General features: G+C 38.7%; 2 protein-coding genes across 5 annotated transcripts; one reads left to right on the top strand and one right to left on the bottom strand.

Annotated features, from left to right (window-relative positions):
* The first annotated feature begins 15,534 nt into the window (after window positions 1–15,534).
* On the top strand, window positions 15,535–20,936 carry LOC148879430 (mechanosensitive ion channel protein 10-like). Of its 2 annotated transcripts, XM_088960960.1 has the most exons (5): window positions 15,535–16,843; window positions 17,613–17,736; window positions 18,217–18,510; window positions 18,724–18,926; window positions 20,383–20,936. In XM_088960960.1, exons 1-5 carry the CDS (start codon window positions 15,615–15,617, stop codon window positions 20,651–20,653), a joined length of 2,121 nt encoding a protein of 706 aa, XP_088817086.1. In that variant the 5' UTR covers window positions 15,535–15,614; the 3' UTR covers window positions 20,654–20,936. The 2 variants fall into 2 exon arrangements, with proteins under 2 accessions (XP_088817086.1, XP_088817087.1); XM_088960961.1 differs by lacking the exon at window positions 18,217–18,510.
* Window positions 20,937–46,547: 25,611 nt separating this feature from the next.
* Window positions 46,548–52,842, bottom strand: BRX (DZC (Disease resistance/zinc finger/chromosome condensation-like region) domain containing protein). Of its 3 annotated transcripts, none has more exons than XM_088960958.1 (7): window positions 52,250–52,842; window positions 51,592–51,854; window positions 50,772–50,939; window positions 49,026–49,441; window positions 48,138–48,267; window positions 47,049–47,419; window positions 46,548–46,955 (listed from the first exon to the last, which is right to left on the bottom strand). In XM_088960958.1, the coding sequence occupies exons 3-7, from the start codon at window positions 50,871–50,873 to the stop codon at window positions 46,877–46,879; spliced, it is 1,098 nt and encodes a 365-aa protein (XP_088817084.1). In that variant the 5' UTR covers window positions 50,874–50,939; window positions 51,592–51,854; window positions 52,250–52,842; the 3' UTR covers window positions 46,548–46,876. The 3 variants fall into 3 exon arrangements, with proteins under 3 accessions (XP_088817084.1, XP_088817083.1, XP_088817085.1); XM_088960957.1 differs by having other exon boundaries at window positions 51,592–51,849; XM_088960959.1 differs by having other exon boundaries at window positions 47,049–47,416; window positions 51,592–51,849; window positions 52,250–52,638.
* Window positions 52,843–72,089: the final 19,247 nt, after the last annotated feature.

Genomic DNA, 72,089 nt, shown 5'->3' with positions numbered 1-72,089 from the left:
AGGTTTCTGGCTATGCGGCTTTTTTTTTTTTTTTTTGATGTCGAACTCGTTTCTGTAGGGGTGATGGATGCGGAGAGAACTCGTGGGGGGCGTTTGTTCCAAGGTATGAAGAGGAGGAAGCGGGTCGCCAAGCGAACTCGTAACGAGCTGCCCCTGGATGAGGAGCCCCAAGCCCCAGACCATACGCCAGAGGATCTGCCCAGGGAGCCCGAAGTGACTCCGCCGGTGCACGAGACTGCAGGGGCGCCTTTCGCTGAAACCACTCATATGGGCGCTCCTATGTACTCAAGTGCTTCTGCTCACTTCGGCTCTGCTCGTACGCGGGCTGGGCCCATAGGCTCGGGAGCTCAAGGGGAGTTTAGGAGCGTGTTGACGCCGAACTATGCTCTTCAGAAGAGTAGGGACGCTACTTTCCCCGAGGAGGTCGCGGCGTGGACCGATCTTCCCTTGAATCAGGTCGCTTGCCGCGCCGTAACGCATGCCATGGTGGTAAGTTAGATTCTGTCTTCCTTCTTTATCCTGTTGCTTCTGTTGTCATTTTGCTCACTTGTTTCTTTTGGTAGGTGAATTCTTCGATTCATGCCTTGGCGGCCCAAGTGGAGAGGAGCTCGCGACAGGCGCGAGCTGCTGAGGCTGCCGCTCATGCTGCTGAAGAAGCCTTCCGTGCTGCAGAGAAAAATACCCGGGCTGCTGAGGCGGCTGCTTATGTTTCTGAAAAAGGCTGCTTGCGTCGCGATGGCCAGACAGGCGAGGTCTCAGCGTGACGCCGAGGCCATGGGGGTAGTTGTCAAGCATATGGCGGACTTGAAGTTGGGTTTGCAACATCAAGTCGAGTATCTTCAGGAGGACATTAGGGAGAGAACACAGATTTTTTCCCAAGGTATTGAAGATGCCAAGAAAAAGGCAGTTGAAGACTACATTGCCTCCCCGCATTTTGACGATCTGATGGTGGACTCTTACAGGAGGGGGTTCAAGTTGAGCCGGTGGATGATCCGGAATACATACCCCGACCTCGATGTAAGTGCCATAACCACTTCGCATATAACTCAGGAGATGGCCAATGCTGCCGATGGCGAGCCGGACTCTGAAGGAGAGGCAGGGCCTTCGGGTGTTGTTGAAGTGCCTTCCGATGGCGAAGAAGTGTCTCCGGGCATGTAAATTTTTTTTTTTTTTGCCAGTGTACTGTTTCTTGCAATGGAGTGTCTTTTTCCCCTTGCTCATCTTCCCCGAGCTGTTTCTTTGCCGGGTTTTTAAATTTCCTCGGTCTTTTATGCCGCGAACTGATTTTTGCCGAGCTGGTAATGTGCTGAAGTTCCTCGGCTTGCCTTGTGGCACATGGCCTGATTTCGTCCACTTCGCTAGGTGGTTTATAGGTAGTATCGCCTCAAGTTCACGATGTTCCACGTTCGGGGTACTCGTTTGCCTTCCAAGGTTTCGAGTTCGTATGCGCCCCCAAGCGCTGTTTTTACTTTATAGGGCCCTTCCCAATTAGGTCCAAGCTTGCCAACGTCGGGTTCAGGCACCATAATCTTACGGAGGACTAGGTCACCGACTCGGAAGCTTCGTTGCTTTACTCTGCTATTGTAGTAGCGAGCTACCTGCTACTGGTATGCCGCTGTTCGGATGTGCGCGAGGTCCCTTACCTCGTCCAGTAGGTCGAGGTTGGTGCGTAACTCGTCTCCGTTTGTCCGATCGTCGTATTTTTCTAATCGCAACGTCGGTATTTCGATTTCCGCCGGGATCACCGCTTCAGTGCCGTAGGTGAGGTTGAAGGGGGTTTCTCCCGTGGCTGCTTTCTTGGTCGTTCGGTGAGCCCATAAGACACTTGGTAGCTCTTCGGCCCACAATCCCTTAGCACGATCCAGACGTGCTTTCAGTCCGCGCAGGATGGCTCTGTTCATCACTTCCGTTTGGCCGTTTGCCTGTGGGTGCGCGACTGACGTGAAATTTTGCCGAATCCCAATGTCCTGGCAACACTCTTGGAACTTGATATCCTCGAACTGTTTGCCGTTGTCGGAGATTAGAACCCGAGGTAATCCGAACCGACATACTATGTTCTTCCAAAAGAAGTTTTGTATGTTTCGGGCCATAACAATTGCCAGAGGTTCGGCTTCTATCCACTTCATAAAATAATCTACCGCAACAACTAAGAATTTTCTTCCACCTATTGCTGGTGGGAATGACCCAAGGAGGTCGATGCCCCATTGTGCAAAGGGCCACGGGCTGGCGAGGTATTTGAGGTCGGAGGCAGGTTGATGGTGGATGTTAGCGTGCTTCTGACACTTGTCGCATTTTCTGACGAGCTCGACAGCTTCTGCCTTCATCGTTGGCCAGTAGTATCCTTGTCGAAGTGCCTTTTGGTCGAGGGCTCTGCCCCCCAAGTGTCCGCCGCACAGGCCTTCATGAGTGTCGCGGAGTACAAACTCGGCTTCGGTAGGTCGCAGGCACCGCAAATAGGGGAGCGTGTACGACCGTCGGTATAACCGTTCGTCTATTATGACATATTTGGCCGCCTGGCGCTGCACCCTCTTGGCGGCATTGCATTCTACAGGGAGGGTTCCGTCTATCAGGAAGCTCGCGAGTGGATCGATCCAGCTCGGCTCTGCTTCTAAGATGGGAGCGACCTCCTCTGTCCCCCCGAGAATACTAGGCCGAGGTAAGTCCTCTATGTACACAGTTCTCATATTGTTGTGACTCGTGCTGGCTAACCAGGACAGGGCGTCGGCCTCAGTGTTTTCGGACCTCGGGATTTGCCTGATGATGTGGGATCGGAAGTTGAGCAGGGCTTCTTTTACTTTGGCCAAATATGCGATCATGGAGAGATCGCGTGCCTCGTATTCGCCGGTAACTTGGTTTACCACGAGCTGAGAATCGCTGCAGATGACCAAGTGCTTTGCCTTAACCTTTCGCGCTAGGTCCAGCCCGGCGATCAGTGCTTCGTACTCTGCCTCGTTGTTGGATGCCGCGAACTCAAAGCGTAGTGCGTACTCTACTTTTGTGCCGCTCGGGCCGCACAAGACTATTCCAGCTCCGCTGCCCTGCCGGTTTGAGGAACCATCCACGTGAAGGATCCAGGGCTCCTCATCCCAATTCGCTCTTCGCCTGATCAGGAGAGAGGCCACACTGGGTGCTACTTCACGGGGTTCGAACTCTATGGGCTTAGGAGCTCCGAGTTTGCCACAAATGGGGACCTCGGGCTCGACCTGTGGAGCTTCGTGGCTGAAAGTGCACTCGGCGAAAAGTTTGTACTGGAGGTCGTACTCGCTGAGTTCGATGGCCCGTTTCGTCAGTCGCCCGGAGACTTCGGGTTTGAGTAAAACTTGTTTAAGAGGTTTGTCAGTTAGGACGATGATGGTGTGAGCCTGGAAGTACGGGCGGAGTTTTCGAGCTGCTATTACTAGGGCGTATGCTAGTTTTTCTATCTCCGGGTACCTTGCCTCTGCTCCCTGCAAAATTTTACTAACATAATATATGGGTCGTTGGACCCGGTCTGTTTCCTTTATTAGTACCGAACTGACCGCCTCGTCGCTCGCCGAGAGGTACAGTTGTAAGACCTCGCCCACCTCGGGTCGGGCTAAGGTTGGTATACTAGCGAGGTAACCTTTTAGTTCGTCGAACGCGAACTGGCAGTCCTGGGTCCATTCGAACCCTTTGCCTTTGACTGCCTTGAAGAAGGGTAGGCAGCGGTCTGCTGACTTAGATAAGAAGCGGCTTAGAGCGGCTATGCGGCCGTTTAGCCTCTGAACCTCTTTTACTTTCCGAGGTGGTTTCATATCTAGAATGGCTTTTATTTTGTCCGGGTTGGCCTCAATACCGCGCCGATTGACAATGTAGCTTAGGAACTTGCCCGAGGTGACGCCGAAGACACACTTGTTGGGATTCAACTTCATGCTAAAGTGACGCAGGATTTGGAAAACAGAGTCTAAGTCTTGTATCAACTCTTGTGAAAACTGAGTTTTGACGACCATGTCGTCTACATAGCATTGTATCTTCGTACCAATCAGGGGCTGAAATAGCTTATTTACAAGTCTTTAGAAAGTTGCCCCGGCGTTTTTTAGTCCAAAGGGCATGACTTTGTAGCAATACAGGCCGAACTCGGTTATGAAGCTGGTTTTTTCCTCATCGGATGGGTCCATCCTAACTTGGTTGTAGCCCGAGTAGGAATCCAGGAAGCTTAGCAACTCGTTTCCCGAGGTCGCGTCCACTAGGCGGTCAATTCTGGGGAGGGGGAAGCAATCTTTGGGCAGGCTCGGTTCAGGTCGGTATAGTCGACGCACATGTGCCACTTGCCGCTTGCCTTTTTTACCAACACCGGGTTGGCCACCCAGCTCGAGTAGTGGACTTCCCTTATGAAGTTTGCTGCGAGGAGCTTCTCAACCTCCTCGTCGACCGCTCTCCAGCGTTCTGGGGCTAAGTTGCGTTTCTTCTGTCTAACGGGTCTGACAGTTCAGCTCGTAGGGGGTCTTCGATGGAAGCTCCGATGCTTAGTGTGCGAACTGGGTCCGTAGCTGAAGTCGGGATTGCGACTGTTTCCTCCGTGGGCGAAGCTCGCTCCTCACCTTGCTCCGCCGGCCGCTCCAGCTCGAGGTCGTCGGCCGCCTTGGTTTTTCCCTTTAGGGCGGCAACGTAGCACTTGCGGGACTCGAGCTGGTCGCCCCGCGCTACCCCTATACCGAAGTCCATAGGGAACTTCATGGCCAAATAGTAGGTGGAGACCGCCGCCTGTAGGACATGCGTGATCGGCCGCCCTATTATGGCATTGTATGGGGAGGGGGTCGCGACTACCAGGAAATCATGGTTGAGTCTGACCGCACAAGGCCATGTGCCGACTTCCACAGGGACAGTTATTTTCCCGAGGGGCCTAACTTCCTCTCCGCTGAAACCTATTAGGGGAGTGTTCGCGGGCTTCAGCTCGCTCCTCTTTAACTGCAGCTGGTCAAATGCTGATTTGAAGAGGATGTCCGCTGAGCTGCCCGAATCTACGAGTACGCGCCTGACCTCGAAATCGCTGATCCTTAGCTTAATGACAAGCGCGTCATCATGGGGGTAGTGGACTCCTCGCGCGTCGTCCTCCGTGAAAAAGATTGGTTCTTCGGTCTTTGGTCTCTTTGGGGGGTTCCTTTCTTCGAGGGCTGCTTCGCGAATTGAAGTCTGGGCTGCTGCCGAGGTACACCCCGCTACCACGGATCCTCCCACTATTACATGGATGGTTCCCCGAACTGGCCTCTCTTCTGGAGGCTGCTTTTGCAACGGTTCGGCAGGTCTGTTGCTAGACTCGGGTGCATCCTTTTCTTGCTCCCCTTGCCGACCTACTTTATTGTTATTGTTGTGCTGTACAAAATTTCTCAAGTATCCGCGACGGATGAGTCCCTCTATCTCGTCCCGGAGGTTAGTACACTGTTCGGTGCTATGACCATGGTCTCTATGGAAACTACAATACAAATTCTTGTTTCTATCGTTCGGATTTCCCTTCAGGCGAGGTGGCCACTTAACGTACGGAGCGTCTTTGATCATCATTAAGATCTCTGTCCGCCTCGTGTTCAACGGCGTGTAGTCCGTCCGAACTGCTAGGGGGGCCCGGAAGGACTGGTTCGGCTTTGGCTCCCGAGTCGGGTTTTTTCTACTCATCGGGTTGGAGAGCTCACCTTCTCTCTTTCTTTTCTCGTTCCCGCCTTCGGTTCGTTGGTTGATCTCTTCCTCTGTCATCATGAACTTATCCGCGAGTTTGAGGAATTCGGCCACGGTCGCGGGCTGATTGGCCACCATGTGCCATTTGAACTCTTTGTGCGTCACCCCTCTTTTGGCCGCCGTGAGCTGCACTGCGGGGTCCAACCGCGGTATTTGCAAGCATGCCTCGTTGAACCGCTTGATGTAGCCCCGAATAGATTCTCCTTCTCTTTGGACCACTCCGAAGATGCTTTCCTCTGTTCTGGGGCACCGTCGGCTGGTGACGAAGTGTGTGGTGAAGACTTGCACGAACTGGGCCCAACACTTTATCGACCCGGGGGCCAGGTTCCTGTACCAAGTGCGGGCTACCCCCCTGAGGGTGGTGGTAAAGGCCACGCACATGCACGATTCGCTAGCCCTGGCGATGTGCATTTGCGACTGAAAGGCGTCAACGTGGTCGTTGGGGTCGAAGGACCCGTCGTACTTGTCCAGAGGTGGGAGTTTGAAGTCTCTGGGTAAGGGGACCGCCAGGAGTTCCGATGCGAGGGGGGAAGGAACGGAGAGAGACAGGGTAGCCCCTACCTCGTCCGAGCTCGTGGCTTTGCCTCTGAGTTCCGACAAGGCGCGGTTGGTGGTTTGGCGACTTCGCCGTTGAGCAGGCCTTGTGCTGGCGCTACTAGCCTCCGTGTTACCGAGCTCGATGGGCCCGGAATGCTGGTAGTCCGCCGCCAGGGCGCTGAACCGATTTTCGGTGAGCGGGAGCTCGGGCTTGGAGCGCCAGGGTGCCGACCTCGCGAGCGAGGTTCCCGACCCACCCGCGGGTTGCGAGGCGGGGATGACATTTTTCTCTCTTCGGCCTGGGGACGAGGCCTGGCTATTGGGGTGGTTTTGGGGCCGGGAGGCCTTCGCCTGGCGAGGGCGCCCATCCTGCGGGGAGGCCTTGACCGGCCTCGAGGCGGGGTGGCGAGGTGGAAGTAGTGGTTGGTTCAGTGGCAGTTGGGGGAACTGCTGTTGATAGTGATACTGGGAGATGTTGTGCAGCACTTGGTGCTGGTGAAGCTGGTGTTGCTGGAACTGTTGCATTTGGGCTTGCATTGCCCGCATGCACTGCATCAGGTCCTCCAACCGGTCTTGGCTAGCTGCTAGGGGGACGGCAGTTGGTTCAGTAAAAGTTGTCTCAATGGGGAGGGGAAAGGGGACGTTTGTGGTAGGAGGGTTTACGGGTGCCACTACTTGTGGCGTGTTCAGGATGGGGATCCCATCCGCCGAAAGGGGGATGGTGAACTGTCCAACGCACACTACGGGGACCTGAAGTTTCTCCCCGGTGGCGTTTGTCTCCGTGCCGCGTCCGGTGTTGCTGGAGGAGGCCATGAGTGTTGGGTTTTTTGAAGAAGAAAGGGGGTATCGAAGTTTGGAGGGAGGCTTTTTGAAGCGTTTTTCCACAGACGACGCCAATTGATGGAGCGCGATCCGGCCGGTCTTAGCTGTCCGCTGCCTTGCTTCCGAATGGGGTAGCAGGGAACCTGAAACGGAGGAGATGGGAAAGCTCCGGGGGGAACCCGGTGTAGAGGCTCTGAAGCTCAAGTTAGAATCTTTCAAAAGCAAGGTAATACCAGATAGCGCAAAGTTTGCATACCTCCGTTGTCGGGGGGCAGGGGGCTCTTATAGTCACTTCGTGTACTCGTCCCGAGGCCCTTGTCAGATCGGGTATGATTACCCTTGCGCTTGTCAACTCGGCCATCGTTCCTTCTGTTGAGACAGAACCGTCACTGCCTAACCGTCTAACTGGAGATGGCGACATCAGTGGCGGTGGCAGGTGGCCGTTTAGAGTGCTGCTGCCAAACGTCAGATCCCAAGTCAGTCAGGCATGGCGTCCTCGGGCACGGACTTCCCTGGTGTCAGGCATGGTACGACTTGTTTGGCTTTGGCGCCTAGAAGATGATGCGAAGTGCTGAGCGAGGCGGTCTTGGGCTCGGAGGTATCTCGGACTGTTACAAGGTGGGTCAGTTCGGCGAAGTGTCCCGAGCTATTACAAGGTGGGTCAGTTCGGCAAAGTGTCCCGAGCTGTTACAAGGTGGGTCAGTTCGGCAAAGTGTCCCGAGCTGTTACAAGGTGGGTCAGTTCGGCGAAGTGTCCCGAGCTGTTACAAGGTCAGTTCGGCGAAGTGTCCCGAGCTGTTACAAGGTCAGTTCGGCGAAGTGTCCCGAGCTGTTACAAGGTGGGTCAGTTCGGTGATGTCTATCCCGAGCTGTTACAAAGTGGGTCAGTTCGGCGAAGTGTATCCCGAGCTGTTACAAGGTGGGTCAGTTCGGCGAAGTGTATCCCGAGCTGTTACAAGGTGGGTCAGTTCGGCGAAGTGTATCCTGAGCTGTTACAAGGTGGGTCAGTTCGGCGAAGTGTATCCCGAGCTGTTACAAGGGTCAGTTCGGCGAAGTATATCCCGAGCTGTCGTTTCTGCCACGTGTCACATAATGAAGAGGTCGGGCCAAATCTTCCTTCATCAATTATATAAGTATAACAGTTTTTTTTTTTTTGACAAATATTCTAATGATATTCCGATAACAAGTTATTGAACAAAATATTATTTTCTTACCAAACTAGCAAGTAAGTCCTTTTTATGACTGCATTCATTAGTAATATAAATTGATTAATATAGATTTTTATTAATATAGAATATTTTATCAAAAACTATAGGTCTTACCATCTTAAGTATGGGTTTTTATTTAATCGGGTTAGATCCAATTGTTGCAATTGACCCATCGGTTTGGTATCGGTTGTGAAATAATAGAATCGATCGAGTCTTATTTGATTCCGGTACTATCGGTTTGGAACGATTCTACCCTGTCCCGAACCAGACCCAGACCGTTGACAGCCCTATTTTGTTCTATTGGTGTGTTATTGTTGGCCAGAACTTGATTACAAAACACTAATTAGTTTCATTCATGATAACTGGATAAAGAAACAGTATATTTTATTTTGTTTTTAACCAATAAAATGTTGAATAATAAAAAATGGAATTTGTACTCAATTTGCGATTAAGGCTGTGTTTGGTTGCAATGCAAATAGATTTGTACTGACACAAAACCATGGCAGTGCAGTTTAAACGAATCGAGTGTAAATTCTGACCTAAGGTTTCAAATTTTAGCTTATTTTGTTTGATTGCAGTACAACTCAAATAAATTAGGATATGAAGTTAAATAAATTAATTAAAATCAAAAACAAAATTAAATGACAATTTGCATTTTTTACATTTGCACTCCCATGCATTTGTATTAGTACAAATAAAATTGCACTGCAACCAAAAACACAGCCTAATGAACATTACTTCAGGCTCAATTTGGAAAGAATACGAATACAAAATATATAGAGTATGAAACCTTTTATTTTGTATTGTTTTCTATGTATCTGTACTGTACATATATTTGTATTTGTACTTTTTCCAATCTGAGCCTTAGGCTGTGTTTGGTTGCAGTGCAATTTTATTTGCACTAGTACAAATGCATGGAAGTACAAATGAAAAAAATGCAAATTTTCGTTTAATTTTGTTTTGGGTTTTACTTTATTTTGATTTGTGCCTTAATTTACTTTATTTGTACTGCAAGAAAACAAAAAAAAAACTAAATTTTGAAACAAAAATAAATGAGAATTTACATTCAAATCATTTGCACTGACATAGTTTTGCATCAGTGCAAATTTATTTGTATTGCAACCAAACACAACTAGAAACAAGGAAAATTAGTGCAAAGGTTTTCCTTCTCCATTCTTAAGAATTAAAATCATACCTATTTTTGATAATTTTTCTCAAGAAAAACAAGAAAACTAAAGGCTATGATTTCATCTCATACTAGCAATGTTTTATACCACAAGGCATAGTAATTTTCTGAGTGTGAACCTATATGTTCTATATCAGAAAACGGAAATTAAGAAGGGAAGCCAAGACTAACTTCCTCTTCCTCTCATTTCTCATACTTGTGGTTATCTATTTTTAGATTAGACTATTAAAAACATAAGAAATCAGAATAAGAAACCCTGTCTTAGTCTCCTCTGAAAAAGCCCATCATCACTATCTCTAATAAGATCATTTCTCTCTCTCTCTCTCTCTCTCTCTCTCTCTCTCTCTCTCTCTCTCTCTCAATTTAATGTTTATAACATCTCTCCTCCCTCATTAAATCCCTATTTTTTCTCTTAAGACCATGCTCTATTTTTGGTAAGTTACTTATCCAGGTAACTGCATTTACCCATGTTCTTTTATTTCTCATGTAAACAAGGCAATGATCATTTTAGCCATAAAAATCCATTATTAAAAGGGGCATTTTTGTCTCATTCAAGTGTTGGCAACTTTCCCCCTAAGTGAAAAAGTTATTTACCCACTTAGGAGATGGGTATCATTTACCCGGGTTAGTGGTACCCAGGAGAATAAACTTTCCTTGGTCCCCACGTAAATCTGAAAAAAGAGCATGGTATTCTTGGTTAATGATAACCTAAATCCCATTGACCAACTTTCCTCCTCTCAAAATCCAAAAAAAGAAGACCCCCTAAGTCTCTCTTGAATCCTCTTGACTCTCTTAATAAAGCAAGGGTATAGATTAAATGGATTAGGTCAGATTAAGGGCCAATCCAATACTAACCTCAAATATGAACCTTAGCTCAGACTCAAATTTATTCCAAACCACAAATTTGCCAATCCAATCTTAAAGAAACTTCTATTCAACCCTATGTATAAAAATAGAGACCAACTGATGACCCGTTAAATGGCCAAACCAGGTTGATCACTGGTTTGGTGTTTAAACAAGAAAGAGTTTAAAAATCCTCAGCTTGAAACTGTCATGAATGACTTTTGATTGCAATATCATCTTTAGATAACTGTTAAGAATATACGTTTGGCCTAAAAGGGGAACCCATTAAGAAGATTAAGATATTTCACTATACGTCTATACCCTCTATTAGCATGCACACATACCAAAAAAAAGTAAGAAATAAATAAAAATTTAACAACCTTAACCAAAAGAAGAAATAAATCAAATTTTTACTAAAACATCTCCTTTCCCTTCAAAGCAATCTTTCTTTTTTTGTTTTCCTATTTATTGATGGAAAGAGCTAACTACCTTGTATGTGCTTCCAAACAGCTTATCCTCCAATCTCAAAAATCAGTCCTGATGTACTACTACCCACAAAGACCGCTACCTACATCTAACCACCACAGGACACTTTACCCATACACCAGGAACATCTCCTTACTTCTGTGTTGCCAATCACGGGGAAAATGTTCTAGATGTGCAGTTGTTCTCTCTTATGGATTGGTGTGTGATAATATTCCTGTAGGCAAACTTGTTTATGGGCCAGGCTTTTGGATTGACTTTACACTACATTGAATTAGGACTCTGGGCTGGATCCATTCAACTTTTAGCAAAAGCCGAATTCACATCAGCGCCCCATAAGGGGGGCCCCACGATACCCCACAGCACATCACGGCCTTGTATTGGGAATATCTTCCGATGATAAGTATGTAAGATGATAAAACATACACGGGAGATGTTTCTAATACAAGGTCGGGATGTGCTGTAGGGCACCCCATTGTGAGGTGCAGATGTGGACTCTAAAAAGCCAAACCCGAGCCCAACCTAATGAACAACTCTACCTGTGGATAGCTGATCCTAGTGCTTCAAAAGTTCAATTCACTCAAAAATAACAAAAACAATCTTCATTTTGCCCTATCATATACATTTTTATTTGTTTTTAATAATAACCAATAGGGGACCCGGGCGATGCACGGGAAAACCCAATGTCTAATTTGCTAGTAAAAATGATCAAAAGGATATCTTGAATGTCAGCTGCTAGTAACTTTCCAAAAGTATATATATTAAATTATTGATTTTTTAAATATATTAAATAATTTATTTTCTTTTTAAATATATTATTTACAAAATTACAATAATTTATCTTATACTTTTAATATAAGTTAATTAATAATTTCCTTTTCTAAAATTTTCCAATATTATACTAATTAATATTAATAACAGAAATAATTTTGTAATTATTGGTTCAATTTACCGTTTTCCTTTACCAATACTAATTTATCTTTAATAATTTAAAATGAAAATCACACAATTTTTAAAAAATTTTCCAAAATCTATCAAATATAAGAAAATTTCCCAATTTTCCAAAATATTCCAATAATTTTCAATAATTATTTACTACATTTTAAAGAAAATTTCCAAAATTATATTAATATATTTTTTATTTTTTCTCCAAAATTATGATATTTTGTTTGCCAATTTGCAAGCTCCACCAACTCTTTCCTGGAGCGATGATTGTTGACTTTATTTTTTAATTTTATAATTTGTAATGAATTTTAAATGACATTTATAAAGAAATTATTGGTTGAAAATTCTGTATATTCATTGATTTATAGTAATTTTTCTGGAAAATAGCACAATTTAATTGTTAGTGTAATAAAATTAATTTTAAGAAATTGTAACTATAGTAAAATATTTATTATAATGATTACTCTATTTAATTACTACACCAAAATTCCAACAACAATTATTAGTGTAATAATTACTTTGAAAAAATAATTATTAATTTAACTACACTAATAATTGTTATTGGAAGTACAGTTATTTCAAAATTACTGTAATTACAGTATTTTGAAAATAACAAATTTTACTATAATAATTAATGTAACTTAATAATTATTATTACACTACTAATAAAATTACATTAACAAATTTCTGAAAATGTAAATTCCAATGATAATTATTACTGTAATTACTATCAGCAATAAAATTCAAATAATTATTGTTATAAATTTCGGTAAAATAATAATTTACACTAAAATTTCAAAGATAATTATTTCTGTAATAAAGTTAATATGAAAAACAAATCTGTAATTAGAAATAAAATTTTCATTACAATAATTATTGTAATTGAATTATTACAATAAAATTCCAATGATTTATTAGTGTAATAAAATTATGTTGAAACAAGCTGTAATTATTACACTAATAACTATTATTGGAATTTCTGTATTTCAAAATTACTGTAATTACAGTAATTTCAAATAACTGATTTTATTGTAATTTATGATTCTGTAGTAATTATTATTTTTAAATAATGGAAAATTGTGTAATTTAATAATTGCATTATTGGAATTGATACAAAATGGAAATTTGTTAATTATGTAACAATAATTATTACTATTAATTTCCATTATTTTAAATCAAGATTTATAGTTTTTCTATTATTCATTTTTCAAAAGTTATTAGATAATGGGAATTACTATTTAAGATTATGAAAAAGGAATTAGTTAAACTATACTAACAATTATTTTAGTGTAATATAGTTACATTAATAATAATAAAAATTTCAATAATTATAAATTTTCAATAATTACAAAAATTTTTGATAATATTCCAAAAAAAAATGTCATAAAATTCCAAAATTGCACTAACTTATCTGTTATTTTCAATTAAAATTAATCAATGATTTTCTAAAAATGTAATGATGAGAATTACACTAATTTTCTGAATAATAAATTATTAATTTTCAATAACTATTTATTAGTTGAATAATTAATAAATTTTTAATAATTTCAGTAATCTATTGAATAATCAATAAGTTATCCATAATTTATAATCAATAAATTAAGAGGAGATAGGATTAGAAATATAAAATCATGGAGGGGTAGAATTGGAAATATAAAATCGGGGTGTTAGACGATTCACCCATTTCTTCTTTTTTATAAATGGGTAAGATAACAACAACAACAACAACATTATTATTATTATTATTATTATTATTATTATTATTGTTGTTGTTGTTGTTGTTGTTGTTGTTGTTGTTGTTGTATAAGTAGTTTTAGAATACTGATTGGATGAATAATCCAGGGTTATGCTGTTATACAGGCTTTCTTGTTGAAACTTGGGAATTAATTTCTACTATTTTTGGTAATATACTTTTCTATGAAAACAAGTTTTGCTATTTAGCAGTTGGTTTTTGGGCTTGGATTCAGGAAAGATTATTTCCTAATGTAGATAAAGAAAAAAATAGGCTACACAACCCGCGGGATAGCTCCCCCAAAGATCAAACGAACAAATGGTATTCTTAAATCAATGTTTTAAAAATCGATCGAAATTGGAATCGCTTTGGTCACTAGTTTCTGTGTCAGCGGTTTGATCATCTGGTTTGAATTAATGATTTGTTCTGATTTAAAAAAAATAATAATAATTAAAATAAAGAAGCCAAAAACTGTTGTGTGAGTCAATGGGTTGACGGTTTGATTGCCCAGGTCAGTGGGTTACTAACCAAGTCAACATTTTTTGGCTCAAGAACAATTTTAGGGTGAAACATAACCGGTTGCTTGGACAGTCCTAGGTCAATCATTCTGACCATTGGTTCGATTTGGTTTTCAAAACCTTGCTTAAAATGACCAAACCATTGAATAGCCTATAATGCCAGTCAACCAACCTTATTAGGCCAATAAACTTGTTTGTAGGATGGGTTAGGGTTTCACTCTTCATTAACATATTTTTTTAAAGCTTGAGCCCAAGCCCAGCCCGACCCTCATAAAATAGCCCGAAGCCTAGGCCTGGGCCCAAGTCTGAAGTCTAAAGCTCAACTTGTTGCCATTGCTATCACTGAACAAAGAGAGAGAGAGAGAGAGAGAGAGAGAGAGAGAGAGAGAGAGAGAGATTATAAAGAAAAAATAAAATAAAAAACGTATAATTAGATTATTAATATATATATATATAAATTATAATAAATATTATATATTTCATTATTATATAAATTAGTTGGGCCAACCTGGGCTATTTTAACAAATCTCAGGCCTGACCTGAAACACAATCCGGCTTGGTGTTTTGGGCCCAAGGTCAGGCCTGTAGGCTTAACTACATGTCCAAGCCCGATCGGGCTGCAGGCTGGGCCGAGTCAGGCCGTCGGGCTACCTGGCCCATGAACAGGTCTATTAGCCAAGTCAACATGAATCCATGTTAGGAATGCATAGTAATGGTTTTCGAACCGCCATTGACCTAGATGGTCGAATCGTTTGGCCCGAGAATTGTCTAAGCAACCAGTTCCATTTTACCCCAAACCTGGTTTCTGGCCAAAAATGATTGAATCAATCAACGATCCATTGACCCGGGAAGTCAAACTATCGACCCATTCAACAATTTTGGCCATTTTTTTTATTATTTTAATTTTTGTTGTTAGAACGGACTATATCCATTCGATTCAAACGGTCAAACCATCAACCCAAAAACCAATGGCCAAAGCTGTTCCATTTCCAGGCCGTTTTTTAAAACCATGATATTAGTAGTGAAATTTGGACGGAACAATCCAAGTTTAACCCGACCAATACCAAAGGGTCGGACCATGTGGGTATATTCTGTATGCAACTGTCTCTTGATCCTACTCCTACTGGCCTACCTTGGACAAGGTCGTTGGTTGATCATGCCAAAGCGGCCCTCTAACAGATTGATGTAGAGTCCTGTTACTGTTTAACCCGGCCCATTTATAACCCGGGATGGAGAGGGAAGTTAGTGCAACCCCGAGCATTGGCAAAAATTTCTGGCGGTTCTAGAATGGGCCTTTACATACAAATGTTCTTTCATTTCTATCGTCAGATTGGAATCGATGCACCACCACAAACACCTCCACCTTGTACTGAGTTTAGTTCGTCCATCAGGGAGCTCCTATGTATCCCATTCAGGCTTCCATATCTTCAACGGTCGACATTTATCCATATTTTTGAATCGTATCTGAACCGTCCAACAGCATATCCCTTTTCTGAAACATTTATATAATTTATTATAAAATGAAAAAAAGTGACCAAAAGGTTCCACAGCTTTTACTTTTTATTTTCTCATTTTACCAATATAAATAAGCTGTTCTGAAGTACGAGATTGAATACCATCTCTCTCTCATCTTTCTCACGGTGGAGGAAACAGATGCAGAATCCAGAGAAGGGAAAGCCGATCACAGACCAAGTTGTATTGGTCATGGACCAGCAAAATCCAAAACCCAAACAGTCTCTAGAAACAGCGCTCGACGACCCAAATGCCGGAGAAGAAAAAACACTCCACAGCGTTAACAATCCAGCAACTACACGGACCCTCCGTCGCCTCAACTTCTCCAAGCCTAAATCTCGTTTCGTCGAAATCAACTACCCACCTGGCCTCAAAACCATCCCCGATTCTGAATTAGTCGAACCTCTTGATCCCAAGGAAGACTCCCCATCAACCACCGACGACAGCGACGACGAAGACGATTTCTGGGAGGATGAGCACGAGGAAGAAGTACCCGAGAAGTACCGGAAGAAGAAGAAGAAAGGTTGCAGAGATATAATCGAATGGGGCTCCTTCATTATCATAATCACCTGCTTGATCACGTCCCTTACCGCAAAACATCTCAAGAATCAAGTGATATGGGGTCTCCAGATTTGGGAATGGTGCTTGATGGTCATGGTCATCTTCTGCGGCCGTCTCGTATCGGGCTGGCTCGTGGGTTTTCTCGTCTTCGTCATTGAGCGCAATTTCATGCTCAGAGAGAAGGTGCTCTACTTCGTTTACGGCCTCCGTAAGAGCGTCCAGAACTGTGTTTGGCTAGGTCTGGTTCTGTTGGCCTGGACACTCATGTTCGACTTGAACCCAGAAGTCCACAAAGACAAGAAGACCCTGGTAAAGGTATTCCGAGCCCTCGTCGCCTTCCTCATAGGCGCCACCATCTGGCTCATCAAGATAATCCTTGTCAAGATGTTGGCATCGTCGTTCCATGTGACCACATTCTTCGACCGGATGAAAGAGAGCGTATTCCACCACTATATTCTGGAAGCGCTCTCGGGTCCGCCACTTGACGATGTGGATAGGGTGCCCTCGCATCGCCGGAACCTGAAGCCATCGAAGTCCTTGCCGGCGAGGTTCAGGGACGCGAAGAGGTTGTCGAAGAAGTTTGGATCAAGAAAAATAGACATGGAAAAGCTGAAGAAGCTGAGTATGGAGAGCACGCCCTCTGCTTGGAGCATTAAGAGGCTGGTGACCTTCATTCGATCGACGGGTCTGTCGACGATATCGAGGACCGTCGATGATTTCGCCAACGCAGAGTCGGAGATCACAAGCGAATGGGAGGCCCGGAGCAGTGCGCAGCGCATCTTCAAGAACGTCGCTAAACCAGGAGCCAAGTGAGTAGTGTGCTTGCTTACTTCTTTACTTTCTTCTTATTAGTGTTTTTGTTGCGCATTGTCTGTCTCTTTGCTTGTGTTTTTTAGTAAATTTGGCTGATATGGGCAACCTTGCTTCGGTGCTTCTGTCGAATTTGCCGTTGCCGGTTGCGCATTGTCTACGTCTCGGTTTTTCAACCATTCGGAGTTCGGGCCGGAGTTGGGGTGTTGTGGGTTCTGAGGCTATGGTTCAATGAATCGGGTTAGGGAAGATCCGGATTGAACGGTTCAGATGTTAATCATTTTTAAACTGTGACCTAGATTTTCTCGTGCATTATTGTTTGTGTGATTTGATGGGGTGGGGGCCACTAAAGCTATAAGTACCCTTCTCTAGGGCCTAGGGGGGTTGGCGGAATTATCATATCCAAGGATATCATCACTCACTCGTGGGAAAACGTTCAAGTATTACTCAATGGATCATCACAATGTGATCTGTGGCTGGAAGATTAATCGCAGAAAAGCCCCACTTATCCAACGGTGAATAATATTCTACTCGCCAAGACGACAAGAATACCCTCCAAGCAATAAATAGCAGATGGGGTGGGGAGGCCCGAGGCCGAGAGGGCTGTGCTTATTGATAGAGTCATTGACCTTGGGCCAGCCCATTAGGTGTATGGTAAGTATAGGCCCGGTCAAGAGCTTCCACTCCTAGTCCTAGGATTGCCGCTGCAGGCAGCTGGCAAAAGGGGAGTGGAACTGGAGTTGAATTTTCATAGCTTGAGTTTTGCAGGTATATTGAAGAGGAGGATCTAATGAGATTCTTAAGAAGGGAGGAGATTCATACCATATTCCCTCTATTTGAAGGAGCTCTCGAGACTGGACAGATTCGGAAGTCTGCTTTCAGAAACTGGGTGGTAAGCTACTGTTCCCCAATATTCATGATAAACTTTGGACTTCATTTGCATCCATCCGTCACCTTTGACAAGTAATTAAGGATGGGAATGGAGAAAGAGAACCTCTTGTTTCCAAAGTTCTTATTTATCTGGGCCTCTTGACCCTAACAATTTATAGTTTTCGTATTTGGATAGATCATCACTTTGTATCAGTGGTTCTGAAAAATACATACAGTAGTTAGTGCCATCTTCTCTGCATCATCATCTTGTCTTTATGAGTCAACTAGAAGATGGATTACCAATGATCAGTAACTGGCTACCTGCAATGATGAATACTAGCACCCCATCCCACCATTACTTCATTATTTAGTGTTCAATCACTTAATCTTCATGGAGAATCTCAAGAATTAAAGACTTTACTGTCTTAAGCTGACCTTGAATTTCCTGCTAAACATATACTTGTTCACAAAATGAGTTAGGTGGTTACCTTTAACTTACCAGGTACGAGCTTACGTTGAGAGGAAAGCTCTAGCACATTCTCTTAATGATACAAAAACAGCAGTGCAGCAGCTTCACAAGCTAGCAAGTGCAATTGTAATTGTGATCATAATTGTAGAGTCCCTTCTTGTCATGGGGTTGGCTACAACAAAAGTCGTCTTTGTGGTCACATCCCAGCTGCTACTGGTGGGGTTCATGTTTCAGAATACCTGCAAGACTATCTTTGAGTCCATCATCTTTGTCTTTGTCATGCACCCCTTTGATGTGGGTGACCGTTGTGTCATCGACGGCGTTCAGGTAAGAGTTTCATCTAATAGAAACCTTGTGTTCGTTATTCTTATCCAACAGTTCCCCTCCCCCACCCCCCCCCCCCCACCCCCCACCCCCCAGTTAAATGTTGTATTTGTTGATTTCTGCTTGAAACCAGGATGCTTCATCCTTGTGTTACATAATTTCTAAGTAACCCATTACGAGCTTTGGACGTTATCATTTTCTTTTCCCTTTTTGCAGATGATTGTGGAAGAAATGAACATCTTGACAACAGTATTCCTCCGATATGACATGGAGAAAATTTACTATCCCAACTCTGTTTTACTTACAAAGCCAATCAGCAATTTCTACCGAAGTCCAGACATGTCAGACTCTGTGGATTTCACCATCGATGCATCCACATCTGTCGAGAATGTAACTGCTCTTAAGAAGGCTATACAAACGTAAGTAAATCCCTTTCCTATTCAGATCTCTAAATAATCATTAAATTACACCCCATAGCGTAGGATGTTCATTTAGCCATGGTCAATGCATAAGAACCATATGGTTGGCTGGTTTTTGGACTGCAATCCAGCAGAGAGTATGATTTTCTCTTTTGACAAATCTAATTCGTTGAGGTTCATTTACCTTTTATCTTGTCTTTTTAACGGGAACAGTTGGATCACTCTATGTACTGAAGTTCCCTTGTATCTTGCTGATCCACAGACAGTGTCCCTTTCACCCATCCAGAGGGTTCACTGATACCAAGGAATCTTCCACTGGACAAGTTGAACCCCAAAATCCCTGCAATATGGAATATGCATGGTCATAATAAAACCCCTCTCTTTTGACAATTTTTATCTAAAGACTGAAACTTTCACTTCAAGACACTGTAAGTAATAAAAGGTGGGGTATAGGGCTGATGGGAGATCAAATAATTTCACAGGTGGTCAATGCAAAATCCCCTTCTGGATTGACAATTTGGATTGACCACATCATCCCTCCACTTAGCAGAAACATGACAGGTCATTTGGTAACAATTAAAAGATGAACAGGTTGTGTAGGGAAGGTACCATCATCAGATGCATTGCAGTATTCTTCATACGACTCAAAACCTTCATGCTGTCTCTGTGCTGGAATGCATCTAAATGGAAAATACCTTCCAATCAATGAGCCTTGGTGGATCACCATAGGCCCAAATATACCAAACCATTGAAAAGCATCACTTGGTGATATAATTTTTTTTTCTGCATTTGATTGAATTTTTCTTGGTTGGGTTTCTTTTTTGCTTTTTAGGAGTGTTGGGGTAGGGGTTGCTGAAAATAGTACAAAAATTACCAATAATGAGTTGCACTATACGCTCTTTTTTTTTGCAGTGCACTCCCATACGATATAAAATTTGTACTTTGTATCATTTGCACTCATTGTCAGTGCAAATTTTGCATCCAAAAACTAATGCAAAACTTGCACCACCTTTCCACCTACTTTAATTCTCTCATATAAAATAGGGATTACATCATCTTGCTTCCTATGTCACTCCCAAAAATAACCCTCCTACCTGCATTTCTTTCATATAAGGTGGGGATCACGTCATTTTACTTCTCTTAAAGAAATAAACCAGAGTTTACACCCAGCCAATTTGCACTCCCATTCATTTACACCAATGCAAATGAAATTGGCACTGCAAACGAACTGAACCATAGTATCTACCCATCATTAAATGAACAATTTGCAGCTCATCATTTCCTTAATTTATTTTGTGTGTGTGTGTAAATTCAGCTGCATATTAAGAATGCTCTAACGTAAGCAATATCTGTTAGTTTTCCTGTCTTCTTTCCATAATAAATAACTGTAAATTCTTCATTTTTTTTCGGTAAACAAATATCTGTAATTCTAAGAGAGATGTTTTCGTGAATGCAGATACATCGAGAGCAAGCCAAAGTATTGGAGTCCCAAACACTCGGTTATAGTGAAAGAGATTGAGAACGTGCACAAGATGAAGATGTGTCTGTGTGTTATGCACACCATGAACCATCAGAACTATGGTGAAAGGAACAACCGGAGATCAGAGCTTGTCTTTGAATTGAAAAAGATATTTGACAACCTTGGAATCAAGTATAATCTTCTCCCTCAGGAAGTCTATCTAACTCAAGTCCACATGGGGAATGGCAGAATACCGATGCAACCCTGAACTGAATGGTTCTGCTAGAGTGTGGTTATCTCCATGAATGCAAAGAATATCCACGGTCCTGATCTTTTGATGCTAATCTGTCATTTTTACATGGAGTCATGATCCATGGCTTTAGGAGTTTGGCAATGCTTTTAGATGAAATAATCCCAAAATTTGGAACTTTTATGGTTTTATCATATAAATATATATGCTTTTTTTTTTCTGCCTTTAGTAGTTAGTGATAATGCCACGGTTTTGTATATGAAAAACACAGTATGGATGCAATCTGCATGATTTCTCCTCATTCTCTTTAGGTTCCATTTGATTGCAGTGCAATTTCATTTGCACTAGTACAAATTTGTTTGCAGTGCAATTTCATTCTCTTTAGGTTCCATTTGCACTAGTACAAAGTAAGGTGAAAGCTAAGCTAAAAATAAACCAGAATCTGCACTCAACGAACCGATTTGTACTCAAACACTGCTAAGACTGCAATGGAAATTGCACTGCAAATAAATCAGGCCTTTTTGACAACAAGGCTTTATTGACAACAAATCAATTTTTATGAAATGTTTGGAGTTGATCAAAAGAAATTAATGAGAAAGATGAGTTGTCAAGTCACTTCAATTGAAAAAATGCACATAGAGACTAATCATTAAAACATCAAATTTGACATATCAGATAACAATAATTTGTATTGATTAACCTAAAATGTTTCTGGTATTTTTACACCAATTTCTATTAATCAATCCTAAAGGTTTTATGAAGAAACAACAGTGGTATCTGCTGGAAAATAATGAAAAATATTAGTCGGGACCTATCCGATGCACAGGTTTTATTAAGAAAATTTGAGAAATGAGCTTTATGACATTTCCAATTAAATGTTGCTCATCTTAGTCCAATTCAAGCATTTGTTTTGGGTTATGTCTAGTTTATTCAATCACAATTTAAGTTGCACTTTAGTGAGAGTGGCAAATTTCCTATGCTCTAGACAAAATTGTATTTTTTTTTTTGTATCTTAATGCTACTTTTTTATTAATTTTTGAAATTTTATGGTTTATAATTACTTTTATATTATATTTAGACATTTTTTTACCAAAATATATTTTTTGGTTTGTACTTATTTCTGAATAAAGTTTATTAAGGGTAAGTTTAGTATTTAAAGAAAATTAATGCATTACATAAACATTTTCTATTTCGAATGCTAATGGAAGGAAAATATTTGCACCTATCTTTTAAACAATATGGGTGGTTTTTGTTAAGGTCAAAACATATATAGGGCAGGTTCATAGGATTTTTAGAATAACCAAGGAGGTTTTTATAAATTTCCCTATTTTTAAATAGAATTTAAGTTGATTTTAAATTAATTAAACTATATTTAAGTTAATAAAATTTCATTAAATTTCCTTTTTATTAATCCTTATTAATGATAAAACTAATAATTGTTAGGCAATTTTCTACTTGTTTAATATTAATTTTAAATGGATATTAGTTTTTAATTTATCTTATTACATTTTATTAACTTATTTTTTTATTGTATTAATAAAAAATATTTTTATCAGTAATAATAATTAGTAATTATTTTTATTTTATTTAAGTAATTTAATAAATTATTTTTACTATAGTTAATTAATTTTTATTATTTCAAAAGGAATATATATGGATTATAATTTTTATGATGTTTTATTCAATGTTTGCAACTCGTTGTTGATTTCAAGGTTCAAAGTATCGACACGTATCGGCCCATATTGGCCTATACATATCATTCTGGCACCCCACCAATACACCCCTACATTGGGTGTATCGGTGGTCTAACTTGGTTTAGGGTGTGGCGAAGACCTAAACCGTACCCCTGAACTAGTTGGCGAAAAAAAATACCACCAAAAAGAATATCAACTCGCCTAATACGCCCATACCGGTGTATTGGGCATATCAATATTTTGAACCTTGGTTGACTTAGATGATTAAACCATTTGAACCATCACTTAATCTTATTTCTAATTTTGGGTTTCCTAAAACCTATGATTTCATCAAAAGCCGTTGATTTGGTCAAAACCCATTCAATCTAGGCGGTTAAGCCATTGACCCTTTTGATCTAGTCATTTAGTCATGGGTTATAGTATAGAATTTATGTATTTAAAACTTCTAAAGGACTTAATTTTGTGCTCAATAGGGATGATCTTTTTTTTTTTTTTGGGGGTAACTTTTCATGATCTTTGCAACCCCATTATACAAAAAGAACTTATTTTGTTGTCTCAAATTTTAATTTTTGACTCTTTTATTTATAAAAAATTAAGAACTAAAATAAGAAAGTACAAATCGAACCTAAAATAATATATACACACAAAATGTTATTACATTATATCATATTATACATATGCAGATGGATGTGTCATGGTTTGATTTGTCCAACCAAGACAATTGAACCGTTGGTTTGTGACCTTGAGCAAAAACTATTCAGCCTCTAAGTCAATTTTTAAAACACTAGTTTTATTTGTTGAATGAATTAAACAATATTTATTCTAAAATATTAATTAATTAATTAATTAATTTAAAAATTAAATATCTTTTAACTTAAAGTAGATTATTTAGCCTAATAATATATCATTGAATGTCTCCATTTCGACATAATTATTTTTTATTTATAATTATAAGTTAACATATATATATATATATATATATATATATATATATATATATATATATATATGTATGTATATAATGTATATAAAATAATAGTTAAATTGAAATGAATATATGAAATGTAAGTGTGCACATGCTTTTTTTTTTGTTTTTATATATATTTTTATTATTTAATTATGGCATCATGGATTGACCCATTTGACTTCTATGGTTGAATTGCTTACTTGCAACATGGACAAAAAGGGGTTTTGCTTTTTGGTCAATTTTTAAAATATGAGTTTTATATTATTGAAAGTATTGAATATAGATCTATTTTATTGAATTTATTTATGAGAAAAAATGCCTTAAATAGAGAGAGAACAAGATTTAATATCTCATATGGAAGCCGAAAATGACACCGTCTTTAAAAATATTAAAAGAAATGACCATTGAGTTTAAAGAAAAATTAGAAAGCTTGCCAAACAATTTTCTTTTGTCACTTTTTTTTACAACTTTTGAATTTTCACTAAACCTACACATATCCCTAGAAGGTTAGACTTTTGAATGAATGTTGTATATAGAAAGCCCCCTATTTGTAGGGCTATAAACGAATTGGATTCAGATCAGATTGAGTAAAATCCAAATCCGATCCAATCATTGAAAACTTGCATTTGAATCCAATTGGATTTGGTTTTAATTTGACTCCACATTCATTTCTAAAATAAAAATAAAAAGTTAATTACTTTTCAACTCTTATATATAGTAAATTAATATATATATATATATAAATAACATATTAAATTTTTATATATAATTATATAAATTTTATATATTAAAACCAATAAATATTACAATATAATTGGATTCAGATTTTAATCTGGGACCGGTTAGAATCAAATTGGAATTCATTTTGATTATTAATCAAATGTAGATTGCAAAATCTAAACTATATATATGTTCAATTTTTTTCTATAATTTTTTATATTTCTATGTGTGTAGAAATAATTCTAATATGTTGCACTAATTTTTTGTTTAATATGATAAATATATGATATTATGCATGTGCCCTTTTTTTTGCAAAATTTATGTTTTTATGTCTTTTTATCTTTTATTAATTTTTATTATTTAATTATAACATAACAAGCCAACACATTTGACCCAAAAATAGAACTAATAACATCCACCAAATAAGAAAATAATTTTATTTTTTGTTAGTTTTAGATTATGTTTTCATTTTTGTCATCAATAAAAATAATTTTTTATTACCCTTATATTTTAATTTGATTAATAAAAATATAATAAATATGTCCAATTTTTTCTATATTTTTGTAATTTTCTGTATTTATTTCTGTTTTGAAAATTTTAGTATCTATTTATGAGTTCATGGGTTAACCAATTTGACTTGGATGGTTGAATTACTTAGTCACCACTTAGATGAAAGAATGGCTTTGTTTATATGCAATTTTAAAATGCATGGGTTTATATTTTTAAAAGTATTAAAAATAGATCAATTAATAGAATTTATTAGTAAAAAATAACTTAATATAAGATTTAATAAGGGAGAATGAAAGTTAATACCTTAATATAAAAGTTAATAAGAGGGGATTAAATGAAGTGAAAAGTAATTGTTAAAATTATGTTTTCAACCCTCACAATTAGTGATGGACTAAATTCACAAATATAGATATTTTAGTCAAGAAAAGTTCCACACCATCATTCATACTTTTATTTAAATAATAATATAGTATAGATGATTAATGCAATTTCAACCATTTTAATTAAAGTTTTTATCAAGATACACATTTACCTTGTAGATAACAAAAGTTGAAGGGGGAAAATTTTATCCAATGAAAATTCAAGAAAATTACATCCAATTCACACTTTTATAAGTAGTATAGACAGTGTTTTTGAATCATTGTTGACCTAGATGGTCAGATCATTCAGCCCGGAAACTGTCCAGGCAACCAGTTTTGTTTCACCCTTAACCCATTCATAGGCCAAAACCCGTTGACTTTGCTCAAAGAACTATTGACCTAGGTGGTTGAAGTGTCAACCTATTCGACCCGGGCAGTGATTCGCGGGTATAGCAAAAAAAGAGAACATCTCAAATATGAGACAAGAAGAATCTCATATTTGAGATCTAGGTACAACAAAGAGAAGAAGAAGAAGAAGATTGTAGAAGTTGTAGATTGGAGAGAAAGTAGATGTTAGATCTAAGATCTGTGTTTCTATTTTTGCAGTAGACATCATCACCATCGCCATTGCTAGTGAAGGTTGAATCCTCCACTTCCTTCTTCTTCCCTCCTTTCCTTTCTTTCTTTTCTTTCCTCCCATTCTTATTTTTTTTTCTTTTTTCTTATTTCTTTCTTTCTTTCTTTTCTATTCTTCATTTATTTCCTTCTTTCTTTCTTTCTTTCTTTCTTTCTTTTCTTCTTCTTTCTTTCTCAGCTAATATACACATCCTCTTTCTCATAAAAATTAAAAGTCTAAAAGACTAATACCAACATTTGCCCTAACAATGAAACCCATCTGAACCGTATCGTCGACCTAGAAACCAGTGGCAAGAACAGTTCTAGTTCTAGGTTGGTTTTTAAAACCTTGAGGATAGATAATGAATATATAATATTATAGAATGTGCCCAAATTTATTTATAATTTTTTACATTTTCTAGAATTTAATGTATTTCGTTATTTAATTATAGCATCATGTGTTGATCCATTTGACATGGATATTTGAACCACTAACCCACCACTTGGATGGAAAAACTATTTTGCTTTTTTGGTTGATTTTAAATCTCATATTCCATTTTCATCATTAATACTTTCACATTTATTTTTGTTTAATATGATGAATAAATAACATTAGAACTTTATCAAAAAGCTTTATACAAATCTTATATTTTTCTTTAAGTTTTCTGTATATATTTTTAATATTCATTACTTAGTTATGACATCATAGATTAATCCATTTGACCAAAATGTTGGATTGTTGACCTACTATCTAGATATGAAAATGGTTTCATTTTTAGGCTAGTTTTAAATTTTGCATTTCCTTTATATTATTGATAAAATATTTATTGTTTATCATACTTATTGTTGTTTAATTATACATCATGGGTTAACTCATTTGACTTGAAATGTTGAACCACCAACTCCCTTAGATAAAATAGTTTCACTTCCTATTGGTTTGAAGTTGTATATTCCATGTCCATCATTAATTAAATTATGTGTATTGTATCATACTTATTTTTTTTTAATATGATATATAATAATAAAAATGTGTTCATTTTTCAAAATTTCTTTATTTTTTATATATTTTTTGTATATTTTATATTTTTTAAATTGTAATATTTGTTTATGACATCATGAATTTATTAATTTGACACAAATGGTTGAACTACTTACCTACCACCTAGATGAAAAAATATGATTTTATTTCTATATTTATTTTAAAAATATAAATTTTATTCTATTAATAATTATTGTGTATGAATTTATTAGTAGAATTTAATGATGATAAACAAAAGTATAAATGTTGGATTCAACGAGAAAGAGTGTGATTTATTTAATGACTTAAATGTTAAACTTAATTAGAGGTAATTGAATGTACTCAAAAGTATTATTTTAATTACATTTTTTTGGTGAGAGGATGAAACAAATCCAAGAAGAGGGGTATTTTAATAAAGAAAAATTCTACAAAGGAATATCTCATTCACACTTTTATAAGTAGTGCATATATGGGGCGGTGTGTGTATATATAATATATATACGGCTACTGTTTCAATATTGTCTTAAATTACTCCTAATGTTTTTTACAATTGACTAAATACTTCCATAGTGTTAATTTTCCTCACACTGATCACATATGATTCACCATCGAAGACCCCGGTCGTAGAATCTCTCGGCATCATCAGTACATAAGTCTTGGCCGTTAGACACGATGATCCGGCCTACTCTGTTGTGAACTTCATCTCCGGTTCCCTGTCTCAACAGAAATCTGTGGCCTGGTGGACGATGATTGAAAATTATCTCATACATCGGAGATTGGATTGGAGGATGAAATGAACATTGAGATGACTATACGACTGCAAGATACCTACATCTGAATCTGGTTCAATCTTGACAGGAACAACAAAGCCATCATGTCCACACTGAGATCAAGAACAGTTTGACCGGCGACACTGACTGCTTCAAGTGCGGCCTCATCCTTGAATGCCAGAGGATCTTAAGCTAGATGGAAGAGGAACACAACAAGAGATGAACATTGCGAACCACGGGCAGACAAATACAACTTGTCGAATGGTGGTGGTTCCCTTGTAGAGGCGATAGACACCTCCTCCAGATCTGGATCTACTGTTGTAATCCACGGTGGAGACACCATGCCGAAAGACCCCTTCATAGCCACAAGGGTGCAAGATGGTATCACAAATGAAAACCCCTTCACACCCACACCATGCTGAAAACCCCTTCCTAGAGCAACGTCCACTAGGAAATGATCATTGTCCACTACTACCGCTTCTCTGCTCTCATTGGAAGGGAATTCTTGTTGTCGAAGAGAAGGGGATTCTTCTCAAGATGTCGTCACTCTGTTCTTCCAGATTTGCTACTGGAACACGGAAAGCAAACCCCAATTTCTTCTTTAGGAAGTAAATAAGGAAAGGATGGGGAAAAAGAAGGGTGAGAGAGGAGAGAGAGAAAGCAAGAAGATATTGAAGTTTTTCTTTTGGATAAATTTCTTAAACTACCCTGGTTTAGCTAATTGAATAAGTATATCTTGTTGTTTGAAAATTGACTATGGCTACCGTTTCTTACCATTGTCTACCTCTATCCTTCCCGTTAATTCTCTGTCAAAAACAATTTACACATGATTTCACGTGTATGATTTAATATTATATAATACCCAAAGTACCCTCTACATTCTCTCCGGGCGAAGTCTGATGGAGAACGGAGAATTTTGACATCACTGCGGATGCGTGATATCTTCAACCTCCGCCAATGTGTTCTATTTTCAATTTCATGTTCAAGAAAGTCTGAAAATGCCCTTGGAAGACCAAGTGGCTGATCTTGTTCTGTATCAGAGAAATGATATTATGGAAGAGGCAAGCAAATCCCAGCGGCCTTCATAAAGTAGACTTTTTTGAGGAAGTCTTTTGGAGAAAAATCACGTCTAATGATGCTCCTACATCAGACCCTATTCTTTGCGCCCTCATATACTCATGGAGACTTCCACTAGAATCATTCCTACCAAAGCCAAATAGGGAGGAGAGAGATTTCTTGCCGCCAAGAGGAGAGAGGTTTCTTGCCGCCGCTACCCTGTTTTTTGTCTGAAGATGGGAGACAATGAACAGTAACTTCTCTCTCTCTCCCACAACCTCCACTCTCCACTGTTCCACCATCCACCAGCGTTGGTTGAGTACGAAAAGGGCCATTCCTACCTTCTTGCCGCCGAGAGGAGAGAGGTTACTTGTCGCCGCTACTCTATTTTTCGTCCCAAGGTAGGAGACGATGAACAGTAATTTCTTTCTCTCCCACAACCTCCACTCTCCACTGTTCCATATTGTCCACCAACGGCGATTGAGAACAAAAAGAACCATTCTTACCAAAGCCAAACAAGGAAGAGAGAGATTTCTTGCTACTGCTACTCTATTTTTCGTCTCAAGGTGGGAGACGATGAACAGTACTTTTCTCTCCTACAACCTCCTCTCTCCACTGTTCCACCCTCCACCAACGGCGGTTGCACCGCTAGTACGCACTCCCACATCTGCTCTCTCTCTCTCCAGATCTAATGGTCGCAGCTTCGGAGGAGCGATGGCAAGAAATTAAGCTGCACCTTGAGAGACGTTATTGTTTTTCCACTACAGTAACTTTTCTCTCCCACAACCTCCAGATCTAATGGTCGTTGCTGTCCAGATCTCAAGCTGCACCTTGAGAAGTCACTGTTCCACCTTGAGACGTTACTGTCCAAATCTGGAAGTTGTGGGAGCTTGAATGGTTACTGTTCCAGATCTAATGGTCGCAGCTTTGATGAACAGTAACACTATCAAAACGGTCGCAGCTTCGGACCGTTTCTGTGTTATTTCTCTTGCTGTAAGACAAGTGGTCAGCTATCGAAACAAGTTGAAACTCGCTGTTTTCTCCCTGTTTCGCCGATTGAGTGTTTGAAAGGATCAGAGGAGGGGAGGGCAACAGAGATCGTAGAAGAGTAAAATGGACATTTGATTTTTTTGTTTATATTTAAGGACGCTGGGAAGATTTAGACAATTGTCATAAACAATAACGATAGCAACAGTGAATTTTCAAACAGTAAGGATTCTCTTAATCAATTAATTAAACAAAAGGATAGTTTAAGAAATTTACCCTTTATCCATGCAGTCAATCAAAACTCACCTGGTGTTGACGCCTCTACAATGTTCACCAGCAGCTGAGGCCAAGGGTCTTACCTATCTCCATTCTTCCGTCGTGCCACTCATCTACCACCGAGATTGACATGAAGTCCAGAAACATCTTACTAGATGAAAAGCTTGACGCCAAGGCCTCGGATTTTGGACTCTCCTCCAAGAGCTGCAACCTGCCAAGGCTCAACCGATTCTAGCACCGGTGTTGTGGAAAGATGGCTGAAATGAACAGTTCAACTGTTCCCTAACCTTTCCTACAAATGCTGCTTTGATCGAACGAGTGGCCAAGTTTTCCATCTACGCTGCAGTGGTTCCACTCGACTCAAGCGGCGAACTAGTGGTAGTAACCTCCCTCCATCAAATCACTCTTATCTCTCTTTCTCTACACACACGTGTATATATATACTATCAGAAACCCTATCCCATTGAAGCATAATCTATACTTCATCCCATTTCTCACCGGTCTGCGAAGTGCACAGTAATTACACGGTAACTCTATTGAGGATTGAATCAGTGCAGGTCCTATTGGGAGGACGCATGTCACTGTTGTCATTTCATTTTGAAAATTTGAAAGCAAACAAGGGGTAACGTTCATTTTCATGTTAATGAACGTTAATGGAAAGGAGGACGTAGTCAATCGTCAGACAATAGGGGTACTTTAAGACAATATTAAAACAATAGGGATAGAATTAGTCAATTTACTAAACCTTAGAAGTAGTTTAAAAAATTTACCCTAAATGTGTTAAAGCTTATTGAACACTTTAGTTATTTTGTTCAATTTAAAATAAAAAAAATTCAATAAAAAACCAGAAAAAAGGACAAGTGATTCTCAAAAATAACCATAATATATAGATATAGATGGCGGCAAACTAGTCAAACAAGGTTTCAATACCATAACAGATCTAAAACTGCATCAATAAATATCAAATTGACATTAGGAAAGTAGAAAACATTATTGTGTCCGCTCTGCTTAAAATTGGTTTTAAGGCTTCTCACAAAATATCCATCAGTGTAGAAGGTTTTCGAAAGCTGGCCTCTAGGATCCAATAACTCTTAGCTTGGCGTTGTATGCATTCATGGTCCAAGGTAGTGAGCTATTATACTATGTATATGCCCAAACATGAGTTGAATAGGTAAAGCTAGTTCAATATATAGAGAAAAATGAAAGAAGAAACAAGAAATAATTAATTAACTTTCTCATTGATGGTGCACAACTTGGATACTCCTAGCTAGAAGATGATCTGAACATCAGTTGCGTGGCGAGCTGGATTAAGCTGCACAAGATAATAAATCAGAGAATTCGGGGTGGCTAACCCGATGAGATCGCTTCGATGCTTAAGTCAGTATTATATTATGGAAGTGAGTTGAATACTTAAATGCTAGGGTGCTAGTGAGCAAATAATCGCACGTACCTCTCTTTTTTGTCCTCTCTGGGTTTTGGGGTTGGTGCCTTTATATAGGCATTGTTCAGTGTGGGCTTCACGCACCGCATCTGAGATTTCCGGGAGATCGTGCCTAACCGGTCTGAAATCCTTGGAGGTAAACATCATGCACATTGACCATTTTTCAGAACGTTCGTTACGTGGACCAACTTCCAAGAATCATGGGAGTGTCGGGATATGCATGCCGAATTTGTCGGCAAGCACGTCTCACAAGTCGCCACCTGGATCTCAGTCCGGCTGGCACGCCCTTGAGGGAGTTCGCTCCTTGCGTTGAGTTCATTTCGGCCAGTGACGAGGTGCTGCAGGTCGGCCCTGGATGAGGCCCTTCTAGCTAACCTGAGATGTGGTCAAGGTTGCTAGGTTGGCAGTGAAGGCAGGTCGTTGTGTCTGGGCGAAGAGAAACTACGATCTGGGACTCCAAGTCATTGCTTAGGTGGTGTCTATGTGTCAACTAACTGTTCCAAGATGCTATGTGTCATGATGTCATTGGAGGGCCAAATCCGCCCTCATCACTCATGGTTCATTCAACCCACCCATTTACTTTGTGCGTCAAATGGTTAAACAACTCATAGCTAGTGTATATTTAAGTGGGTTTGGTTCTGGCTATTACTTCCCATTTGGGGCAATGCCATCTCCTCTCCACACTGTCTCTCTCCTCCCAAAATATGTTTCCTCACAATTCTCTTTTCCCAATCTCCTTCCCTCTTCTTTCTCCATCTCCCGATCTCATTCATCTTCTCTCTCTCCTCCCATTGTCTCTTATCTCGCCAGAATTATTTAAATCGGTACCAATTTTGTATATCTGGTTGAACCAATGCAACAAAGAGACACTATTATGACCGAAAGAGTATTTTATTTCTCAAATATTTATATAGATTTGAATATATACTTATGGCTCAAAATAGGTGGGTTAAGTTGGGTTTCAACCCAAATCTATGTTAAAAATGTGGGTTATTAATGGATGTAAGTAGTTGATAGAAGGGTTGGTCTCAAACCCACATTCAATCCAATCCAATCCATTCATTTGTCACCCCTAAAGAAATTGCAGTCTCAAACAAGTAGACCTATTCATGGGCCAGGTAATCCCACAACCCAACCCCAGATTAGCTCCTTCTTAATCAGGTTTGGATAGGAATTTAGACCCACAGACTCGGTCCTGAATGTATTTATAATGATATAAAGGTAAATGTTTGCCCAAACTCAGCCTGGCTTGACCTATGAATAGGTCTATAAACAACCAATAAATAATACACAACACAAATTTTTGAGCTGCGGTATGGATCTCTCTCTCTCTTAGGGATGGCAATTTCATGGGAATTTTTGGGTATTTGACATTTCCCGACCCGAATAGGACCCGTTTATCAAAACCCTATAAGGTTTGGGATTTCATATTAAAACCCTATAGGGTTTAGGACGGGTTTAGGCTTTGTCTTTAGGGTATCCAATAGCCAATACCCAGTTTTATTTGACACAAGTACCCATTCTTGATTCATGATTATAAACCCGGCTAATATATATATATATATATATATATATATATATATATATAGAGAGAGAGAGAGAGAGAGAGAGAGAGAGAGAGAGAGAGAGAGAGAGAGAGAGAGAGAGTATAAAATAATTTATAATATATAGTATATTAAGAGAATTTCTTTCTTTTTTAGGTCAAGCTCCAATCCTTCAACCTTCATGTTTATTTGTTTACCCATTTACCCCTAAGGTTTAATAGTTATGAACAAGAGTCCAAGACCTATTGACGGGTAACTTTTGTTTTCTTTTAATTTTTTTCTCTTTGAAATTAAAAACTTATTTGTTTACCCATTCTCTTATGTCACTTAGTTTTATTTATTTTTTGACTTATACTATATTTGTTTTGCTCTTTTATATGGAAGGGTTCTATGTAATGTTGGTTGATAGTGAACTTTGGAGAACATTTTTTATTTACTTAATAATGAACTTGGATATGAATACAAATATCAAACAACATCTTAATTAAGAGTCCAAGACACAAAACATTTGAACTTATTATATTTATCTTAATAATTACTATATTAATTATTTTCTATTTTATTATTTTTATCTTTTAACATTAACAAAAAGGCTAATCAATTATTAAATTCTCAAATATAAAATAAATTACCATTTTACAATTTATAAAAATATATAATTTTTACTTAAAATATATCAAATCTGTTAAATTTTCTAAGATATATAGCATATGCAAATTCATAAATTTTAATTACTGAAATAATTATGTCATTATTAAAATTTGAACTTCTATAATTTTTTTGAAACTAAAACTCTTTTTTTTCATATAAATGTAAATTAGTGTATTTGATAGATTCAATTTAATATTATATTCTTGAATATTTTGTAAACAGTTTTTTTTTGTTTTGTGTAAATGATAAATATAGCGTTATTTAATATAAATTAAAATATTAACTAATAATTTTGGCCCATCATTAACTGATTTGGCTTCAAATCACGCTTTAACATTAGTAAACTTTTTTCAATAGAAAGTATTAATTAATTTTTCAAATCGGTTGAGACGGGTTTGGAACAGGACGAATTTAAAAAATTGAATTGAAAATTTAGATGAATTTAAAACCGATTTAAGGTAAAAAAATACAGACGAATTCGAAAAATAAATAGTAGAATTTACACGATTACCCTACGCGTTGCCATCGGTTGCCACCCCTTGTGTCTCTAAATATAAAACAACATGTGGGACGGCATAATTGTTTTGGGTCTTATCATGAAATAAAGGGGAATGTATATGTTTGTGGTTGTGATATTCGATATTCCCCACACGAAGAGAAGAGTGATCATCTTCACTACAGCCTTTTGGTCATGTCATGGGATGGGAACCATCAATCATGTCATGTGTATTTCTTACAGGATTGCACATGTGGTCCATCCATGGTTGACAGTCAGTTTGTATTCCTCCACATGACAAAAAATAGCTTGCTTCATCTAGAAAACCTTTTCCCTTTTATTTTGATTCAGATCAGATTGGTGTGGTTTGGTATTCAAAACATTTATTTTTTGCTAGAAGTTTTTTTTTTTTTTTACTTTTAATTTGAATCCAAACAAATTAAAATGGATATATACTGAGTTCGTCAGTTTTTTTTTTTCTTTCTAATAACTTATGCATCCACTGGCCACTGCTGATATATATATTGACAACTATACACTTTGGTATTTAGTAATAGGTGAATGCCACATTAAAATATTTGACTTCTATTTATAAACTTCACAAAGGCCGTAGATTGAATACCACCTAATTGGTTACCTTTACTTAGCATTATTGCAAACGAAATTGTACTAGATTAACCCTGTCATGGGTGGGGCCTATATATGGGACCAAAAAGTGGAACAAAAAATTAGGGTATTTCCAGTTGCATTTTACACAAATTTTATTTTGGATCTCATACAAGTTAAATGGGATTTTGATTTAAAATGCCCAAGTTGGTGTATAACTTAGCCTGTTGTGTGTGAATAGGCTTTCCTTTCTTGTTGTGAAAAGCAAATTTAGATGATGAGAAAGGGAGATCACAGCTCCGCCCTACAAGGGGATGTCCCACAGCACATTCCCGCTGTGTATTGGGAATATTTTTCAGTGATGATATTATCAGAACGAGTATTATCATGGGGAGATGTTCCTATTGCTCGGCAGGAAAGTGCTGTGGGGCGGAGAGCTTGACTCGATTGAAATCGAGCCGAGCCGAGCTTTTTACAAGTCGAGTTCGAATAACACGTGAAGAACTTAACTCGTGGCTATTCCTACTTCTCTCTGCATGTTCTAGGGGGATGGTTTGGCTTCAAGGAGATTGAGCCAAGTTTGAGCCTAACAAAACTCAACTTGTGAGGCTTGCAAGCTTAATCGAGCTTTTACATATATATGTATAAATGAAAAACAATTTATATATATTTTTTACTTTTATAAAAATTTAACTCACAATCAAGCTCGAGCTGAGCCAAGCTCAAACTTCCAAGCTTTTGTCTCGAGCCAAATTTGAGATCAAGTTTCTAACTCGAATCAAACTCAAACTTCCAAGTTTTTGTCTCGAGCCAAATTTGAGCTCAAATTTCTAGCTTGAATCAAGCTCAAACTTTCAAGCTTTTGTCTAGAGCCAAATTCAAGCTCAAGTTTATAACTCAAGTCTGACAGTCTATTAACCAGCAGAGCTTGCTATGGGCAGATATTCTGCTCAGCTTGACTCAAATCCACTCTTACTTGACATGATGCTCTAGAAGCCTGGTTTTTTGGCATGCTATGATCACTTGGATATGTTCAACGTGGAATGCTAGAGAGGCAATCCAACTGTTCTATTATAAGCAATCAAAGTCGGTGGAACCAAATGATCATAACAATGGTGAATGTCGCACAAGCTTGTGCTGGCAGAGGGCTCTAGAGCTTGGATGAGAAGCTTATTTCTATGTGGGTTGGAACAGCATGGACTAACTCTTATTGAACTGTATTAAATATGGAAGTATAGAAAATGCTTGTTTAGTTTTGAATGAAATTGATAAAGGAGCAAGCTAGCTGATGCTGTTATCTCACCAAATTCAATAATTTAGGGTGCATTACTTATTGTTTGTGGAACCGATTGAAATGTTGAATTGGCAATTAAAGTGAGAGAAGACTAACTTTCATCGTGAGATCCTGATTAAGTTTTTGTAATTTGTTATTGACATTTCTGCTTTTGCAGGTAAGTAGAAGTATGTTACAGATAGTGAGGAGATTGGTGAACGACAAGGGCATTAAGAAGCCTTCTACTTGTTGTAGTTGGATGGAACATAGAAGTAGACAGGGTTGTCCACAAGTTTCTTATCAAAGAGCCCATCTGCAGTCTGTGGAGATCTATGACACACTCCATACTCTAGTTAAACACTTCAAGGTAAAACGGCATTTACACAATTTTGATTTTGATTTTGATTTAAAGCATGTTAATGGGATATGTTTTTTTTTTTTTAACGAATAAGTTTTTTGTTTTTTTAGATAAAAAGAATATGAGCTTAATTACTTTTCTTTGCACCATAATTGTAGGATATGGCCATGAAACATGAAACCTAAATCTGTTTGAATGGGTTGCTTTCATTATCTGCTCGAAGCCCTGCTAAACCACAATAACGGCAATTCATAATAGTAATCCTAGGCTGTAAACGTACTTTGACCACATTGAATTCAATATACAGTGGCATAACCAAATGTGCTTGATAGTAAGAACCCCAAATTCCAAAGCCCAAAAACAGTAGACACGAATCTCCTATATATCCTATCCAAACGCAACCTAAGTTGGGGTTGATTTGTGATTTACCGATCAGATGATAGGCTTAAAATCTAAAATGAAACCATCTCTTTGAAAGCAATATTTTAAAAAATGACTAAGAACCGGAACTGTTTTGGCCACTAGTTTTCAGGTTGATGGTTTGACTATTTGGTTTGAACAGATGGGTCATTCTAACAAAAAATTATAAAAATAAAAAATGACCCAAAATTGTTGAACGAGTTGATGCTTTGACCACCTGGGCTAATGCATTGTCGACTGATTTAGTGGTGTTTTGGCCAAAGATCAGGTTTGAGGTAAAACAGAACCGATTGCCTACACAATTTCAGGGCCGAACAATCTGACCATCTGGTTCAACAACAGTTCAATAACCATGCTTGAAAGCCTTTATGATGGGGTTTCTGTCCAAATTAGGAAGCTAAAGGTACGGCTATAATAGGGTTGGATTTGGATCGAATTCAGGTACATCCGAATCCAATCCAATTGTTGAAACTTCAAATCTGATACGAAATATCAAAATTTGGATTTGATATGATATGCTTTATTATCATTAAAACAAGAAAATCTTAAAATAATTATTTTTTAATTACACATAAAAAGCAATTTATATTTTTATATAAATTATAATATAATCTTATCCTACCTACCTATATATATATATAGTAAGACGGTCCATATAACCATGCCTCTCCTTGCTCCAAGCCCTCCTTCCTAATTTTCTTTTTTTTAAATTTTTTATTTTTTTAATTCCACATAATCAATATATATATGACTAATTTGATATTTTTCATATTTATTATATATTTGTAATTAGTGTATATTTTTTAGAGATCTATTGTATTTTCATTATAAATTTATTTTCAATAATTGTGTATTTTTATTATAAAATTTTAATAATTATTAGATATCAAACTATTATTATTTATTAGATATTAGACTATTAATTTAGCTGAAATTAGGAGTGTTCAAGGATTGGATAAGGTATCACTATTAATCCCATCTCCACCTTGCCCCACTAAGGCAGTCTCCATCCCCATCCACGCTTGATTGGGGAGGCTGAGTACTCGATAGAGATGGAGAAAATTGCATCCATATCCTGGGTTTTGTAGCCCCATAGAGAAATAAGTTTTAAGCCTTATAAACCCTAACATATTTTTCCCGTGGATCGCACGGGGCCCGCTAGTTGACAGTTCTAACTAGAATTTAATCAGATCTATATCAGACTTTCGGAGTCCGTTGACAGCTCTAACTAGAATTAAATTTGTCCTGTTATTAAATAATATGAACAAACTTTATAGGTTGAATTACAAAACAAATGATTTGAGAGACAGAGTGAGACTAGGAGCACAAATTACACCAAGTTGAAGTCAATCCTAGCCCAACCTAAGGTTCTGAACCTCCAATCTTAACCCTAACCCAACCTCAATTCTCTCAACCCTAACCCAATCCAGACTTCGGGTTGGGTTGGGTTGGGCTGAGTTGGGCCCAATCCAACCTTTCTCCCATCGCCTTAAAATCTTTCAAATTATCGTAATCACTGACTAAGTGACCTAAACTGAACTTTTATGAAAACTATAATTTTTATTGGAATTTGCTTATTTGGCATTTTTATTTATCATTAGTTCAAAAGTGAAAAAAGTAAATGTTTCAAATGATTAAAGTCTAATATTAATTATAATACATCTCCTATTGGAGAAAAATGAAAATCATGAAATCAGCAATAATAAAACATAAAATTATGGAATGAAAATAATAATGACAGGTTGTCATTAGGGTTGGGCTTAAGAGTTGAAACAAATGAACATGATATGAAGCATGCCTATAATACATATGTACAATAGCAATAATGGTGTTTGGTTCGGGTTGCCCAAGGGGTCAACCCTAACGTAACCCAAGGTGAAGTCAGGTTGGCAAAAGGCAACCCTAACCATAACCCGATTGTCAACCCAACCCAAGTTGCAGTTCTAACTAGGTGTAACCAACTGCACTTTATACAAATTTATCTATCTTTTTCTTAAGTGAGAGACTAGCCATGTATTTGAAGGAGGATCTCTCTTTTGGAGTTCTTTGCTTTAATTTATATACTATCAAGAGAGCCGGTGCATCAGCATGGGTTCATAGCGAGGCATGAATAACAAAAAGTAAAAGTAGAAATAAAAAATCCAACATGAGAAGAAAGGTTTTTGGAGTGAATAGGAAAGCAAGAAAGATTGGAGAGAATTTTTAGAAAGGAAAAAAAGCTTTAATTTGTACTGGAATGGAGAAAGTAGGAGGGGTCTTAGTAATTGAAAGCAAGGAGAAGTGTACAGTGGTTATTGGTCATGTACTAGGAAAAAAGGAATAGGATGAGAAACAAAAGCACGAAAAAATGAAATAAATGCTTAAACTCACATGTGAACTTTTTTTTTTTTTTTTCTTTTTGTTTGTTCAGAGAAAAATATGAAAAATCATAAGAGGAATCCTGCAATAATACATAGTACAAGGCAATATCTTTGATGAATCAGAACCCCCCGTGAATCCAAATTTTACCCCTCAAAATTAAAAATCTTTTATTCAAGAGGTACCAAGCTAAAAGAAGATCCTTTCTGTAAATGCTGCTTCTCTGCTCAGGAAGCAACTGGCAAGGGTTATATCATGCTCATGTCGGGTCTTCGGTAACATGGACTGTTTGGTACCATGTGTGATCTCTCTGCTTTGTCTTTCTCGGTTCTCCTTGGTTTGTGTTTCAAATGGAGGCTCTAAAGATGATTGAACAAAGTATAAAAGAACCTTGGATACAATATTGGGCTTTGGGCCCAATTTCCTCTCATGGATTGAGTATTGAAAAGGGAGCAGGCGCCGCCCTTCTGGGCCCCCATCCATGCATTTGTATGATAATATTTTCGCATAGAAAAATATCAACTGCAAGAAATTTACAATCTGTAATTAAAAAAAAAATGATCAAGAAATAAATTGCATCAGGATCTTGTCATGACCCAACATGTGGATGTCGGTTGTCAGTTGTTTATTAAATCCATGCAAAAAATTGACAATTGTTTAAGACATGGTGGGGACCAAATTGGAGCAGAAATTTCAAAATTTCATTGTAGTGTCAGTTATTTTGTCCTGAATTTCATCATTAAAATATTATAAATAACAAAAAAAAAAAATCAAAAAGAAATCATCACGCACCCAGAGGCCGGAAATAAAAATTAAGGTTAAAATATAGATGTGAAGCCGAAGGGAGGAGATAGAGGCAGCGTCCCTGCTGGGTTCTGGGCTCTCAGTCTTAAGCCCAGGACACCAAACGACAGAGAAAGAAGGAATAAAGAATCAAAGATATATAAGATTGAATTGTTGAGCATTCAAAACCCAGGAATTTAACAGTTGTACCTGTATGGACAGGGGAAAACAAAATGTTGAGGAAGCTTCCAATATTTTTACGAAACCCAAAGACCTGGGTTCTGTTCTGTTCTGTTCTGTGGATGTAACATCTTTCTTTCTCTCTCTCATTTCTTGTGACAGTGCTGCTGGAGCCTGGGGGCCTGCTGCCATTGTTCTATTCTATTTGATCACATCCCATATATTTACGTGAACAAGAGTATTCAGTGCGACGTAGACCTTTCTGTGGACAAGGAGGAGACAGTGCAACGTACCAATGTTTCACACTGGAAACTTGTCTGATGAGTCTCTCTCTCTCTCATTTTATTCATTCATGGAAGCTCCTTAGAGCTTTAGGCCTTGGAAAATCACAAACAACTGTAATGCTTCAAGCTTTTCCCAAATGAAAGGTGGACGTTGAACGGATAATGATGATCGATTGATGATGATGACGATATCAGTACCACAAGCACCACTTCAACAATAGACAACGAAAGCTTATTCGGTTTTCAAGTACGAGAGAATTGGATTCACCGAATGGGGTTTTGCTGTCTCTCTCTCTCTCTCTGGTTAGCTCAAAATGAGTTTGGAAAGATGACTAACAATTTATGCTTGGAAAAGGGATGATATATCTAGGCTAGGGTATAGCACATTTGGCAGGAATATGTTGAAGTCTGTGGTCTTTCAAATTTACCACGTGTTGGATGTTCAGAAGATCAGAACTCATCATGTGATGGGTCCTACCTAAGAGGAGATCAATGCAAAACACCAAAAAGCCCATGTAGTGTGGGAATATAATTTTTTAACTATACTGATTGGTTATATAATGCTAGCAGCTAGCAGGAAACAAGAGGCCAACCCGTGTTTGAATTTTTAAAAAGGTTGTTCACTTCACCTGGAACAGGTGTATCTTAAATAAAAATAAAGAAAAAAGATCAGAGATCGCCCGAAATTCTGACACTTCATAAAAAAAATAAAAAAAAATCATCACATATATACCAAGGGTTCCAAATGGATGAGATTTCTAAATTTAACATCTTGGTTGTTGTTGTTAATTGTATTAATTTTACATGAGGTGAAAGGAATACATAAACTCCCTAATATAAGATATGATAATGGTTCTAAAATTTTCAAATTTGGTGGTCATTGAATGAGGGTTGTTACCAAATAAAAACCAATCGATGACTTCACCTATTAGGTTAAATGGTTTCTTCACATCGAATCAGAGCCTATTTGACCAAAAGTCTAATGTTCACTCTTCCTTGGCCCTATTATAAATAATTTAAGGGTAAAATTAAAAAACAAAAAAATCATTTTTAAAATTTTTGACGATCATAAAAACTTCTCCTATATAGTTTCATTTTAACAAATACATCATCTCAACTTTTAAAAAATTCAATAAAAACATCACCTGTGACAACTTACTCAGACAGAAAAAACGTATAAATTTACAAAATTACCCCTAACTAATGAAAGAGAAAATTTGTCCACTCGAGGAACATCGACAAACAACAATAGGTCCTGCACAGGCTCTCCATAGTTCCGCATGGAGATTGCCTCCTCCCAAGCCTATCCAGTACATCTCTTTTTTAAGCTTTCGTACAACTCTTTGACAATTGAAGATGAAAAAAGGGCTTCTGCTATGGAGCCCTTTCGCTCCGTGGTGTTCTTTCCCCTCCCTCCGTTCGCATTCAGAGAATAAAATGCTGTGCTATGGTATTTGCAAATCTTGAGTCCAGTAATGGTGGATAGTTGAGGAATGAGCAGAGATAGAGCAAATCCGTCGATTGGAGAGGAGATCAAGGAGGGCTATTGAAGAAGAAGCCCGAGAAGAGGTACGCTTCTTGGACTGAAGAGCTCACAACCTCGACAACCTCGCTCTCTTGGGTCCTCAATGGTGGGTTGTTCGGGTTTCCAGGGTTACTGGTTAGGAGACTATGGAAAGACTAGCTCACTCCCTCGCCAGAAATTTTCTAGACATTGATTTCAAGGTATATGTTCCTTCAGTCAAGGCGAAAAGGAAGTTAAAAAGAATGGCTCTTACTCTGTCAGGCCAAATCCCCTGGTTGTGTCTTCTTGACATGTGTACTAAACAAGGAGATACATGATTTCATCAGAAAATGTGATGGAGTCGGTGGCTTTTTTTATCAAAAACTCTAACTATTATCAACAAACAACACCATTTTACCAGAAAGCTACCTAATTTCATCACAGAACTAAGAAAACAGTCACTTCACCGCACTTCTGAAGCTATCTCCACTACTCAACCAATCAATCAAAGCTAAGCCAAAAGGTTGTTTTACCATACCACAATCTACCCCATCTATATTCAAAAGATCATCAAGTAAGAAAGTTTTACACCAAAGATGTTGGATTTTAATTGATCAATTACATGAAAAATATACCTCTACATATATTTTGAAAAATAGTTTTTTTCTTTTAATAAAATCAGTTTTCAATTTGTCTCACATCGAAAAATTATTAAATTTGTTTTGAGTTTTTAAATATGAGCTTATTTATACTCCTTAGAAATATAAGAGAAGATTAAGGAGGTTTTCTACTGTGCAATATGCGTGTACATGTGTGGGTGCAATAAGACACTTTAGAGGTGCACTTTGCTCGTAGCCGCATGATCTTCATAGGGCAACTTTGACTTCTGGTGTGAAGATGATTGTTGAAAAATCAACTGTCAAGATTTGATCAGTGTGATCAAGGGGCACTATTCAACTTTGCTGGTTATAGATTCTCACCCAAGGCAATGATCTAACACCTCAAAACTTCTCTTCAAAGTTTAAGTGATCTCAATTTACAACAAAAGAATCACAAACTCTTGGTTGTGAAATTTTCTCTTCCTTTTTTATTTTCCTCCCTATGTGACATACATAGGTGAAGGTGAATTTGGGAATTTCATTAAAATAGGGTTATTTCAATAATTTTGTATGTAAAATAATTTACAAAAGAATAGAATGTGTATTTGGAAAAAATATCTAACACATCAATTTAACGTTTTCCATTTAGGTCAGTGACGGAAGGGAGGTTTTTGTCGAGGTTTTCAAAAGTTTAGGGAAAATATTTGTTAAAATAAAATTATAGGAGAGGTTTTTATGATTGTTAGAAACTTTAGGAAAGGTTTTTATATTTTACCCTTAATTAAATTGAGCACAAGGTATGGGTAAATATTGTCACATGCTTCAAGCATGATAGGCTTTTGTTTGAGATGTATTAGAGATTAAAAAGCTCCTCACTTTAGACCTCACTTAATAACTTAAGCTTGTAGGTTGAACAGTTCCTTCACAGGGATCTTTGAGTGATCAAAGATGAAGATCTAGGATGAGCAAGCGTTATCCACCAAAGAATGAGCAAGATATTAGGAAAAAAAACAAACTCGTGCTGTTATGGTACAGTCAAGAGAAAAATAACTCAAACTTTATTGCATCAAATTAGCTTGTTCCAAAGAGCAATTACAATAACTATTTATAAACTCAACATAGGATCTTGAAAGTCTGTTTACTTTCTGCAAAATTGGACTAGGAAACTAATCCAGAACTACTCCAAAGATAACACATGGAGACACTTAAAATAAAATAAGGACTCTTAACTCCTAGAACAACTTTTGAATCACAATTTTACCATAAAATAATTTCAAAAGTTATCATGAGAAATAAATAATAATTTCTAAATAGCAGTATATTCAAAAACTTTAAATCCTATTCTTAAGACACCTACAAATACAAAATAAATTTAGAAAACTCATAAATTATGAGATTCGTATCACCAGAAAATTATGAAATTGATGCATAAATTGGAAAACTGATTCGTTTCTCCATGGATGCTTTCCTTGCTTCTGTTTCTGTATCACCCCTTCCTCCAAAAGAAATGAATATACTTTTTGTTATGACTCAATTATTAGGATGTTCGAGATATACATTGCTTTAATCAAGAGCAAATTGTGGCAGGCCAGCCTCTATAACAAACAAAATGAAACTAAATGTCAGTCCTATAAGTTCCTCTATAAGAAATAAACAAGCGTTCCACTTGTAAGACAAGAAGACGACCAAGATTACAATATATTATTCCAGAAACAAAAAGAAACATAATACCAGAGTGTATTAATCTTTCCAAATATACCAAACACAATGAATGGAACCTATTAATTACATGGAATGAATCAATTCCTCTAATGTTAAAGGGAAGATCATGAAGTAACCAAAGATCCACAGCTGCTCCATATTACTTTTATTTTTTCCCCCAACGTCCTGATAGTGTAATCATACATTCAAGTCCTACCAACGAAGCAAGAATTGCGAAATTGATTCTGCATGAGACTGCATAAGGAGCCTGCATTCCCTAATTATATTACTCCTGTAGGATCTAATCAAGCAAGAATACCCAAATGAAAAAAAAAAAAAAAAACAAAAAATATGATAACATATAATATTGGGGATAATATACAATAGAATGATATGACGATTGTATGTCACGGGGCAGAAGAAACCCGTGCGGCGTCTTCACCAAGGCAGGGCAGGACAAGCCTTTATATGCATAGAGGCTAGGAGTTGCCCGAAGGAATGGCTCCACCAAAGTCAGTAGCACTAGATCATGACCTCAAGTCCAATGGCCAAGGCACTCTCCTGGCTCAGACTGGTCCATGGGAGGCGCCGCTTACGTGGTAAAGGGGGACAACCATAATGCAAGGCGACCATGCGCCGATGAGGTGACTTGACACCGATGTGATGGGTCTCCTATATGCCGATGATGACAGGCACCTGTGTGCCATGATGATAGGCAACCGCTTGGGCCAGAACACACCCGTGCACTAGAAGCAACGGGATAGATCACTCAGCTTGGGCAAGGGGCTGGCGTGGTGAAGGGTCATGCTTGAGCCAGGCCCACATGCCAAGCCTCCCTTGAGTATCGGTAGTGCAGTGCCGGTCCAACACTGTCCCCATGAGCAAGTGTGCGCCCATGAGGAACCCCGGTAGCCATGCTAGCCGTTAACTAGGGCCGCCCCGCAAGGGGATGAAGGTCTAGGAGTGCCAAGGCTAGGCACCCAAGGAGGTCGAACACCCCCTCCTCAAAGAGTACGTTAAGCTTTTGGTGGCTTGCCTGAAGATGACATCAGTTCTCCCAAAAATCTTATAGGCGAAAATGACGGTCATGTCCCTAACGTAAGCCTGCCAAGCATAGGCAAGGCTAAGCCTGTGTCAGACCGTCACAGATTGTACTAGGGGTGATCATGGGCCGGGCTTTATACTTATGTTTAGGTCCAAACCCAGCTTGGCCCGGGGTTCCGGCCTGAAACATAAGCCCTAACTCAGGTCTACATGGACCTAATTCTGAGCCAATGTGACTCATACATAAAATATTACATATCTATAATATTTTATATTAAATAACATAACATATATATTAACTTATTTTGTACATTATATAATATAAAATATTATATATAATATAAATTATACATGTCATGTTATAATATTTATATATAACAAATATAATATAATATAAAATAACCTGTATACATATACATACGACCCGAGCTGGGCTTGAAGTATTAAGCCCAAACCCAGCCCTAAAATTTGCGGGCCTAATATGGACCCAAGCCTGTGAACACAAAACTGAGGCCCAAGTCCGAAATTTCCGGGCCAGGGTGAAATGATCACCCCTAGACTGTACTCTCCCCACCAAGCATAAAAAGAAGACCTGAGTACCTGACTGAGAAGATTCTGCTTAGGTCTTCATCACACATGTGCACCCTTTTGTCAGCATTGTCATGGAGACCCCTGCAATCTGGAGACTCTCCGGTCGGTCTCCCAGTTTATATATATGTCGCCTAGACCTTGGAGATAACGCCACTTCAATTGCTATCCATCCAATAAAATCCTCCTTTGGAAAAGGCCTTTACAATAACATAGAAAGCCCCTTTAAAAAGGGCCTTAATACAAGCAAGGGGAGACGGAGAGCCCGATTTTAGAGTCCTACTAAGGTACTTTCTTCCTAAATTCCACCTGGTCCCCCATCATGAGGAAGTCAATTAGTTTGTGACATGAAGATAATGTCAAATGTCAAGTCCAGAACTGTTTTTGTACCCAATATATATATATATATATATATATATATATATATATTTTTTTTTTTTTTTTTTCACTCAAGATTTGAATCCAGACTTTCTTCTGATTTATTTGTGCTAATAAGTAATTACCTTTCTGGCTTTCTACTACTTCAGTGCTCTCTCTTATAACTATTTTTTCCCTTTTCTTTTTCAATGCCTTACAGCTAGCATCCTTTCGCCATGCCTGAATCAGATAGTCCTAAATCTTGATATGGACCAAGTATGAATCATATACAACAAAACTCAAACCATGGCAATCGTATAATGTATGACTGGGGCCTAATTGAATATATTTTTATTGGATGTTACTCTTCCTAAGCAAGCATGTTTTTGTGGGCTTGACAGCAATGAATGATAAACACCAGATTATGTTATTCAGATAGCTCCTTCTACCTGCTTTTGTTTAGTGTTAACAAGAGAACATGGGTGACCACATCTTCCTAACCCTTCACAACTGTGAACTTGAAGCTACATGCCGATCACTTGATTTCTTCAAGGACTGCTTCCTTTCCCTCTTGTTTCATTCATGCTTGCTGGGATACTACAACAAAATTAAGAAGAACCCTTTGAATGTCTTTCTGGTGAGACCAGATTTTATAGAGCACTTTTCTGAGCAGAGATAAGAAACCATGTGATTCTTGCACTGCAATTTGCCTGCCGTTAAGCTGGACTCTAGGCTATGATCATAACATCCTTACACCATCAATGAATCTAATCCATTTCTCATTCTGTAAAGGTGTGTTACAAAGTACAAACTCTGATTGTATAATTAGAGAGATAGACCTCTTCGACAAACAAGAGAGCAACCTAACTCATCTACCACAAGGCCGTAACTCACAAATAGAGCAAGACCCAAAAATTTTACAAAATGGTGGTAGCAAAAACAGCAATGGTAAAACAAAGAAATCTCATTCTGTTAAGCTTCGAAGGAATGGTGGATCAATCGAGCAAGATAAATATATTGTAGGTAACCGTATTGCAATTCTTCCATCTAATATTAATGCAGTTTGTTTTATGTGATATTACTTAGAGGTATTGGGCTTGTATTCTTTCCCTATTCTCTTCCCACCACATTTTTGCGTGCACCTCCCCAAACCTTTCACGGCTGCATATCACATTTAGGATTATTAATCAGTAACAAATCAAAGGTCAAGGTTAAAGGAATCATATTGAACAATGCAGGATGAAGATTCTATACCTGAACCTGACGCGCCGGAGCTCCCTGGTGCCGTCTGGCAATTGTCTGATGGTAATGTAGACTCCAGGCTCATCTTGCTCGACCCACTCTATCTCCTGATCACTGGCATTGCTAATAGAAACAGAGGCTTCGTCTCTGGATGAGGTTGTAGTCCGTGAAGCATCCACCGAAGAAGTTTCACCCCTTAAGCCTGAGACGTAGGTACTTGGCCCAGCGCCATAGTGTTGGCCACTGTGGTCTAGTGAGTCTGAAGGGAAGTACCCTTTGTTGCCAGATGGCCTATAAAAGTTCCTTGGTGTCCTATCTTTGCTTAATGGAGTGATGGGGCTTTCCCTTGCGGATCCCATTCTTGAGTAAGACGAATCTCTCTGCTGTTAAAAAGTAAACACGGCATAGTGAACATTCAATGAGCTTATCATGCTAAGCCAATAAATCAATCTAATACTATCCAATGTTTTCTTTTTTCAAATTTATGATCTTTGACCAAAACTAGGCAAGAGCATGTAGTAGAATAGACCATTACCCTTGACAAGTGGGTAGTGTCAAGTGTCAACTAGAGAAAAAAAAAAAGAGTGCAATCTAACAGACAACTGGATAAGAGACAACCAAGCTGTGCATTTACTAGTCTTGGTATGTAAATAAAGCCCAAAAGCTCGATACATGGACTTCTGTGTGGCGCTTTACCCCAAATGGACGCAAGTTGAAGAAAATCAGAGGTGCTTGTGCACTGCAATTACAGTTCTAGACAAATAAGGACCCATCTCTTGATTGCATGGTTCAAGAGAAAAAACCCCATACGTATTGTCCCATCCCCATAGTAAAGGGAAAAAGACCCTGCTTCACATGTACACTACATGCACAGCTAGGCATCTTTTATAGGCTTCATTTCATGGTAGAGCAGAATCCCAAGATTTTGTCAACCGTAGGGTGTAGATTCAATTTCTCCTCTGCTATTCTTTTACACCCACTGAAACTTATTTTCACTATATTCTTGGTCCCAGCACCATCCTAAGATATCAGGTTTGTTTGTGAAGTAACCCATTCAATTGGAATTCATAGTCAAAAAAGTTAAAAGATATGATGGCATACCTCATCCTCAGACCTAGGAGGAGTAGGAAGAGCTTGCCGATTGAATCTCTGAACATTGTAGAGCTCCATGATCCGGTCATAGTTCTCTCCCCACCATCTCTGAGCTTGCCATTTATTGAACATCTCTCGGCTGCAGAATACAACCAGTTAACTCTAAAAACCTTTGACCGGGTTTCCTAATTAAAACCAGTCTTGTTGACTAACATCTACACAAACTCAAGTTTTTGGTATGGAAAATGATCCTGAAACGCATAATAAATCGTCACCCAGTCTCGGCTTGGCCTCATTTAAAGGATGTTGACTAATCAAATGCTAAGGACCCATTACTCCATGGACTTGTACCAACGCTGCCCCTCGTGGGTCGTGACGTAACAGATCAAGCTACCCCAGACTCTTGACAAGTTCCTTTCAAATAAAACAAATTGCCCCAGGATTTTTTTTTTTTTTGATAATTGCCCCAGGTTCTGTTCATAGAGGAGCTACTTGGAACAGACAGTTACTTTTTAGACAGGGACTGGGCTATAGCATTTATCGGTGAAGGCTCCCGCTAAAATGAAATTGAATGAAGTCCATATCCAACCCTCCGGAAGGTTAGTAAGTGAAGTCTGCGCACTGCGCTGCGGGCCGGGATCTACTGTTACAAATATCGTGCTAACAAACGCTTCTAACAACAGAATCCAGCCGCACGTCGAGAATACATCCCCCGGATTGACAAGGAAGATGTTCTGGATGTGCGAACGGATAGCAGTGTAAGAAGCGTGTTTAGCACGCTCGCGCTTTTCCTGGCAGAAAATCCCGACTCCTGGGCTGCGACGGTCTGGTCAGAGGCATGCAGTATGAGGAGTACAGAGGATTGTTATTTACGTCTAGTAACAGTAAGCCTTGTACCTGAACCGGATCCTCTTTAGATCATTGCCACCCTGGGGGAGAGAAACAAAGGTGATGTGGACTCCGGGTTCCACTTGGGCCATCCATTCCTTGGGCTCATCCTCATCAACAAGTACCACGTCACAAGACCGTGCAGAAACCGACTCTAGTCCTCCAGAGGTCCGATCAACGGTTGACATCATTCCTTTGAACCTGGAGTCTGATTGCATGGCAAGGTTCTCCCTATTATTACTGTTGGTAAAATCCCATGCGGGCGTCGAACTCGAGCTCCCAGTCCGCAGATACGGGTACTGAACCCCTTCCGAGGCCGTATCGAAGTCCGGGTAAGGCCGCTGGCCCTTCCTGTAGCTGGTGGAGCCCGTGCAGGGCTTGCACTGACGATAGGCGCCGGAAAATTTTAACGCCATGTCCTTAATCTGCAAAACAGTATTGAAGGTGTGACTACGTCGTACACGGTACATCTACATGTTTAAACCAAAAGCACAGGATCATTCCATCAAATCTGACCCCCACTATTTTTAGGTGGGACCCAGAAACCTTAGGGAGTCGAGATTGAGAACTTGGCTGGTGGGACCGACTAACAGCAGTGATGCTGATGGATTATAAGCACTAAAGAAACATGGTAAAAAGACTGTCTTATAAATGAACAACATTGTGTCGACAAGAATTCTCGAGTGGGTCCTACCAAAAATACCCCCACTGTCCTCAACCCAACATGCGTCTTGTCTTTTCTCAAGATACCACACCACCAGATCGTCCTATACTGATACTGAATATATACTATTTTTAATACGTCTTATTTACAAGAACACCCCAATCCCCAAAGTCCTCGATTTTGTTTTAATTTACGAAAAAAAAAAAACACCACCAGTCCACCATCACTCATTCCCTGTCTGCTGTAAGTGCCCTGTAAATCATAGTGCAGGCATTAAGTACTGCTGTATAAATGTAAATGAATGTGGGACACGTGGCATTGCCGCGCCAGAGAGGGGCATAAGGCCTCCATGCACAACATGGATTTGGAGCACCAACCGAGGCCAGCCAGACCTATTCAAATTGAGTTTTCCTATTTCCCTGTTTGGGAAGAGACCGAGCCCTGTATGCTTGATTATTTTTAACAATAAAGACTAAAGAGAGCTCTCCCTATCCAAAATCCTTAACCCATTTCTGAAAAGCGGTGAAGACTTTAAAGTTTCTTCAAGGGATTACGCAAAACCAGCTAGGAATCAATTCCCCTGCCATGAAATTGGAATAGATGCAATAATTACTAATCTGGTTCGAGGGCATTTTGGTAAAAGAAAACACTAGATGAATGTGAGGTGGTGGGGCCGCATCCAATTGCATCGATCGTTCACTGACTCGGGGTAACATGACTTACTGGTCAAAGAACTAATCAGGGTCAACCAAACAAAACAATGGTTTTGAACTTTTGATTTCTCTGTAAATGGGAGTGGAAAAATGGAAATGCAAGGATTTTGCTGGGATCTGAAACAAATTTAAAATGGGCAGTGGGCACTTTTGCTTTGCCTCTCTCTCTCTCTCAACAAGTGTGTAAAAATAAGGAAAAGCACTCAATACACACTAAATAAATACTCGCTTTGTAAAGCTTGAAGATGGTCCCCAGGCTCTTTCGTCTGAGAGTGGTTTTGTTGTTACGAGAAGTAAAGACTGATAAAGCAGAGGAGGTAGAGTAATGGAGTGAAAGAGAAAGAGTAGAGGAATGGGAATGGGATTAGAGAATCGAACCTGCGCCGTCAGACTTTTGACGGCTTCTTTCGTACTTGGAGTGCCACGCGCGCTTTCTTCCCCATCGTCTAGTTGCTTCGAGCACGCTATACATGTTAACATCTCTCTCCCACTCGATCTTCCTCTTTTTGTTCCCTCTTGGACTTAGGTTTTCTCTTTCCCTCTCACCTGGCACAGAAATAACCAAACAAAATTACTACTTTGTCCATAACCAATTAATCTTATTCCTCAAGTGGCTTCTATAGCTTTTCCGTAGGTCCTCTTCAAAGTTCAAACTTGGAAGCTTTGGGCATTTGGCATAAAAAATGATCCTAATGTTTGATACCTTGAACTTCCATAGACATTTACTAGTTGAAGTGTTGATGTAATTAGGAAATTTTATGGGGGTAGTGTTGGTAAATGGGTCGAAAAGTCAGAAAAATAAAGGAGACGGAGAAGCTTTGGAAGAAGAGGAAGAAAGAATTGATAATAAAATATTCAGACAATAATTGAAGCAATCAAAAATTGGGAATTCTGATTCAGCGAAGACATCAGCCTCGAGAGCATATCAATGCGCCTGAATGAGCAGCGGCACAATAAAGAATTAGATTTTGTTAGGCCAAAGCAGGAATTATTTGAGAAAAATAATTAATATTTAAATTTTTTATCCTAGATTTCGATTTACAAGAACTAAAAAGTGAGTGAACATCAGAGTCTCTCTAAAATCGATGAGTTGTATAGCCATGGGGTTTTTGAAATCATTTAACAAGCTTTGGAAAAAGAGAGGAAAGATCATTAGTGTTTTGATTTGATTCTTCGCTTGTTACAAAAGACTATTTACCTTCGACGGTCGAGCTTTTTCCTTCTCCTTTGAAACGGAGAGCTTCGTTTTGGAGCTCAGTCGTCTCGAACAGCTCCTTGGTCTTCTTTTCTTCTCAGCTTTTCTTTTCTTTGGACGAGGATTTGATCTACATTACTGGCATTGGTTTGACGAATTTGCCCGCAGAAAGGAACGGACACAGACGTAACCTCTTTTAGTTGGCACTTCAGTCTCTCTTCGTCTTCTTCTTCACATTTCACGGTCTCTGTTTTGGTTATTCTACACTATCAAACATAATGGATAAGCAAAGCGTTATAACAGAAACAGAAAAAGAAACCCTATGGACCAACTGAAAACGACGTGACAAAACCTATGAATCTACTCAAACGAAGTAGGCATCGGTTTGGCTGAACGATCATAAAAAAGGCAAAACTTTCGATTTCCAGTAGCTTTCGGCCTTCGATCTTCCACTGTTTTAAAAAGTAAAAACTCCTTTGCCAGCCATTTTTAACAAAGAAAGTTCAATACAATCAACAAAACCGGTTCGAAACATTTTAGAAACGACATTAATCGCGACCAATACAATCAGTAAAAACTCCTTTGCCAGCCATTTCACAGGAACTAAACACTACAGACCACGAATCAAGCTCAGATAAATGCCTTAAGCAAAAGCTCTTACCTTCGTCTATTTTCGGCCACGAATAGCCTCCAAACAACTTAAAATTACTAAGCGTTATTCCATTTCGCCTCTGAAAATGCAGCTCCGGCTCTGTTCTACTTTCAGCAGTTTGAGAAGCAGTGCAAAACAGGAAAAACGGTCTTTAAGTCAAGGAAAAGAACACAATCGCGTCACTGCAGCGACGATAAATCGATTTACATTTGAAATCGCTGCAAAACATGGAAGAAAAACGGTCGAATAGCCAGAGAAAAAACACCGGCGAGATTCCGGCGATTTCACCGCAAAATTTCGGCGGGTATTTGTGGATCGTTTAGAAGTAGGAAGACGGAGAAGCTTTGCTGTCTCAGCTCCAGATTTTACGTTCCGAAGAGAAATGGGGATGGAAACACATTTTAACTTCACACCGACTCTCTTATTTATAGTGCCAGCAATATAACGTCATCTTGCCGTTAATTAACGGAACGGATCTCCCCAACCATTAACCTGATATCACCAGATTCACCACGCACGCACACAGGCCACACAGCCACAGCGTTAAGACAAAACTAGCTCCCGATGCCGAGTGCCTAGTTCCGAGCAGTCCTACCCACCGTAAGCCGTAAGTGTACGAGTCCACATTCCCTTTATCATCATTTAGTTGGGCCCCACCTGCTTTGCCTGGGACCAACATGATCGAATCGCATCCGTCCATCTGGTGTTGCTTGTCAGAAGGACCCATGCTAAGATCTTTGGTGGGGACCTAGAGGTTTTTCCGAGGTACATTCCTAGTCCTAGAGTAGGGAATGGGTTTATAGACGCTAATGACGATCTGAGACTGAGTGTGGCAAATTTGTGAATAAAGGGTGAAATATTAACGCCTTTTCCGAATTCCGGTGAGAATATTTGAAGATTTTCAATCCCGTCAAAGTATCTAAAGATTCTATAAAAGGCCTCGTTTCTTACGTGGATTTGTCTTACCAAGCACGGTCAGAGCATTAATCGGGTCAGATTAGTACGGTAAGGGGACATGGTCTACTGGTCACTGACCATTGCCAGTCACCCTACGGCTCTCCTTGCAAGCAATTTTATGGCAGATTACCGGATGGAGCCAGTGACAGAGAGGGAGGGGAGGGGAGGGGGGGCTGAGACGGTGAATTGCTTTGGCAATGGGGAAGAGCTTTAACTTTAGAGACTGTTGTCGCCCCATAGCTTTATTCCTGGGCTGTGTTAAAGCAAAGCATGGAAGGGCGAGACAATTCATCACTCATCAGTGTTTTGAAAAGATAAATCAAATCTTTCTCTCTCTAGTCTCTCCAGTCTTCCTCTCTCTCTCTCTAAGCTATCATCAACGGCTATGCCACGTGGCAAGATCTTAGGAGCCAAGCTTTCTCTAAAGAGGTTCTCCCAGATCTTCTTAGCCAAGAAAGGCATAGTCAAGGTCCAATTGTCCAAAGTAATTTCCATGGTTTGTTTCTTTATTTTGCCAAAATGAAAAATTCAAAATCCTCCTTTTTTATCAAACTTTCCCATTTTTAACACCTCTTTACCAGCCCCTCAACTATGACCAAGAACTTAATGATCTGATTGTTTTTTCATTTATTCTTTTCATCAGATTTAAGCCGTTGGATAGGGAACCCTGACCTTTAGCACCACCAAACTAATGGATCTGTTTTATTCTACACATTTATAATGAATAAGAGGAGATTGATAATGGCTGAAGATGCTGAACTGAATAACTCATTGTTTTGTGTTTTTAATGGCTGAATGGCATATTTGGATTGACTATGTGTTTGGTTCCATGAATGTTTATTGATGGGGTGTTTTTCAAATAAGCATTTTTCTGAAAAATACTATTTTAAACATTTATTGCTTTTGTTGTTTGGTTGAATGTTTTATGGTGTTTCAAGTACCACCCCATAAAGTTACTTTCCACCTCAGCTTAAAGTGCACTACATAAGCATTTCGTTTCAATAAATTGCCAGGTGTTGGGGGTAGGGGTGTCAATGGACCGGTTTTGGGTTTGACTCCGTTCAAATCAAAATCCATTTGAATGGATTGGATGTACCAATAAGACAATGAATTTGGACGGAATTGATGGACCAATATGGCATATTGGATTGGACCTGGTCTGCTCATAATGAACTTATATTGGATTGAGCAATATATGGTTCATTGATAGAAAATAAGAACATAGGTGTCAATGGACCAGGTTTGAGTTGAAACAAATCTAAATTAACAGGAATTTGAACAGATTGGACAGTCTCTAGACCGGTCCAAAATATTCATTGGACTGGACTGGACCAGGTCCATTTGTAATGGACTCACATTGGATTGGACCGGATTGGACCAAATCCAGTCCAATTGACACCCCTAATTGGGAGAAACAAGAATTTGAAGTTTCTCGTAACCCTTCGTGCACATAAATGAAAGCACTTCTGTTTTTCATTATTTATTTGATAAATATTGAAACCAAATAATGGTTTCATGTACAATAAACGTCAACAATTATGCCATGCTTGTGTGGCAGTATTTTTCTGATAAACACACACAGAACCAAACACAGCTTATACCTCTAAATATTTTAATATTATATTAGGATTTTATTGATTAAAAGACAAAATAGTAAATCATTCAATTCAGCCAGTTCAGCTATGGCTGCTAGACAGCCGATTTGGCTCTCTGAATTTTTCAGCAAATATAGCTTATGGGCACTTATGTTTTTCCCCTAGTAAGTTCATCTTCGAAATTTGGAGTTTTAATTTACCAATTAAGGAAAGAAATGATATCACCAAGAGAAGCTTTCTCTGGCCACGAGGTGGCAGCTGCTTGCCTGAAACTTACCACATGCAAGACGATGATGTGGCAAACACTTGGACCCCCCTTTCTGAGCTGTCATTGTTAATCCTTTTCCTAAGTACTGTTTCATACTGTTTTGCACTGTTTTAGTGGTACTACAGCTATTCTCTTGTAAACGGTACAAATTTATAACCAATCACAGTCACGTTAGTAGGTACCGTTTGGGAGGATTTTTATGCAGCAACTTCTAACATTGCAAGGTAGGCCTCACAAGCCATCAAACCATATTAAAAAAATAAATAAACTAAATAAGCTAAAATTAAGTTTATATGTATTTTATGTTGATTAGTGTTGTTTGTTTCTTTTTGTGCCGTTGGGTGTTTGTAGTAGTTGTCGAGTTGCTTCTTTGTGTTGTGTTGTCTGTTGGGATCTGTTTGAACTTTGAACATAATCTTCTCTCTCTAAAATTTAAAGTTTAAATCAATCAATGTAACATGAAAAAGTGATAAGTTGGACCAGATTAGGGTTGTTTAAGCAGGGGGAATAACACCATCCCAAGTCTTTTTCCCAGTTTCCAATGTTTGATTGCTTTCATTATGATTCTTTTTGGTCAATGCTTAACAACGTTCACACTTAAAAGAAGAAAACATCTGGACTTGTACTCTAGCTTAGCTACAACTGCTTGATTATGAAAAGCAGGATTAAAATATTAAGAAAAATGATTAATTGCATTGTTGGGGAAAACATGATTTGGTAAAGACACGAAATTGCAAGTTGGTTCAACCGGCCGATATAATCAGAGTGTTATGGTCGAACCGGGTTAACTTGATGAATTTAAATGTTTATCATAAATGTATTTAGAGATTTAGAGTCAACCCAACAACTCCACCCTAGGCGCTCTGGGCTTCGCGGATATCTCAGCTGAAATGAAAAACCAAATGTATACGTAATGCAGTATAGGATGGGGCTAGTAAGTTTTATACAAGTTGGAACGATTATAATACACGTAAGAAGCACGAACGACGCCACCGACTCAATATAGTAAACATTAGTGAATTAGATTTTCTTTCAAGTTGGAACCAATATTTGATTTTCTTTCAAGTATGCAGTGAAGATTCATTTTTCTTTCTGTTTTTCGATTTTAGTTTTTTTTTTTAAGATTTTCTAAAAGTGATTTGTTTCCAAACTGAGTCAATACCCGTGTATTAACAAAAACAAACAAAATAAGATGTATAAAATGGTTCTGTTGTTAGAAATCAAACCCGACCATCTGCGATCAACAAAGCTTTTCCAATTTAAGTAGTGATAGGATTATGGGTCTATTTGACATGTCTTTTTGAGAAGATTTTTTAATAGTTATGATATGCAAAATGCGTATTGAACTTTGGTATGAAAATCTGAGCACTTCGAAGCATGTTTGGCAGATGTGTGTCTTTCCATATAAAATTAAAACGCGAAAGACGCATGAAGTTTCATTTGGAGTTTCTTGAAATCAGCACAAAATTAATTTCTCATGTCTTTTTGACATCCAGTCTTTTGGTAGTTAAATATTCTACATGCCAAACAGAAATAGACCGAAAATCTATCTTCTCAACTTGTAAACAACCTGAAAGATCATGCCAAAGTATACGCCAAACAGGCCCTATATAATTGGGCTCGATTACTATATTATTTGCTAGAGTCCATCTATACATTAAAGCTTGTGATGTTTACTGCAGGCCACCCAGACCTTAAAACTTTTTCCCATTGGGAGTAAGAGAGCAAATACAAAACGATCACAAGCCTAAAAAGGGGAGCCAGACCTTAAATCTGGGTCTGGGCGGCCTGCATTTCAATTAATAGTCAAGGGGAAATATTCACAAAAAGTGATATTATAGAAAGACTAGATATTAGCCCCGTTTTAGAGCACTAAAATCTATTAATTTAAGATTGGAAATTGTTTATAGATTCTAAGGTATTATTTTTTTTTTATTTAAAAAATGAAAAAAATTACAGCCAATATGTAAATGAATCTTAAACTTTAAGATTATACAGTTAGAAGTCAAAAAGTTAAAAGGATACTTTGTATATATACAGGATATGATGACCCGGTGGAGCAGGTCAGGCATAACATGAACCCAACTCGATTAAGGAATTAAAACACTAACCCGACCTTAAAGCCAAATATGCTGATTCTAATCCAAACCTATAGGATTGGGTAAAGCCAGATTTACCCTTTGGCCCAATTCATTGACATCCCTAAATCATACATGTTTTGAATAAGATCAAATTTTAGAAAAGTGCTTATTACAGCTCTGACCCGCTTTCGCCTGCAACGTAATTTTCAAAATACCTATATTACCCTCTTTAAAAGAAGCACTTTATCACCAAATACTCATAAGCATTTAAACGAACAAAACCCTCGATTGTTGGTGCTTCAGATTGATATAGTTATATGTTTAAAAATGACTCCCATGGAACGTTTGAAACACACTTTATAGCTCAATTTTGTTTTTAACTATCTAAATCTCAAAATTAAAGTTTATCCAAACAAAAGCCCAAATAGACAAAGCAACAAGCCATTATCAACTGTTGTAAAAGAAAGGTGAGAACAAAGAATATTCACTCAGTGAGAGGCTGCATAAATGGACATAATTGCCCCCGAACACCCCTCCCTCCCAACCCAAATTTCCCATGTTCATAAGACAAAAGACCAAACTGCTACCCAACAACTTTTCCTAGAGGCAAAGCCTTGTCTCTTTAGTCCCAACCACAACTTCATATCTTTAGGATTATTCATAAAAGGATCCTACTTGAAGGCTTTTTTGGTGTGTATTCCAAATTTCGTGTGCATCCCAGCTCTGTTTTTGTTTTTTAATCTATATGATCTGTTCTAGCCCGCCAGCATAACAGATACGACCATTTATTACTTTGGTTATTTCTCGGTGGCTCATCAAAGCGGATTTGGCAAGTAAATGTGCAGACATTCTGGCCTTTCACTTGATGCATCTCATGCAAAAGCTCAATTGACAATTGAGTGTTATGATTTTCAAAATCGGATCGGACCTGAGGGTCGGACTGAAAAAACCGGAACCGATCAAGTGGCTAGTTCCGTTTTTTCCAAAAATCGGATTTTTTATTTTTTTGTTAGAATGGGCCAAGTGTTTGATTCGAGCAGTCGGACCGTTCGACCTGGTAATCGGACCCCTGACCGGTCGGTCATCGGGTTAGTTTTAAAAACCATGTTGAGTACCTGTTTGGAAGGGCTGAGCTGAACACTAAGGCTATGTTTGCTTTTCGGCAAATTACTTATCCAGATAAATACAATTGCCTAGGTAAATTTTTTCTGGGAAATGCATACCCAGGTAAGTGCATTTACTCATGTTTTTTTTTATTTCCTAGGTAAATAAGACAATGACCATTTCAGCCATAAAATTTTATTATTAAATGGGGTATTTTTGTCTTATTCAAGCATTGACAACCTTCCCCCTAGGTGGAAAAGTTATTTACCCACCTATGGGATTCTTGGTCAAGGAAACCAAAATCCCATTGACCAACTTTCCCCCCCTCTCAAAATCCCAAAAAAGAATGCCCCCTAATTGCCAATGTGAACAGCCTTTTAGCTATATCTAGAATCGGGACTTGCTCCTTGTAGAGTGCACCTCATACCAACCTCATAGTCCCATCCCACTATGTATTAGGAATCTCCCTATGAATAACAACACAAAATATGGGAGATGTTTCCATGTGTGGCTATAACACGTTGTGAGGTTGGTGCGAAGAGCAGATCCAGACTCCTAGATGTGGTGCAAGATGCAAAGAGCCCAAATTGACTGTCAATCAGTCAGTCATTTGAGGCACTCCAAACCATCTAAGGAGGCTGAAGTGGACATGCCCACAAAAATGACTGAATGAGACTTGGTTTAGGCTTTCAAGGTTTTTTACATCAAACACAGCTTCAAGGTTGTCTTTGTTGGGCCCTCCCAAACGGGTAACTGGGCAACTGGGCAACAGACTTCTCCTTTTACATTCTAAGCTTTCCCCTCCTTTTCTTTCAAATCTAACACAACCTAACCGGAAAATCTGGATAGTCACAATTATAGAAAATCTGGCCGATCAGCTGCCTGAGTCATTGGTTCACAAGAAAAGCTTTGTGGTTGACGTTTGGAGGCCTGTGCTGTCCATAAAAAATGGATTAACTGAAATCGATGGGTGTGTTACAGGCCGTAGGAAAACAATGTTAATACCCTACACCAATCATAAAAGCCAAGTGAGCCCGCCAGATTTGCTGACCACAAGACAATGGCTTCAAGAAAAATAGGGGTCAGAAATGGGTTGGAAAACAGCTTTTGTGAAATGCTTAAACATTTGAAAATGAAAGTTAGGGGACCTAATTAAGGTAGGGTTTTACAGAAACTATGTTATATGGACCTACTGAGAGTCTGAGACTATGGAGTACTAGGGTTTGTTGCACATCCCTCCTTATGAAATGCTTAAACATTTGGAAATCCTTCTCCACAACCTTGTCCCATTATATTGAAGCCGAATCCATGATTATAATTGAATCTAATCCAATATTGTTCAAGTCTGATCTGATTTGATGAAACCATGCTCATCCAGTGGAATCTAATGAGCTATTGGTGGTAGGGATGATCAGATAGCATTCGAATCATGGTATATTTGAATCTAATGCAATATTGTTCATGTCTGATATGATTTGATCCAAAAATCTGATCAAATTAAATTGGAATTGATCTGAATTCGAATTCTATTGGTAAGTCGGGTCTTTGGATCTGATCCGATCCTACTTGTTTTTTTTTTAATCAATAAATTATTAAAAGAAAAATAAAATATACTAATTTAAATAAAGTAAAAACAAAAAATACAAGCATTTTTTAATTATTTTCATCATATATATACATATTTTTTATAAAAAAATAAATAATATAACAAATTTATAAAAGTATAATATAAAAAGTACATTTATAAATAAATAAATAACATACACATATTTATATTTATAAATATATATATATATATATATATATATATATATATATATATATATATATATATCAGATTGGATCTCAGATCGGATAGGGGTGATCCGAACCCAATCCAATTTTTTATCTGATCCGATTCAATCCGAATAGGTGTGACCCGAATTCAACCAAATAGGATCGGATTGGATCATGATCCGATCCATTTGCACCCCTACTTGGTGGACAATCCCAGAGTCAGAGACCATATAAGGGGTAACATAAAATCAAGGTTTTTAAAACCAGATTGGATAGGGAACCATTCTGGGCTGAATGGTCCTACCATCTGGTCTAAATGGATGGCCTGTTCTAGCAAAAATTAAAAAAAAATTTAAAAACACAAAAAAGGGCCAAAAACCATTCTCGGATCGAATGGTTCGACAATTCAACCACCTGGGTCAGCAATTCACTGACCAAATCAACGGTTTTTGACCAAAAATCGAATTTGAGGTAAAGCGGAACCAATAATTCCTGATTTTTTCAGTCTGACCGTCCGATCCAATCCCCGGTTTTGATAACATTGCATAAAATAAAATAAAAGTAGCCATATACAACTGTACTTAACTCTCGAGTTAATCTAAACAGAGATGAGATTCTTTTGGGGATTAAGAGGCCATGTTCTTTGGTATGTCTCTTTAAACCCGAACTGGGTTGGGTTCTCTTCCTATGGTCCTATGACCCGAATTGGAATGGACTTTGAGATTTCAGCAAATCTAGGCATTAATCTAGACAAGAGTAAATATGGAAGATATTTTTTCTACTTAGAAAATTCAAAGTTGCTTCTAAATTGTAAGTCTAAACTCGACATATATAATCCAACCAAATTCTTTTGCGTGCTTGGGTTGATGAATTCTCATTTCTCACCTCTCCTAGGCCTAGGGCTCAGGTTGGTTAGCTTCTACACAGTCGGGGCTGGTCTTGATTTTGAATCAAAATTAAATTCGGTTGAACTAGTTCAAGTTGCACTTTCAATTGAAATGCTAATTAGGGAAAGATGGAACATTGTAGGGGCCAATTGACCCCATTATTCCAGACTGCCTGGTTTCTTCTGCACATAAAAGAGAATGACAAGACTAGCATAAGATTCATAGATGTCCTAGGTCAAAAGCAAACTTGCTAGATCGACTGTTTGGTTATTTCTTTCTAGTCTAGTCTTTGAAATAAGTGCAGCAATGGAATTTTTAACTTAGAATGTAAAAGGAGAAGTCTGTTGCCCAGTTGGCCCCTCAGATCTGTCCTTTAGGTATTAGGCCAACGCTGAACATGCATATGCAGCAAATGACCGACCGTCCTACCCGACACTACTGCTGCTAATCGACTGAGATGAACCAGGCACGGGCGAAATCCGATAGTGGTGTACAAGGTACATCTGGTCAGACCGGACAACAGAACCATACGTATACAGACCAAACCGACCCCAATGTCATACAAGTGGGCCACAGACAACTAGACCCCCAGGTCCACTTGTTAAGAAACCCGATCCCTAGGTGGTCCATGCATGGTACACGAGCAGGGAGCCGGTCCTGACTGGAGCTGGACATGTCCAGCCATGCAGAGCCCAGTTTTGGAACACGCGTATAGCTGGGTCATGAAAGCAAAACTTATGCAATTTACCACTCAGATATTGAGCCAATCTTCGACCTCATCCGCGTCCGGGCGTCTTTCACAAATATGAGATTACCGGATTTGGTCTAATCTGATCGGGTCCAATATGAGTTCATTATAAATGGGCTATGTCCCATCCAACCCAATGAATAAATTCGACCATTTTGGATCATTTCAATGTCCAATCTATTCAAATTAGTTTTAATTTAGATTTGTTCTAATCTAAATTCCATTGATACCTGTATTCTAATCTTCTATCAATGGTCTTCTCTGGATATTGGTTAAATCCATTACAGATGGATTGGGTCAAATCCAATCGAATAAATACAGTCTCGACTGGTTCAATTTAATATGTCATATTAGTCCATCCAATCCATTCAAATTCATTTTGATTTGGATAAATCCAACCCAAAACCGGTTTAAGAGAAAATTCCTTACCATAGAGAGCCTGCAATTAAATGATCTTGATCCTGTGCCCATATTCAGAGAGATGTTGAGACTATGTTTGGTTTGATGGTAAAGGTAGGGAAAGGAAGAGAAACATAGGAAAACCTATACAAGGTTTGTAAAGGTTTCACTATATTTCCCTTCCTTTCCTTACGTTTTCCTTCAAACGAAACACAGCGTAATTAATCATATACAGATACCTGATTGTGTAGAGAGATTGTAACAATGTAGAGGCAGGTAAAGCAAAATTTGAGTTCAAAATATTAAAAAATAACTAAAAGAAGAAAATAAGTAAATAACAATACAGATAAGCCAGACTAATTTCCTTGATTCAGGCAACGTTGTAAAAATTAGACCAGACTGGACAGTTGAACCGCCAGAATCTGGAACCAGTACAGTAGTCAAAACAATTTTTTGGATGACTGCACCGGTTCTTAGAATAACTATAAATAGTTCATTACTTGTAATTTTTATTATTCCAGGCCCATATATAAAATTAGGGGGACCCGTGCAATGCACAGGCTTTGATAAGTAAAAGTTAAATAATAAAAAAATAAGAGTATAGTTGTTTTATATTTTAACTTTTTAAATAAATAATGAATATTATATATATTTTATATACTACTTTTGATAATTTGTTTACAACACAAAATAACAATAATTAATTTCAGCTATGGTTGTCCATCAAAACGATGAAACCGATCAATCCGATCCAACTCGACCTAAGTTGGTCATTTTTCTAGTATTTTTTATCGGCTTTGGTTCAGAAATTCACAACCTGACAATGTTGGGTTCGTTTCAGTTTGGTCATTTGTAAACCGACCAAAACCAAACAGACCCGATCATAGATATACATTAACATTTTATATTTTAAATATAATTTTTTAATATGGAAAAGTGGGAGCATTCCCATATTTCCTAATCTAAAATATTTTATATTATAAATTTAATTTTTTAATTTATTGTTTAATAATACCATTGTAATCTATTAAACTAAATTTAAAAATTTAATTTAATTTTTTAAGTTTAGATCTTTTGAACCAACTGACGAAACCAAATATTGACCCAAACAGATACAACCCAAGGTGACCAATTTTCATTAATGGTCAGTCAGTTTTGGGTGATCAACTTCCCCACTTGAATAGGCCGATTTGGTTGGACAAACAACATGCAATCGAACCAATTATTGAAAATAAATTTATAATGAAAATACAATACATACAACAATTACAAAAATACAATAAATACTAAAAATATATTAAATTAGTCAATAACTAGTGTAGTCTCAAATAATAGTTTAATCTCTAATAAGTATTAATCAATAAATTATAATAAAAATACATAATTATGAAAATAAATTTATAACAAAAATACAATAAATTAAATTAAAAAAGTTAAATAATAGTAGTTTAATCTCCAATAATTATTGAAAACTTTCTGTTAAATAACAAAACAAAAATAGACTTATACATAATTATTGAAAATATATTTATCAAAAAGTACAATAAATAATTACTGAAAATTAGTATTAATAAATATTATTTTTTGATAGTTATATTCTAGAATTACTAATTGATATAGGTTAAATTAGTTATTTACAATATTATTTAGTTATTTAAATTATTAATTATTTACTGAATTTACTAATCCATAAAATTATAATTTATACTATTATTACATAATTTATTTATTAATTTTGTAAAATATTAAATTATTACTATTTTGAGTATTATGAAATATATTATAATTGTTTTCTACTTTTAAGATTTTTTTTAATTATTACATAATTTCATTATTTTAACTATTTAAAATTTAGTTATATTAAATATTTTGTTGTTTAAAATATTTAAATAATATCTAAAATATTTTTATTTGAATTTTATTTATTTTTAATTTATTACATAATATAAATATTTTTTATATAATTATTTATCCACTTTTAATATCTTTTTTATTTAAGATATTTAGTTGTTGAAATATTTAAATAATATTTTGTTTTCTAATATTAAATTTTTATTATTTGAATAACATTTAAACTGAATAATCCATAAAATTATAATTTATATTGTTAGTACATAATTTTGTAAAAATATAAAATTATTAATAATTTTAATATTATTAAATCTATTATAATTATTACTTTTTGTTTTTAATAAATATTTTAAATTTAATTAGTATATAATTTCATTATAATATGTAAATAATTCTTAACTTTTTTAATTCAAACTTCTCTTTAGATAGATATAGATAAAAAATGGGGGAGAAGATAAATAGGAATTAGAGATAATTTAGGAGAAAGTAGGGGATAGTGGTGTCACTTGGCTAGACATTAGAAAAGCTAATTCCTGTTTCATTATCTACCGGTTGTTAGAGATAATTTAGCCTATGTTTTTCCTTTTTAGCTTAATGGGTAATTATGTGGAATTAAAATAAAAAAAAAAACTGAAAATTAGGAAAAGGGGTTTTGAAGCAAGGAGAGACATGGTGACGTGGACAACCTTGATGTATATATAGGAATAGATAGGTTTAATAAAGGGTGAGACTATAATGCTAAAAAGACATGATATGGGATAAACTTACAGACAATCAACATGCGTCATAATAATGATAACCAATCTGCCGCTTGATTCGCTTCTTTGAAGGAATGGGAATACGAAGCTCCACGATCCAGCTTGTCTGCTAATCTCCTGCACTCTTTGATGATATTCTTTAGTCTCCACGGAAGGACGCACCGGTTCTTCAAGCATGAGATAACTAAAAGGGAGTCTCCTCCAAAGCTAATAGGAAAAGACCTAAATTTTTGGGCCATATTGTGGGCTTCCCATGCAGCCCAAGCTTCAGCCATGTTGATTGTAGTGCAACCCACTAAGTATGCTTTGTAATCCAAAACTTCCCCATGAAAATTTTTGACAATACAAGCAATAATGCAAGAACCATCATTCTTTCTTGAGAGATCGAAATTTATCTTAATTAGGGGTGAGCAAAAAAATCCAAAAAACCGAACCGACCAAGAAAACTAACCGAAACCGAACCAAAAAATCGGTTAACCAAATTGCTCAGTTCAATTTTCGGTTTGATATTCTTAAAAAACCAACAGTTTCGGTTCAGTTTCGGTTAACCATTTAAAAAACTAGCGGTTAACCGAACCGACCGAGATATACAATAATATATATATAATATAATATTATATATTTTATTTATTTTTAATCGAATTGAAAAGTTCCAAGAAAAAGGATGAATGTCTGTTGATTGCCAGATTGGTGACTACCACTCTGCCAATCTGTCTCTTGAAAAATCTAAACGTTTAGCCTTTCTCTTTTTCTCTCGGTTCTCACTTTGTTTCTTCAACTTCAAATTCAAAACCTAAACTAGTATACCTCTAGTAGTATCAGTTCTCAGTTCTCTACTTCTCTTCTCGACATCTCGCATCGCCGCGTGGCCGGCGCCAACCACCAGCACCAAGTGGCAATGACGTAATGCCAGTCGCCGCCTCATTGGCAAGCAAGCACCAGCAAAACACCATCTATGCATCTTTCTTCTCTCTCTCTCTCCTCCATCTCTCCTCTCTATGGCTCCGCCAGGAGCCACCTCTCAAGCTCTCACCATGACAACTGATTGCAACATCTCTCTCATCTCTCTTCTCAAGCGCTCAATGCAGGATCTAAACTGGTTCACGATGTTCTCCATTTAAATATGATGTCATTTCTAACCCTCCAAAGCTCCCAGTAGATGACAATGATGATCGAATGTGTATCTTGCATCACATAAGTTAGAGATCTAGCATTCGTAAAGGCCTAAAATCAGCAGATATGAAATTCATGGAGCTAGCCAGCTAAACAGTTCTCGCAAAAAAAGGAGAGTAACGGATGACCGGCACTGAAGGCGACAACAACCACTGGTCCACTAATAGTTTTAGATTTTTTTTTTATTTTAAGTGTATAAAAAAACCAAAAAAACCGAACCGCGGTTAACCGGTTGCATCGGTTCAGTTTCGGTTTGGGTATTTAAAAAACTGATTAGATTGATTCGGTTTGAAAAAGTACCTCATGATTCGATTAACTGAACCATGAGCACCCCTAATCTTAATCATACCCTCCTTTGGCCCTTTCCACATAACTGTTTTCCAGATTCTTGGATTTTCTGGTTTAACATCAAAGGCAGAGCCCGATTGAAATTCCTTGAAAGCTTGATGAGCTTTTTCGATAATAGCCGAGAGGGAGGACCTATTATTGAACATTCTTTCATTTCTATTCTTCCATAAAATCCACAGAATAAAACAAATTTTCTCATAGGGCACACAATCCCCAATATTTGGATTATTACTTAAATTGCGCCACCAATCCATTGTTGAAGCTCCATTGAAAAGTTGCCCCACCATTGAGAGGTTGAACATTTGCCACACTTGTAGAGCAAAAGTATACTTAAGAAAGATATGATCAGAATTCTCGATCTCATTACAAAAATAATGAGAATCATTAATGGGTAGGCCCTTAGATATGAGCATAGCCTTTGTTGGAAGGTGATTATTTAAGAAAAAATATATAAATGTTTTAAATTTTGGGGGAATCCTAAGGCCCCAAACCTTTTTGAGAACTTGATTTACACCCCCACTACCTTTACCATGCCTTCACTTAATGGTGAAATTTCCTTTGAGATCACCTAACCAAATAATGATATCATCCTTTGACTCCAAAGGAATCAAAGTAGGTCTATATTGTTCCAAACATGATTTGGAACAATACTACGGATATTATCTTCCTTCCACACCTTTCTCTCGTGATCTATAAATTTATCGATTTTGATATCATTACCAAAATTAGGAGAATCACTACTCATTATATCCTCAATAGAGCCAAAGTCGATCCATTTATATTTCTAGTAAAACACTTTCTGCTCATTACAAATGACCCAACCAATACCCCTCTTAAGTAAATTTCTAGCATTAAGAATCGTTCTTCAGGCCCAAGAAATACCTTTTTTAATAGGGGTATTTTAGACGTCTCAATTTCTCAAATATTTATGGGTATTTTAGAGGCCCAAGAAATACCTTTTTTAATAGGATTTTCCATCCGAGTTTATCAACTTCATTCACCCACGATAAATTTTTTAGGCCAAGCCCACTCCAACTTTTCGGTAAGCATATCTTAGTCCCATCATCTCATTAAATGGAATGGCTATTTGCCATTATTCTTTGACCACAAAAAAAAAGACTCTTATTGATATTCTTTATAACACTATTTGCGACCTTGAAAGAGCTCAAGATAATGCATGGAACTAATTGTATTCAAAGTTCAAACAATGATATATTCTGTCTAAATTGTATTCAAAGAGTCTGCTGTGTACTGTCAAATGGGTCAGGGCGGGTATACCTAGGTCAGGTTTAGATCCAGTTTCAAACCTAAAGTGTTTGCTTGTAATAGCAGAACGAAACCAAACCCAACCCAACCCAATTATCAATTGAAACGGCTTTGGTTTTAACATTTATTTTGACAACAAACATACTCATTTGCTAACACATTTTGATGTTATATTATGATAATATTATAGTATACAACGAATAAAACAGGTATTAAATTGGGGTACACAGCAGACTCTTTGAATACATATTGATGTAGGGTGATTTGGTACGACCTCGTAGTACGGGGATACGTTGACATGACTTGGCATGAACAACAACTCAGCATGACAGCCTAGCCACAACTCGGCGTAACAAGCTCGACGAAGCCCGACCAAGCGACTCAGCGGGAGTAATAGCTCGCTAGGAGGCAAGGCTCAGCCTGCCCCAAGCGCAAGGCCTAGGCGCCCCGAGCTCCCGCAGCCCTAAGGGACCCGGGCTCCCCATGAAGGAGCCCAAGTTCCCCTTGAGCTCCGAACTCTCCTCTCCTAGGGAACCCCGAGCTCTCCTCTCTTAGGGAGCCCCGAGCTCTCTTCTCTTGAGGAGGGGGCATCTCAGCTTTTGGCTAAGTGTCCCGAGGGAGAAGTACCTCGGGACTACATCCGCAGAATCCGTACCTCCCGGATCAAAGTAGTTCGGCAGCCTGTAGGGAAGATCCACCTGACATCCGTACCTGCCGGATCTGGTGGCAGTGCTCACATCTCTTGCCAGGCGGCGTCGTGCCTGCTGTCACTGAAAAGCATAGCACACCTGACAAGTCTGTACCTTGCAGCAGCAGCCCGCAGTGGCGGCCTGCACCTGCCACCTCAATCCTGGCAGTAACAGCTAGGGCAGTGACGGTTTGATGTGACCGACCTCCGGTATAAAAGGACCACCACCCTTGCGAAGCAAAGGTATTGAAGCTTAAGCACTTTCAGCACTCTTACTCTCTACTCTCTCTTTGAGATTCTTCTCCAAGTTCTAACTTAGCCGTCGGAGTGTTCCCATCGGGATATCTCCCCGAGAACCCTTCACTTCCTCCTTCCTCTCAGGTGTCATTCGTTCCAACCAGAAGCCAGGTCATAGCCAGCTAGGAGTGCCCAGATCGTGCAGCATCATTTGGCGCCGTCTGTGGGAAGCGCTTCAAAAGGCCTTCCTATGACTTCTGTACAACTCTCTTCAAAGAACTATTCAGTATCATCAACACCTATGGCTTCCTCCAACAACACCGAACGCCGGAACACCCCAGCGGTCTCAACTGTTAGGCCCATTAGATAGAAGAAACGCAACTTAGCCCCGGAGTGATGGAGGGCAGTCGACGAGGAGGTCGGGAAACTCCATGCATCCGATTTTATCAGGGAAGTCTATTACCCGAGCTGGGTGGCCAACCCCGTTCTGGTGAAAAAGGCTAACGGTAAGTGGCGCATGTGCGTCGACTACACTGACCTGAACCGAGCTTGCCCGAAGGACTACTTCCCACTTCACAGGATCAACCGTCTAGTAGACGTAACCTCAGGGCATGAGTTGCTGAGCTTCCTAGATGCCTATTCAAGCTACAATCAAATCAATATGGACCCAGCTGATGAAGAGAAAACTGTCTTCATAACCGAGTGTTATGTAGAGTATTATGTAGACAAGCTCTTTGAGCCACTTTTCAAAGACTTGTAAACAAGCTCTTTGAGCCACTAGTTGGCAAAAAAGTAGTGTGTTATGTAGACGACGTGGTCATCAAAACCCAATTTTCACATAAATTAGTACAAGATTTACATTCAGTTTTTAAAATTTTGCATAGATTTAAGATGAAGTTAAATCTAAACAAGTGTGTCTTCGGTGTCACATCGAGAAAATTCCTAGGGTACATCGTTAACCGCTAAGGCATTGAGGCCAACCCGGACAAAATCAAAGCCATCCTAGAGATGAGACCACCCCAAATATTAAAGGAGGTTCAAAAGTTGAACGGCCGGCTAGCCGCCGCTTCGTGTCCAAGTCAGCAGATCGCTGCTTGCCCTTCTTTAAGGCCATAAAAAAACAAAGGTTTTGAGTGGACTGAAGAGTGTCAGCTCGCGTTCGACGAGCTCAAAAGGCACTTAGCCAATGTCCCAGTCTTAACCCGACCCGAAGAGGGTGATGTTTTAGAGTTGTACCTCTCGGCAAGTGACAAGGTGGTCAGCTCGGTACTAATAAGAGAAGTAGATCGGGTCCAACGACCTGTCTACTATGTTAGTAAAATATTGCAAGGAGCAGAGATGAGGTACCCCGAGATAGAGAAGTTAGCTTATGCACTGGTTGTGGCAGCCCGAAAGCTCCGCCCGTACTTTCAAGCTCACACCATTGTTGTCCTTACCAATAAACCTCTGAGGCAAGTCTTGCTCAAGCCCGAGGTCTCAAGAAGGCTAACAAAGTGGGCCATCGAGCTCAGCGAATACGAACTCTAGTATAAGCCACGAACTGCTATCAAGGCCCAAGCCTTAGCAGATTTCATCGTAGACTATACCTTTAGTTCCAAAGTCTCTAGGCCGGTGGAACACGAGACCCCCAACACAGGTGAGCCCAGGGTTCCCAGGCCGATTGAACTCAAGCCCTGTGAAGTAGCAACCAGCGCGGCGTCTCTCCTAGTTAGGCCAAGCCTAAACTGGGATGAAGAACTCTGGATCCTTCACGTAGATGGCTCATCAAACTGGCAGGGCAGCGGAGCTGGGATCGTTCTATACGGGCCAAGCGGTGTGAAACTGGAGTATGCACTACGCTTTGAGTTCGCGGCATCCAACAACGAAGCAGAGTACGAGGCGTTGCTAGCTGAGTTGGATCTGGCAAAGGAAGTGAAAGCCAAGCACGTCATTGTCTGCAGCGATTCCCAGCTCGTGGTAAATCAGGTTATGGGTGAATATGAAGCCCGCGAGCCAACCATGGTAGCATACTTAGCCAAAGCAAGAGGGGCTCTGCTCAACTTTTGATCATACTTCATCTAGCAAATCCCAAGATCAAAGAATGCCGAGGCCGGTGCCCTATCCCGTCTAGCCAGCACTGGAAATAACACCATTAGAACTGTGTATATAGAGAACTTGCCTCAGCCTAACATTCTCAGGGGGGCAGAGGAGGTTGCTCTCATTGTTCAAGCAGAGCCGAGCTGGATTGATCCGCTCATGAGCTTCTTGCTACATGGGACCCTCCCTGCAGATCGTAACGCCGCCAAGAGGGTAGAGCGTCAGGCAGCAAAATACGTCATGATTGATGGACGACTGTACCGAATATCCTACACGCTCCCCTACCTGCGCTGCCTGCGACCCTTTAAAGTCGAGCTCGTCCTCCGCAATACTCATGAGGGCCTATGCGGTGGACACTTGGGGGCAGGGCCATCGCTCAAAAAGCACTATGACAAGGGTATTACTAGCCAACGATGAAGTCAGATGCGACTGAGCTTGTCAAAAAATGCGACAAGTGACAGAAGCACGCCAACATCCACCACCGGCTTGCTGCTGACCTAAAATACTTCACTAGCCCATTGCCATTTGCGCAATAGAGGATTGACCTACTCGGGTCATTCCCACCAGCAACAAGACAAAGGATGTTCCTAGTGGTGGCAGTTGACTATTTCACAAAGTGGGTCGAAGTTGAACATCTCGCAACAATCATGGCCTGAAATGTGTAGAACTTCTTTTAGAAGAACATAGTGTGTCGTTTTGAATTACCTTGGGTACTGATCTCCCACAATGGTAAGCAGTTCGAAGACATCCAATTTCAAAACTGGTGCCGAGACATGGGGATTCAGTAGAATTTCACCTCAATGGCGCACCCTCAGGCAAATTGACAAACGGAAGTCACAAACAGGGCAATCCTTCGAGGGCTAAAACGGACCAAGCTAAGGGACTGTGGACGGACAAGCTGCCCAGTGTGTTGTGGGCCTACCATACCATGGAAAAGACTACCATAGGAGAAACCCCCTTTAACGTCACATACGACACCAAAGCAGTCATTCCAACCGAGATTGAAGTTCCTTCACTAAGATTAGAAGCATATGATGATAGGGCATATGAAGACGAGCTACATACGACCTACTTGACGAAGTACGAGACCTCGCATACATCAGGCCCGTGGCCTACCAGCAAAGGGTAGCTCGGTACTATAACACCAATGTCAAAAAGTGGACTCTCCGCATTGGCGACCTGGTTCTCCGTAAGGTTATGGTGCCTGAACCCGGCGTTGGCAAGCTCGGTCCGAACTAGGAAGGACCCTACCGAGTAAAGCGAAAACTCGGGGAAGGAACATACGAGCTCAAAACCCTAGAAGGGAAACAAGTACCTCGGGCGTGGAATATCGTCAACCTAAGACAATATTACCTATGAGTAACGGAGTAGACCACAAGTCACTCTCAAAGCTCTAAGGGGCCAAAACACCGAGCTGACCAAGGAACTCGGCACCATAGCACGCCGCGTCAAGGGCGTGAGCAGACCCTATGACACTAAGCCCACCTCGGTGTACGCCATGAGGCAGTTCAAGCACACGCCTTACTATGCCTTACTATGTCTATCACCTCAGTGTACGCCATGAGGCAGTTCAGGCACATGCCTTGCTATGCCTTACTATGTCAATCACCTCGGTGTACGCCACAAGGCAATTTGGG

Source organism: Nelumbo lutea, chromosome 1 (assembly GCF_056320005.1).
Source record: "Nelumbo lutea isolate HS-2025 chromosome 1, American lotus-T2T, whole genome shotgun sequence".
NCBI classification, from domain to species: Eukaryota; Viridiplantae; Streptophyta; class Magnoliopsida; order Proteales; family Nelumbonaceae; genus Nelumbo; species Nelumbo lutea.
Note: the sequence above shows the minus strand (reverse complement) of the source record. Positions and strands in the feature narration are given on the sequence as shown.

Bases quoted from the DNA above. Each gene is read 5' to 3' on its own strand.
- LOC148879430 (XM_088960960.1), top strand. From the start codon at position 15,615: ATGCAGAATCCAGAGAAGGGAAAGCCGATCACAGACCAAGTTGTATTG. The intron at 17,737-18,216 runs GTAAGCTACTGT...TTAACTTACCAG, and splicing joins CTGCTTTCAGAAACTGGGTG to GTACGAGCTTACGTTGAGAG. The intron at 18,927-20,382 runs GTAAGTAAATCC...TCGTGAATGCAG, and splicing joins CTTAAGAAGGCTATACAAAC to ATACATCGAGAGCAAGCCAA.
- BRX (XM_088960958.1), bottom strand. From the start codon at position 50,873: ATGTTAACATGTATAGCGTGCTCGAAGCAACTAGACGATGGGGAAGAA. The intron at 48,268-49,025 runs GTACAAGGCTTA...TGTATTCTGCAG, and splicing joins CTAAAGAGGATCCGGTTCAG to CCGAGAGATGTTCAATAAAT. The intron at 47,420-48,137 runs GTATGCCATCAT...ACTTTTTAACAG, and splicing joins CTCCTAGGTCTGAGGATGAG to CAGAGAGATTCGTCTTACTC.